We start from the raw sequence: 71623 nt of genomic DNA on the forward strand, positions 1-71623 counted from the left end.
ATCCTTCGCAACACCGGGGACAGATAAAATCTCAGCACGTACTGCCACTTGCCGTTTGCGTATGAAGGGTCTATGCACAGCTTGATGCAGCCGCTTACAAAGATGGCCATCAGGATGAGGGCTACGTTCGGAACTTCCTTTCCCCCCTTGTCCAGAGATTTGCACATCATGTCTCTGTGGACACGGTCCATTTTCGATCTTCAGACGAAGTGGAAGACGGCTCAGATGACTACCATGGAATAGGAGCAGGGTATGAGCCAGACCTGCGCCACGTACAACAACAGCGAGAGCACCTCACTCCTGATGACCAGGTTCTTTCCTGCATTGGAGAGTGAGCGCAGCTTCCACCATCCCAATTTATGTTTGGCTTTAGCGATACGCTCCTTCCAGTTTTTGATGCACGCCCCGTCCGCTCCGAACCATATTCCCAAAATCTTCAGGTAATCTGACTTCATGGTGAAGGGAATAAAGGATCGGTCGGACCAGTTGCCAAAGAACATGGCCTCGCTTTTGCTGCGATTTACCTTCACTCCCGAGGCCAGTTCAAACTAGTCGCCGACTGCAGATCCGAGCAAAAGGCGGTGATGTCGTCCATGTACAGGGAGGTCTTGACCTGAGCGCCTCTGCTGCCTGAGATTGTCACCCCCCTAATGCCCGCATCCTTCCTGATGGACTCGGAAAAGGGATCGATACAGCACACAAACAAGACAGAGGAGAGGGGACAGTCTTGCCTGACTCCAGATCTGATCGGAAAGCTTTCAGTTTCCCACCCGTTGATTAGAACTGCACTACTGATGTCTGTGTAGAGCAGCTGGATCCAATTGCGGATACCCTCCCCAAACCCCATTTTGGAGAGCACATCCATCAGGTACGTGTGTGATATCCTGTCAAAGGCCTTCTTCTGATCCAAGCTGATTAAACAGGTGTCCACCCTCCTGTCCCGCACGTAGGCGATCGTATCCCTGAGTAGCGCCAGGTTATCAGAAATCTTCCTGCCAGGGACAGTGCAGGTCTGGTCTGGGTGGTTCACCAGCTCCAGAGCAGACTTGACCCTGTTTGCGATGACCTTCGACAGGATCTTGTAGTCCAACTGCTTTTTTGTCGTCAGCCATCGTCTCATTCAGTCCAGTGCAGATTGAAGTAAATTTGCTCGGAGCTCGCATTATATTGGCAGCCCCATAGTCCGCCCACAGCCCTATGCTAATGAGGGATGGATGAAGGCAATGATTGTGATTGGTTTATTGGCCGCCTTGTCAAGTTCCATTGTTCTGTATTTCTCATATTGGTCTCTTTAAACATCCAATCAAGTTTATTGCTCGCCACAATCTCAAATTCTTGAATTAGGTCATTAATTACAACCCCTCCAGATTTATACTCTGTTCTTTGTGTTTCTATTCCGCTCTCAGTCAAATTGGTTAATGACGGCCGATGTTACGAGGAAGGTTAATTCATTTATTTTCCTCCATATATTCAATAATTGGAATAGCAAACTTGCTGCTGTGTTTGTCGATCTTGATTTCTACATCTTCAACCCGCAGTTAAACAGCAACAGAAGGACGACATTCAGCCCCTCAAGTCTCTTACATAGGAACTGTAAATGCCCATTCAGCCCATTAGTGGGCCACTCAGCACCTCGAGACTGTTACACAGATACAGCAGGAGGCTATTTGGCACCTGTTATATATGAACAGCAGAAGGCCATTCAGCCCATCGAGTCTGTTATATTAGGAACAGGACAAGGCTATTCTGCCACTGGAGCCTGTTGCATAGGAGCAATCAGCCCCGAGGTTGTTATATAGGAACTGGCGAAGTCCACTCATCTCCTTGCATTTGTTATACAGGAATAAAGGAGGCCATTCATCCTCCAGAGCCTATTACATAGGAACAGGAGAAAGCCATTCTGTTCCTGAGCATGTAAGATAGAAACAGGAGGAGGCCATCAGACCCTCAAGCCTGTTACCATGGAATTGGAGGTGGCCGTTCAGCCCCTCAAGCCTGTTATGTGGAAACAGGATGAGGCCATTCAGCCCCGAAGGCTATTACACAGGATTAGTGGAGGCCATTCAGCCACTCAAGCATGTAACATAGACTCACAGAATGGTTACAGCACAGAAGGAAGCCATTCGACCCATCGAGCCCTTGCCTGCTCTCTGCAAGATCATTTCAGCCTGCCCCACTCCCCTACCCTTTCCCCATAGCCCTGCAATTTGTTTTCCTTCAGGTTTTTATCAAATTCTCTTTTGAAAACCAAAATTGAGTCTGCCTTCACCACCCTTTCTGGCAGTGCATTCCAGACCCTAACCACCCGCTGTGTTACAAAGTGTTCCCTTATGTCGCCTTTGGTTCTTTTGCCAATCACATTAAATCTTAGTCCGCTGGTTCTCGATCCTTCCGCCAATTGGAACAGTTCCTCTCTAGTCTGTATAGATCCCTCATGATTTTGAATACCACTATCAAATCTCCTCTCAAACTTCTGAGCTCTAAGGAGAAAGGAGAATAACACCAGCTTCACCTGTCGATCCACGTAACTGAAGTTCCTCATCCCTGCTATCACAGCAATTCAGCCCCTCAAGCCTGATACATAGGTATAGCAGGAGGCCATTCAGCCTCTACGGGCTTGTTACACATGAATGGGAGGAAGCCCTTCAGCCCCTTAAGCATGTTAAATTAGGAACACGAAGAGGCCATTGAGGTCCTCAGAAAACTTACTTAGAAACTGGAGAAGGCCATTTAGCCTCTCGACACTGTGTTGTAAGAACAGGAGTTGCCCATTCATCCACTAGAACTTATTACACAGGAACATGATCAGATCATTCTGCCTCTCGAGCCTGTTACACTGGAACAGGAGGAAGCCTTTCAACCCATCGAGTTTTTATCATTAGGAACCACAGGAGCTTGTTACATAGGAAACGGTTGTGGCCATTGTGCCCAACACATCTATTACACAACAACAGGAGGAGGCCAATCAGCTCCTCCATCCTGTCACAGAGAAAGAGGAGGAGCTCATTCAGCCCCTTGTGACTGTTACATTTGGACCAGGAGAAGGGCAGTCAGCCCATAGAGCATCTTGCAGAGGAACAAGAAGAGAACAGTCAGTCCCTTGAGATTGTTACATGGGAGCAGGAGAAAGCCATTCATCCCCTGGACCCTGTTACATGGGAACAGGAGGCGGCCATTCATCCCCTGGAGCATGTTCTTTTGGAACTGGATGTGACCATTTTGTCCATCGACCTTGTTACATTTGAACAGAAGGCATTCAACCGCAGAGCCTTTACCATTAGGAACAGGAGGAGTCCATTCAGCCCTGAGCCAGTTACAGAGAAACAGAAGGAGGATATTCAGACATAAAGCCTGTTACACAGTGATAGGATCAGGCAATTCTGCCCCTCAAACCTGTTAAATAGAACAAGAGGCCATTTAGAACCTCAAGCCTGTTACACAGGAGCAGATAAAGGTTATGCTGCCCCTCAAACCTGTAATATACAGCAGGACCGCATTCCGCCCCTCGTGCCTTTATCATTAGGATCAGGAGGAGGACATTCATCCCCTGGAGCCTGTTACATAGGAATGGGAGGAGGCCATTCAGCCCCAGAGCTTTTAACATTAGGAACAGGAGGAGACCATTCAATCCCTTCAGCCTATTACAGAGGAACACAAGGAATTCATTCAGCATCTCAAGCCTGTGACTTAAGAACAGGAGATGGCCATTCAGCCCTTCGAGCTAGTTATACAGGAACAAGGTGAAGCCATTCAGAGCCTCGAGTCTGTCTATTAGGAACAGGATGAGGCTAGTTGCACCCTCAAACCGGTTTCAAAAGGAACAGGAGATCATTGTAGGAGCAGGAGGAGGCAATTCATCCCTTCGAGCTACTTATATTATCGGGGTCAGAGTCCCATTTACCGGAGTCACGATTCCATTAACTAGGGTCAGAGTCCCTTTAACCGGAATCACGGTCCCATTAACCAGGGTCCGAGTCCCACTGACCGGAGTCACGGTCCCATTAACCGGAGTCACGGTACCATTAACGAGGGTCACGGTCCCATTGAGCGGGGAGGTGCGTCTACTCGGGCCGCCCTCAGTGCCCCAATACCCGGCCCGTGACCCAGGCCGCTCCCGGGGCCTACCATCCCTCTGCCCAGCACAGCGCCGCCCAGCCCACCATCTGCCCGTCGCCGAGGGCAACGCGTCCTGGTCCCCGCATCACGCATCCGCTGCTCCCTCCGACCTCACCGCCGCCACTTCTCCGTGACGTCAGCGCGCACAAGCCAAGCGACGCCTACGCACATCATTTCGCGGTGTCAACAGCCCCGGGGATGAGAGAGAGAGAGAGGGAGGGAGGGAGCTGTCAATCAAAGGAGCCGCAGCCGGCCGGCACCGCCCACAGGGTGGTTGCAAAAAATAAATGCACATTGTGCAACTAATCAAATTAACAATTTCCTAAACAGAAAGGGGATAAAAACTGCAAATGCCTCTGTGCAGAGGCAGGTAGGATTAACCTTTCAGGTCTACAGAAGGTTCAATGTCCCTGAACCGTTAATCCGAGCTTCCCTTCTCCACAAAAGCCATAAGATCTGCTCAGTCCTTTCCACCATTTTATTTCATTCTTTCCATATCATAGAAATTTACAGCACAGAAGGAAGCCATTTCGGCCCATCGTGTCCTTGCCGGCCGACCAAGAGCTATCCAGCCTAATCCCACTTTCCAGTTCTTGATCCATAGCTCTGTGGGTTACGGCACTTTAAGTGCACCTCAAAGTATTTTTTAAATGCGGTGAGGGTTCCTGCTCTACCATCCTCTCAGAAGTGAGTTCCAGACTCCCACCACCCTCTAGGTGAAGAAATTTTCTCTCATATCTCCACTAAAGCTCCCCCCAATGACTTTAAATCTATCCCCCCCGTTGTTGACCCCTCTGCCAAGAGAAGCAGGTCCTTCCTATCCACTCTATCCAGGCCCCTCATAATCTTATACACCTCAATCACGTCTCCTATCAGCCTCCTCTGTTCCAAAGAAAATGTCCCCATTTCCCTATTGATTGTTTGCTGTGAAACTTTCAGCCTTGCACTTAGTTTATATTCGCCGAATCATAGAAACTTACAGCACAGAAGGAGGCCATTCGGCTCTTTGTGTCTGTGCTGGCTCTTTGACAGAGCTGTTGTGCTAAATCCCACACCGCAGGAGCTGATGCCTGCTGGATGGATGACCCCCAACCCGTTTCATCTTTAACATCAACATATCCCCAAAGTGACGACGTCAGCAGAAGCAGTGCCACAAAAAAGTCAATGCCGGGGCACTCAATGACCCAGCTAAGAGAGCCCTATACAGCCAGCGCCTCACTGCTAACCTGGTGTCCTTTGTTGACCCTGAGACGCAGAATGCCCACAGTGCTTGGTCTGACCTCCATAACCAATGCCTGCAAAGAGACACTCGGTTACTCAACCAGGAAACACAAGGACTGGTTTGATGAGAATGACCAGGAGATCCAAGAGCTAATAGATTGCAAGTGCAGGGCATTTCTGAGCCTAAAACAACCCAACTCGGGAGCAGAAAAACAGCATTACAGACAGCTTAAAGCCGAGGTCCAACAAAAAACCCATGACCTAAAGAACAGATGGTGGGTGGAGAAAGCACAGGAGATTCAGCACCTGGCCGACAGCCATTATGTGCGAGAATTCTTCACAGCAGTCATGGCCACCTGCGACCCAAACACCCAAGGCCCCACCCCACTGCTGGCCAAGAATGGGGAGACACTCATCCAGGGCACCGAGGCAGCCAGGACCCGCTGGAAGGAGCATTTTGAAGATCTCCTTAACTGAGACTCTGCCTTTGACTCGAGTGTCCTCGACTCTATCCCACAGCATGTTACCCGCAACCATCTCAATAAAAGCGCAACCCTGCACGAGGTAGAAAAGGCCATCCACCAGCTTAAAAACAACAAGGCATTGGGAACAGATGGAATCCCCACTGAGGCACTAAAGTATGGCAGAGTTGCACTATTGGCATGAATACACAATGTCATCTCTCTCATCTGGAAGGAGGAGAGCATGCTAGGAGGTCTCAGAGAGGCAGTAATCATGACCATCTTTAAAAAAGGGGACAAGTCCGACTGTGGCAACTAAAGAGGAATCTCCCTGTTATCAGCCACTGAGAAAGTCGTCACTAGAATCCTCCTCAGCCGTCTTCTCCCTGTGCCTGAGGAGCTCCTCTTGGAGTTGCAGTGTGGATCTCGTCCTCTACGGGGTACAACGGACATGATTTTTACAGCGCGACAGCTGCAAGAAAAATGCAGGGAACAGCACCAACCCTTGTATATGACCTCCTTTGACACTGTCAACCGCAAGGGGCTATGGAGCATCTTCCTCCATTTTGGCTGCTTCCAAAAGTTCATCACCATCCTCTGCCTACTCCACGACGACATGCAGGCTGTGATCCTTACCATTGGATCCATTACAGACCCAATCCACGTCCGGACCGGGGTCAAGCAGGGCTGTGTCATCGCCCCAACCCTCTTCTCAATCTTCCTTGCTGCAATGCTCCACCACACACACAACAAGCTCCCCGTGGGAACCTGTTCAACCTTCGTCACCTCCAGGCCAGATCCAAGACCACCCCAAGTCTGTCGTCGAACTGCAGTATTCTGATGATGCATGCGCCCGCGCACGTTCACAGGCTGAACTTCAAGTCATAGTCAACATCTCCACTGAGGCATACGAAAGCATGGGCCTTACACTAAATATCCGTAAGATAAAGGTCCTCCACCAGCCTGTCCCCACCACACAGCATTACCCCACAGTCATCAAGATCCACGGCACAGCTCTCGACAACGTGGATCACTTTCCATAACTCGGGAGCCTATTATCAACAAGGGCAGACATCGACGATGAGATTCAACACCACCTCCAGTGTGCCAGTGCAGCCTTCGGCCACCTGAGGAAAAGAATGTTCAGAGATCAGGCCCTCAAATCTGTCACAAAGCTCATGGTCTACAGGCCCTAGTCCCTGCTTCATTCTGCCTCTGACAAACAGCCCCCGACTGCCGCTGAACTTACCCCCACACAAAGCACATCTGCGGATACAGGCCCAATGCGATGTGCTGCTGTAAGAAGGCTGCTGTTTGCTCCCTTACTCGGGCCCGGGATATCTCCGCTCCCTGATGATGGTCACCGATCATCAGCCGAGCACAGAGGAAACGGCAGCCGCTGACAGAACTGGGGGAGGGGGGCTCACTTGGGCCCTTCGCATTGGTTTAAACATTGGGCGGGGAGGAAGTATTTTAATTCTACAGACCCGGCACCGTAGCTCTGAGGGAGATCCGTCTCGAAGTGGGAGATCTGGTAATGAATTGAGCCCACAACACATACAGGGATAGATTCTGTAAATCCAGCTTTTAATGCGGGGCCAGGTGGGATACTATTTGGGATATTTTAAATGATCCAGGTCTGTAATTTTGGTTCCACTCTGTATGCAAATTAAAAGGGAAATGTCTGCACGGATCAATATGGAATTACTGCCCCAATATGCGGGTACGCCGATCAACCGCTCATTCCCTTTACTGCCAGTTCTTAACATTCGGCTTTACCCAATACCGTGTTCAATGACGGCCGGTGTCAGGATCAGGATCCGTCTGTTGTTTTTCTCTATATATTGTATCACTGATCTGAATATCCTGTCTAGTGTTCATCCATCTAGATGTTCATCAAATTTATAACTGATAATGTCTGCGGCTCATTCCCGATCAGGAAACTCCCAGCTTAATTGCAGAGATTTAATGTTAAATTAAATCTGGGAGAACTGAGATGAACAGAATAGTAACCAGCCCTTTCACAGATACTGTGGGTGGCTCTGAAAAGAGCCTTTGTGTTATTAGATTAAATCTTGTCCGCTTTACTTGGTCTTGGACGAACTGGTGGTTTTCTTGGGCAGCAGCACAGCCTGGATATTAGGCAGCACACCACCCTGAGCGATGGTCACCTTTCCCAGCAGCTTGTTCAGTTCCTCGTCGTTGCGGATGGCCAGCTGTAGATGTCTAGGGATGATGCGGGTCTTCTTGTTGTCGCGGGCAGCGTTTCCGGCCAGCTCCAGGATTTCAGCGGTCAGATACTCGAGCACAGCAGCCATGTAGACCGGGGCTCCGGCACCCACACGCTGAGCGTAGTTCCCCTTTCGCAGGAGCCTGTGAACACGACCCACAGGGAACTGCAGTCCGGCCCGGGAGGAGCGAGACTTAGCCTTAGCCCGAGCTTTACCACCGGTTTTTCCTCTTCCAGACATTTCCACAATCCACACGTTCAGAGAAAGAATGAGAAACTCCTCCCATTTCTACCCCACTTATACCTTCTGGAGGGATGCAGGGAGCGAACTTGTGATTGGTCGCTCTGTGGTGGTTTTCATTGGTCGTTTCTGATGACCAATCACAGTCTGTTTAACGCGCCAATGAAAGGAGGCCGAAAATTATTGTTATCAATGGTCAAAATCTAACGATTTTTTATTTCCAAAATCCCGCCAATAATTTTTAAAGGAGTGGAGTATGCTCATTAATTCTGCGTTAGCCGCAGATTTCTAAACACGTTTTAAGTCTTTTTTGTCTTATTTCATATTTCTTTTGCTTCGGATTCTATTTCAAACTGACTGTAACGGGCTGGAATCAATCCCCACTGATTCTGTAACATTCCAGCTCAATCTCTGTAAAACTGGGGATTCATAGATTATCAAATGAAACTTTAAACAATAATAATCAAATTAAAATTTGGTTGCCGGGAGTGATGATGCATTCCAGTCCCTCCGGTCAGAAGTGAGACCTGAATTGACGCTGCCTTCCTCCCACCGTTTAGTTCACCGCCTTGCTTATCGGTCACTGCTGTAACTACATTAGTTGTTTCACTATTACCTTCAGCTGGACTGTCCGTCGCATTGATTGTCATATGAACTGGATGGAGCACACGATGTCCACCGGTACGCTCGCGGCCTTCCGCGGAGATGGACGCCGGAGGAACTGGAGTGCATCATCACCCCCCGCAACCAAATTTTAATTTGATTTTATGTTTTAAAGTTTAATTTGTTTTAATTGCCGGTGTTTTTAGTGTCCCCCTCCCCTTTTATAGGGGGCACCTGAAAAAAAAATTTTTTTGATTTTAGTGCCCCGCAAAAAAATTTAAAAATCCCACAAAAAAAGGGTCTTGAAAGTGTTTGGTGTGTCCCCCAGATCGGGGGGGCACGATTTAAAGATTTAGTTTTTCTCCCAAAAGAGTCGTCATCTGAACTGGATGGAGCACGCGGTGTCCAACGGTACGCTCGCGGCCTTCCGTGAGAGGTGGGTGCCAGAGGGACTGGAATGCATCATCACTCCCGGCAACCAAATTTTAATTTGATTATTATTGTTTAAAGTTTCATTTGTTTATTGTGCCAGTTTTAGTGTCCCCACTGCCCTTTTAGCCAGAGGGCACTTGTATAATTTGTGCTTTTTACTGCCCCCCAAAAGAAGAAAAAAATAAAAAAAGGGCACTTGAAAAGTGTTTGGAGTGTCCCCCAGATTAGGGGGCACTTGATTTAATTGTTTAATCTGTTTTCTACAAAAAAGAGTTGTCACCTGAACTCACCGGTAAGCTCTCGGCCTTCTTCGAGAGGTGGGCACCGGAAGGACTGGAGTGCATCATCACACCCGGCAAACAAATTTAAATTCATTTTATATGTTTAAAGTTTAATTTGTTTATTGTGCCAGTTTTTAGTGCCCCCTCACACCTTTTAGCCAGGGGGCACTTTTATAATTTGCGTTTTGAGTGCCCTAAAAAAAATCCCAAAGGGGCACTTGTTTGAAAGTGTCTGTCACCTGAACTCACCGGTAAGCTCTCGGCCTTCCTCGAGAGGTGGGCGTCGGAGGGACTGGAGTGCATCATCACCCCCTGCAACCAAATTTAAATTTGATCCTTAATAATAAAGTTTAATTTGTCTATGTGTGTCGGTTTTAGTGCCCACCCCACCCACCCCACCCTTTTAGCCAGGGGACACTTGTATAATGTGTGTTTTTGGTGCCCTCAAAAAAAAAAGGGGGCACTTGAAACGTTTTTGAAGTGTGACCCCCTCCCACTTTAATCAGGGGCCACTTGTTTAATGTTCACAACTAAAATCGTTGTCACCTGAATTCACCAGTAAGCTCTCAGCCTTTGGCGAGAGGTGGGCACCGGAGGGACTGGAATGCATCATCACCCTCGGCAACCAAATTTTAATTTGATCCATTTAATGTTTAAAGTTCAATTTGTTAATCTGCCAGTTTTAGTGCCCCCTTTAATCAAGAGGCACTTGATTATTCGTTCAACAAAATAGTTGTCACCTGAACTCTGCTCTTCCGACTTATCTGTGTCCCTTAACTACCATTTGCACTATTGTTTCTGACCCAGAACTCATTTATTAGTTTAAAGTCCACCTTCAATTTATAGGAGATGCACGTGGATATTGTCAGTTTTAATTTAGAAATTGCATTGATATTGTTGGTTGTTGTAAAATCCCGCTGCAATGTGCCATAAATCAGTTCTGACCTGCGAGGGGTATTAAAAGTATCAAGTATGCAATGGCCGCGAATCGAACCCGGGCCTACTGCTTGAAAGCCCGCTTTGCTCAATGCTATACCAACATCGCTCACATTAATAATACCTGTAGTTCCATTTACGGACTAATAACTTCTTTTGGCTCTTCAGCGAAACTCAATTTTATGGGAGAAGTAAGTGGATGATGAGTGTTTTGTACACTTTAGAGAAATGTAATTTGCTGAAAGGCACTATTATGCTCGGTTCTAAACTGTATTAAAAGGTAGCGGTTGCGATGGCTGGGAATCGAACCCCGTTAAACTGCTTGAAAGGCAGGTTTGCTCAGCACTTTCCCACCACCATCGCTCCACGTTTAAACTGTGAGCCTATGTATTGACAGACCACTCACCTTGCATCTCAGGAACATAGTCAAGTCACAAAATAGAATCATTTTAATCTAAAATTATACAAGGTGATCAAGTCAATTGTCTCCAATATACAATAGTTGCTGATGAATGGTTATCTTGTTGCAACACTAGCCTTGAACCAAGAGATGGCACCAAGCTCCATTACTACAATCACGATGAGACAAATGGCCTCCTATGCCGTAAATGTCTGATTCTATGAAAAAGATATTTGGTCTAATGTGCATCTTCTGATTTAAAACACCTCCAGCAAAACGATATAGATTAATACTGAACAACATGTAAATGAACCATCTCTCGCCTGTTTCCAAGCAACTGCTCTCTCTGTGAAGCTGTGGGCGGCTCTGAAAAGAGCCTTTGTGTTGTGCTTGGGCCGGGGGGGGGGGAAAGGATCGAGTTGTTCAGCCGCCGAATCCACAGAGTACGGCCCTGCCGTTTCAGAGCGTGCACCACATCCATGGCAGTGACTGTCTTACGCTTGGGGTGCTCAGTGTAGGTGACCGCATCTCTGATCACATTCTCCAGGAAAACGTTCAGCACCCCGCGACTCTCCTCGTGGATCAACCCCAAGATCCATTTGACACCGCCTGGTACCGTGCCTAATGCAGGATGCAGACTATCAGGCCCCGGGGATTTATCGGCCTTCAATCCCATCAATTTCCCTAACACAATTTCCTGATTAATAAGGATTTCCTTCAGTTCCTTCTCCCAAGACCCTCTATCCCTAGTATTTCCGGAAGGTTATTTGTGTCTTCCTTCGTGAAGACAGAACCAACGTATTTGTTCAACTGGTCTGCCATTTCTTTGTTCCCCATTATAAATTCACCTGATTCTGACTGCAAGGGACCTATGTTTGTCTTCACTATCTTTTTCTCTTCACATATCTATAGAAGCTTTTGCAGTCAGTTTTTATGTTCCCAGCAAGCTTCCTCCCATACTCTATATTCCCCCTCCTAATTAAACCCTTTGCCCTCCTCTGCCGAGTTCTAAATTTCTCCCAGGCCTCAAGTTTGCTGCTTTTTCTGGCCAATTCCTACGCCTCTTCCTTGGATTTAACACTATCCTTACTTTCCCTTGTTAGCCACCTTCCCCTTCTATTTTTACTCCAGACCAGGATGTACAATTGTTGAAGTTCATCCATGTGATCATAAAATGTTTGCCATTGCCTATCCACCGTCAACCCTCGAAGTATCATTCACCGTCTATTCGAGCCAATTCACGTCTCGTACCATCGAAGTTACCTTTCCCTAAGTTCAGGACCCTAGTCTCTGAATTAACTGTGTCACTCTCCATCCCTCGAGTTGGTTCCTCGACATATTGGTCTGGAAAACCATCCCTAATGCACTCCAGGAAATCCTCCTCCACCGTGTTGCTACCAGTTTGGTTAGCCCAATCTACATGTAGATTAAAGTCGCCTGTGATGACTGCAGTACCCTTATTGCATGCATCCCTAATTTCTTGTTTGATGCTGTCCCCAACTTCACTACTACTGTTTCGTGGTCTGTACACAACTCCCACTAGCGTTTTCTGCCCTTTGGTATTCCGCAGCTCTACCCACAGATTCCACATCATCCAAGCTAATGTCCTTCCTTACTATTGCATTAATGTCCTCTTTAACCAGCAACGCTACCCCATCTCCTTTTCCTTTCTGTCTATCCCTCCTGAATGTTGAATACCCCTGGATGTTGAGTTCCCACAGCCTTTGTCACCCTGGAGCCATGTCTCCGTAATGCCAATTATATCAAATTCATTAATAGCTGCCTGCGCAGTTAATTCGTCCACCTTATTACGAATATTCCTCACATTGAGGCACAGAGCTTTCAGGCTTGTCTTTTTAACACACATTGCGCCTTTAGAATTTTGCTGTAATGTGGCCCTTTTTGTTTATTGCGTTGGGTTTTTCTGCCCTCCACTTTTACTTTTCTTCTTTCTATCTTTTGCTTCTGCCCCCATTCTACTTCCCTCTGTCTCCCTGCATAGGTTCCCATCCCCCTGCCATAATAGTTTAACCCCTCCCCAACAGCACCAGCAAACACTCCCCCTAGGACATTGGTTCCCGTCGTGCCCAGGTGCAGATCATCTGATCTGTACTGGTCCCACCTCCCCCAGAACCGGTTCCAATGCCCCAGGAATTTGAATCCCTCCCTCTTGCAGGATTCATTAAGCCACGTATTCAACTTAGCTATCCTGCAATTCCTACTCTGAGATTACTACCTTTGAGGTCCTACTTTTTAAATTTAACTCCTAACTCCCTAAATTCAGCTTGTCGGACCTCATCCCGTTTTTTTATACCTATATCGTTGGTACGTATATGCACCAAGACAACTAGCTGTTCACCCTCCACCTCCAAAATGTCCTGCAGCCGCTCCGAAACATCCTTGACCCTTGCACCAGGGAGGCAACATAGCATCCTGGAGTCTTAATTGTGGCCACAGAAAGTTTACAATAGAATCCCCTACCACTATAGCTCTCCCACTCTTTACTGACCTCCTGTGCAGCAGAGCCAACCATGGTGTCATGAACTTGGCTGCTGCTGCCCTCCCCTGATGAGTCATCCGCCCCAACAGCACCCAAGGAAATGTATCTGTTTTGGAGGGGGATGACCGCAGGGGACCTCTGCACTACCTTCGTTCCACTGCTCTTCCTGATGGTCATCCATTCCCTATCTACCGGAGTAACCTTTTGCTGCGGTGTGACCAATGTGCTATCCATGATATCCTCAGCATCGCGGATGTTCCAGAGTGAATCCATGCGCAGCTCCAGTGCTGTAATGCGGTCTATCACGTGCTGCAGCAGGATACACTTCCTGCACATGTAGTAGTCAGGGACACTGGAAGCGTCCCAGAATTCCCACATCGCACAGGAGGAGCATGACATGGGACTGGGCTCTCCTGCCATGACTTAACCCTGAAATTAAGTTAATTTGGCAACAATGCCAAAGTTTACCTACTAATAAAAGGAAAAGAAAAAGAAAAACTACTCACCAATCACCAGCCAATCACTTAGCCCCTTGGCTATGATGTCACCCTTTGATTTCTTTTTACTTTTTTGCCTTCTCACCCTGCACCAGCTGGCCTCCTCGACTGCCGCTGCTCCGATCTGCCGAAGAGATACTTGCAGGAGCGGCTGCATATTGGCCGGCTGCGCAGCAAATTTAAAGGGACCATGCGCAAAATAAATTTGAGGGAATATTGTAAAGACAAACATAAATTCAGATAGTAGTCAGATGCTATCTTACATACATAACATGTATTGGATGCTGCATAGAAACAAATCAAAGATAAAAATTGAAAATTTGTGGTATCTTTTGGTCTCTGTAAATCAGTGCTGTGAACTAGAACTGTACCCTCTTTAGAGCCTGTGTCAGCATCAGTTCTTCACTTCAGTCATTCTTCTGCGCCTCTGCAAAGATTACTAATGCCATACCAATTGGTACCAGATGAAAACTCCCATGCAGTCATACTCTGGATACCGGGAGGGGATAAATGCAGCACCAAGAACTTTCTTCGGTAAAAGAGTTGTCGAGATGAGCAGCCATGACTCCACTTAAAATGGATAGGACATATTCGAGGACGCAGTGCATTGTGGGTACAGATGTCCGACATCGGCGCCCAGAATCTCAGAATGGATACTTTTAAGATCGGGCCAAGGAGAATCACTTTAGTGAATTATTAATTTGAATGAAGTATTACTATGGGTTTTTTTCTTGGCTGCAGTTCAGTTCCATCGCTGACCCATGAGAAGTGAAAGTGGATAGACAAATGTGCAGCTCAAGCTCTGGTTCACGTTCTATTTCTGCTCTGGTTCACGTTCTATTTCTGTCTCATCCAGCGGGCTGGATAGAATGACCTGGCGGGCCAGATATGGCCCACGTGTCGTATTTTGCCCATCACTGCTTTATACTGTGATTAAACACTCCCAGGGCAGGTACAGCATGGGTTAGATACAGAGTAAAGCTCCCCCCAGAAAATTCCATCAAACATTCCCAGGGCAGGTAAAGCAGTTAGCTACAGAAGAAAAACTTGCATTTATATAGCACCGTTCACGACCACCGTCTCGCAGCGCTTTACAGTCAATGAAGTATTTTAGATTTTAGAAATGTAGTCACTGTTGTAATGTTAGAAACACGGCAGCCAAACTTGCACACAGCAAACTCCCACAAATACCAAGGTGATGATGACCAGATAATATGTTAGATACAGTGTAAAGCTCTCTCCACACTGCCCCATCAAAAATTCCCAAGGCAGGTACAGCAGAGGTTAGATAGAGAGAAAAGCTCCCTCCACACTGTTCCATCACACAGTCCCAGCGCAGGTACAGCCCAGGTTAGATAGAGTAAAGATCCCTCTAGTGACCCATCAATCACTCCCAAGGCAGGTACAGAATGGGTTCGAGAGTTAAGCTCCCTCCACACTTTCCCATCAAACACACCCAGGGCAGATACAGCACAGGTTAGATACAGAGTAAAGCTCTCTTTACACTTCAGATTCAGGAGGGAGAGAAGCAAAGCTGAAATTGGAAAGCAGAAATTGAATTTGGAAGACCGAAGAAACAAGGGCTAGAATATAGATAACAAGGGTGTTTGGCAGTGTTAAGTGGTATATAATTCAATGCAAGGAGTATAGGGAATAAGGCAGATGAGCTGAGAGCACATATAGACACTTGGGAGTATATTATAGCTATTACTGAGACGTGGCTGAAATAAGGGCAGGTATGGCAGTTCAACATTCCTGGTTATAGGGTTTTCAGACAGGATAGAGGAAGGGGAGGGGGGTCGCAGTATTGATTAAAGAAACAATTACAGCTGTGAGGAGGGATGATATGTTGGAAGGATCATGAAATGAGGCCATATCCATTGAATTGAGGAACAAAAGACAGGCGATCATACTACAGGGAGTATAGACCCCAAGTCAGAGGGAGATGCATGATCAAATATGTCAGCAAATTTCAGAGAAGTACCAAAACTACAGGGCAGTAAAAGTAGGGGATTTCAACTACCCTAACACTAACTGGGATAAAATAGTGTGAAAGATATAGAGGGTGCGGAATTCTTAAAATGCATTCAGGAGAACTTATTTAGGCAGTATTTAACAAGCTCACCAAGGGAGCAGGCGGTTCTGGACTGAGTTTTAGGGAATGAAGCTGGGCAGGTGGAAGGGGCATCAGTGCGAGAGCATTTTGGTGCTAGTGATCAGAATTCAGTTAGATTTATGGTAGTAATGGAAAAGAACAAAGATAGACCAGGAATAAAAGTTCTCAATTGGGGAAAGGTCAATTTTGCTGAGATGAGATTTAGCCAGTGAACTGGAAACAGCTACTTGAAGGTAAATCAGTGTCAGAGCAGTGGGAGGCATTTAAGGAGGAGATCCTGAGGGTTCAGAGCAAGTATGTTCCCTTACAGAAAAAGGGTGGAACGAACAAATCTAGAGCCGCCTGGATGTCAAGGGGCTTACAGGGTAGGATAAAGAAAAAAAGGGCAGCATATGGCACACCATAAAGAGACTGTGTGTGGAGCCCGGGGACATGGGTATGTTTCTTAAAGAATACTTTGCATCGATTTTCACATTACAATCAGGGAGGAGGTGTGTGAAATATTAAATGAAATAAACATAGAGAGGGAGGCAGTATTAAGGGGCTGAGCAGCTTTGAAAGTGGATAAATCCCCAGATCCGGATGCAATGTATCTCAGGCTGATAAGAGAAGCAAAAGAGGAAATAGCAGAGATTCTGACCATCATTTTCCAATCTTCTATGGTACAGGTGTGGTGCTGGAGGACTAGAGGACTGCTAATGTTGTACCTTTGTTTAAAAAGGGATCGACCGACTAATTACAGGCCAATCAGCCTAACCTCGGTGCTGGGAAAATTGTTGGAAAAAATTCTGATGGACAGGATAAATCCTCATTTAGAAAGATAGGGATTAATCAAGGACAATCAGCATGGATTTGTTATAGGAAGGTCGTGTCTGACTAATTTGATCGAACTTTTTGAGATAACAATGAGGGTTGACGAGGGTAGTGTGTTTAACGGAGTGTAAATGGATTTTGGCAAGGCTTTTGATAAGATCCCACATGGCAGACTGGTCACAAAAGTAAAAGCCCATGGGATCCAGGGAAAAATGACATGTTGGATTCAAAATTGGCTGAGGCAGGAAGCAAAGGGTAATGGTTGATGGGCTTTTGTGACTGGAAGGATGTTTCCAGTGGGGTTCAGCAGAGCTCAGTACTAGGTCCCTTGCTTTGTGTGGTACATATCAATGATTTAGTCTTGAATGTAGGGGGTATCATTAAGAAGTTTTCAGATGATATGAAAGTCAGCTGTGTGGTTGATAATAAAGAAGAAAGCTGTCGACTGCAGGAAACCATCAATGAAGTGGTCAGGCAGGCAGAACAGTGGCAAATGGAATTCAATCTGGAGAAGTGTGAGGTAATGCAGTTGAGGCGGGCTAACAAGGCTAGGGAATACACATTAAATGGTGGGATACTGAGAAGTGTAGAGGAACAAATAGACCTTGGAGTGCAGGTCCACAGATCCCTGAATGTAGCAGGCCAGGTACATAAGGTGGTTAAGGCGGCATATGGAATACTTGCCTTTATTAATCGAGGCATGGAATACAAGAGCAAGGAGGTTATTCTTGAACTGTACAAAACACTGGTGAGGTCACATCTGGAGTAGTGTGTGCAGATCTGGTCATCACATTACAGGAAAGATGTGATTGCACTGGAGAGGTTACAGAGAAGATTTACGAGGATGTTGCCTGGACTGGAGGATTTTAGCAATGGGGAACATTAGATAGGCATGCTTTGTTTTCTTTGGAATAGAGGAGGCTGAGAGGAAACCTGAGAGCGAGAGCGAGAGCGAGAGCGAGAGCGAGAGGTGTAGGGAAATAGAGCAGAGTAGCACTGGGGGAAATGAAAACCAGAGCGTGATAGGAAGGGTTAGAATGTATAAACATTAAAGTGAATCTGAAAATGGGGTCAAAACAGGAAAAAAGGGCAAAAAAACAAATTTAAAACCTCCAGCTAAATGCACGCAGCATTCGTAACAAAATAGACGGCACAATTGGATACAAATGGGTATGATCTGATATCCATTACAGAGACGTGGTGTGAATGTGTGGAAGAATCATGAAAGGGTTAATAAAATGGTTCTAGGAATCAAGAAGAAAATAAGAACAGACAGACTTGGTTTCCCGTGAGAAAGTAGTGGACAAAGTAGCTTGTGTGACCATCACTGATAAACAAGGGTTTATGGCCATGACTTGATAAGGTGCACATTTGCTTCGCGTGATTAAGCCAAGTTATCCTAACACGTAGGAGGTTTTGGTGTCCGAGCAATTCTGCTTGTTGCAATTCTGCTCGTAAAAGCATAAAGTGTTCTAAAGATAAACAGGCTGTCAATTCATGAAGCCCTAGTAACACACTGTGATTGATGAAGCAGGCCATACCTCCTTCGGTTTGTAAGAATAAAAAGGATGCGTCTGTGAGGATAGGTAGACCTTTTGTCTGCCTGCCCCGGAATCTGTAGACTCTGTGCTGGCAGTTTGGTAACAGGTCCGAAGCTGCTTCAATAAAGACGTAAAGATTGAAGGTATCTGACTCGATTATTGTCGAATGCAGCTGACCACCCGAACTAGGACTTAACATTTGGTGTCAGAAGTGGGATCCCAAAAACTCTCAATTGGAAGTGGCTGAATCATTGATATCCTACAGACGGGACGCGGCAGAGGAAATGGGCCCCAAAGTGAGTATATTTAGTTAAATTGCCACTTTGTTTTCCTCCTGTCCTAAGTTCTTGTCGCGGATCTTTCACCACTGTTCAATTAATTGTTGACAGGATTGCCCGTGGTCAGTTGTCAGATTACTCCAGGAAAAGATAGATTTGGAATTGTCCACGATAGTGGTCCGTTAAAATGACGAAGGTGTAGGTTGATCTGGAAATTGTCTACACAAGTAGTCCGTCAAACGTTAAAACAGTAAGGAATAAAGAGAAAAGGAATAAAGAGAAAAGGAAGTTGTGGGTGCACATCACGGTGGTGGGTTAAAAAATAACTGATTTGAAATTGTCTCACTTAATGAGTCCGTCAAAACGTTGAATACCTAGGTTAAGATAAGTTATATCATGGGTAATAAACACCCAGATAAAAACGAGCAACTCAGACAATTGTCGGGAGGTTTGAATCAGAAATTAGGTTCAGACATATGGCCATTAGGGGGTTCAAGTGATTTAGAAACAATTAAACGCGCCCAAGAATTAATTTGGAAAAGGGGAAATCGGGAAAAAGAGTAAGAAATTGATTGAAATTTGGCGCCAACATTGTCAGGATGAAAAAGATAAGAATATTCTGGTGAGTTGGCAGGAGAATGCTTTCAAGGCAAGAATTAAATTAACCGATGCGGGAATCCCTAAGTCACTGGAAATTTAAAGAAAGGAATGTGCACAGGAAAAGAGAAATAGAACAAACAAGGAATCTTTAACTGAACTACGCAGTTCAATGGCTGATCTTGGCATGCAAGGGGCTGGCGAGGACAATGAATGGGATAATTGGAATATGACTCCAGGGGCTCCCCCGCCTCGTCCGACGGCACAACCCGATGTTAATGCCTTGGCTGACGCGGCTGTGGCAGTAAATATGCCGGTGCCAAATTTACAGACAAACGGAGTTCTACCACCCCCTTACCCCGGTCCTAATCTCCCAACACCGGGCGCCACTGCTGCTACAACACTCATTTATCCCAGTTTAGACGATGTGTCTAATATAGAACGAGTCTCGGGGAAGTAAGTCTGATGGTGAGGTTTTCTGTCAATCCGTTGCAGAGAGGACTAGAAGCCAGGTTCAAAGACGGCGTCAACTTGAACAGGAAATAGGGAGATTACAACAGCTTGAAAGAAATCAACGACGTAGTGGTAAAGGGAAAAAGGGGAAATCAACCCCTACGGATGAGGATGATGTGATAGTGTCAGGGTCAGATACTGGGACAGATTCAGAGTCGGGATGGGTTGACGATGTTGAAGGGGACAATGACTGGGAGACACCAAGACCTCTGAAGAAACGCGCGCCGAAACAGCTGCCCATCAGAACTATCCCTAACCCTCACGTGTTGGCACCAGCAGCGCCTATTGAGGATGGAGGCCCAGATGTGCAGCCCCCTGCTAAGATACAAGTGTGGTTACCTTGGAAACTTCATGAACTTATGTCCATATTAACCAGCGCCCCGAATAAAAATATCTGTCCTCAACGGTTCATTGAATTTTTGTCACGAACCATCAGAGTCTATCAAGCAGACGCAAGGGACCTTTGGTCTCTGGTACAACAGGTACTTACTGGTCCTGAATGGACTAGATTTAAGGAAGCCTTAACACATCAAACTCACGAAGCCTTAGAAGCAGCGAAGGAGATTTCACGCTGTCACCAGAGGCAACAGATGCCTTCCAACAGTTAAGGCTTTGCCTTACACAAGCACCAGCCTTGGGAAGACCCCTCTACGATCGCCCGTTTCAGTTATATTGTACTATTCTCCAAGAATGCGCTACTTCGGTTCTGACTCAGAAGCATGGAGATAGACACCGACCAGTTGCATATTTTTCCTCAAAATTAGACCCTGTCGCCCTTGGATATCCCCACTGTACACAGATTCTGGCTGCCATTTATGATAGCTTGTAATCCGCTGCTAATATGACTCTGCAGCAAGAGATTGTGATCTATAGCTCCCATGCCATAGTAGCCTTGCTCGGCCAACTTCAAACTCATCACTTGACCTCAGCCCGACAGAACAGATATGAGATCCACCTCCTTAATAATCCACACCTCACCTTCAGACACTGTACCACGCTAAACCCGGCAACTTTCATTGAAAGTCCACCTCTTGTTATTGAGAAGCCGGATCATGACTGTCTGCACTCAGTCCTCGAGGACACGAACCCTCGCTCCGACCTTTCAGATACCCCTCTGTTAAACCCTGACCTCGTTATGTTCACTGATGGCAGTTCCTCCATCAACAAGGAAGGAACCCGCATTTCCGGTTATGCTGTTGTCAGTCAAGAAGAAACGACTCTCGAGTCTGGAGCCTTCCAGGTCCCCCTTTCCGCTCAGCAAACAGAACTTTTTGCCCTCACCCGTGCGTGTATTTTAGGAGAGGATCTCCGAGTCAATATCTGCACTGACTCCCGTTACGCCTTTGGGGTTGTCCACGACTTCGGCCAGCTCTGGAAAAACCGAGGATTCCTAACTTCAACCGGTCCGCCAATCTCGAACCAAGTGCTTGTGTCTGACCGATTACTTGCTCTTCTGCTCCCTCGATAAATCGCTGTTATTAAATGTTCCGCTCATACTGCCGGTTCCTCTCCAATCGACATCGGAAACCGCCGTGCTGACGAGGCGGCTAAGTGTGCTGCAAGGAGTCAGCAGATTGTTGTGCCCCGAATGATGAGGTAGACGTCCAGCTCTAAACCGAGCTGGTCGGCCCCTGAAAAGCCAATGCCAACCATCGAAGAAGTACTTCGCCTACAGGAGGACGCTCCTGCTGTACAAAAACAACTTTGGAACGATCTTGATTGTAAATATGATACTGCCTCCGGGTTGTGGGTCACACCTGCTGGTCAAATTTGTATGTCCGATGAATTGGCCCTTTGGGTAATTGAATGTGTTCATTACGCCACGCATTGTGGAGCAAAAGCCACTAGTGACCTGCTCCTCCAGACATGGTGGCATCCTAGCCTCCAAATGTTTGCGCAGAATATTATTTCTCGTTGCCTTACCTGCCAATGCCATAATCCTGGAAGGGGGGCACCATGTTTATTAGGTAAAACACCCTTGCCAGCCGGACCCTTCGAGACTTTGCAGATGGACTATATAGAATTGCCACGCTGTCAGTGTTATAAATATGTGTTGGTTATTGTTGATGTTTTTAGTAAATGGATTGAAGCTTATCCTACTACGGATAATAGAGCCTGTACTGTTGTTAAGATATTGCTGAAGGAAGTTATCCCTCGCTTCGGGGTCCCCGGTCGTCTTAGTTCAGATAACGGATCCCATTTCATTGCAGCTGTAAACAAGGAATTGTGCCAACAGTTAGGGATACATCAACAACTCCATTGTGCCTATCGCCCCCAGGCGGCGGGTCTGGTCGAGCGAACCAACCAGACTCTTAAAACCAAGTTAGCTAAATTGACCTCTCAAACAGGGTCGACTTGGTTAAAATTGTTACCTGTAGCTCTTTTTCAGATTCGCTCCACCCCCGCAGGGTCGACGCGTCTCACCCCGGCCGAGATTGTGTACGGCAGACCTCTTCGCACCCCTTGGGACCACCATTCTCCAGTTGCCGTTTACTTTCATCACATGACTGAGGAGATGACTACCTATGTGTTAGCCCTAACTAAGGCATTGCGAGCCTCTCATTCACAGGTTCGCGCCGCTTATGACGACCGTCCCTCTTCTCACGGATCATCCCCTATCGAGCCCGGATCCTTCGTCCTCATCAAAAATTGGACGCGACGTCATCTCCAGCCCCGATGGGATGGTCCATTCCAGGTCTTACTCACCACCCCCACCGCTGTAAAGGTGGAAGGTAGAGACGCGTGGGTGCACATGCATCATTGCAAATCGATTACCGGTGGTAATCAAAAGGGGGGAGTGGAGATAGACGTGGACTAATAATTGAAGTGCCATAATACGGTCGTTCCCGTCATTCCGTAACCGTTTTGCCGTAATTTTAAGCCATAATTTTAATTAATCTAATTATCATATGATTGCTTGTCCTGCTTTTAGGTATTTAGGCATAACATGAGGCCTTGGTGGCCACGATAGTAACATGACGGTTTGTAAGCCCTTTTGTCTTTCAGGATTGAAAGAATGCACGGAACCCTGCTGCTAGGAGTCGTGATTCTGCTGATAACAGTAACAAAAACAGGGGGACGACTACTCAGCTGCCCAGCCGACGGCTCACGAGAGCAAATTCTCCGCCTCTGTACGGGAGATATCGTACAATGTGGAATCAGGATACCAGACGATTTCGAATCATGGACCATGACTAAAATAAAATCCCGTACGGGTATACTCTCACAGGTTGATCGACAGATGACTCTACAGGGCAAAGACCGATGGAATTTGCCATGCTGGTTCAGGGAATGTGAGATGGACTTTGTTTGCCCTGACCAAACTGAAGATGATTTAGTTGATTCAAAGGACCAATCCCTGGAATCAGTAACAAGGCAAAGGAGGAAAAGGAACGTGCAAGGGCAACGATCATAATATATTCCTGAGGACTCATAAGATCTTATTCGCACCAGAGTCGGTTGTATGCTATCCTGTTATGTCGGTTACTGAATTGTTTACCCCAACCCCGGTTATGGATCCCAGTCTTTACATACGAGGATACAATGATACCCCGCCCGCAAAAAACATTACCTTCACATATTCCGATGGCTGAGGCACCCCAGCCACCTGCCTAAACACCACAGGGTCTGGGAAGGATGGGTATCCACAGTGTTGGAATGGTACAGGATTCGGGTGCGCAAAAGTGGATGTGCCCGTTAACCAGATTTGTCTCACAAAGCAGTCCAATTATTCCTGTCTTCACGACTCAAACACGGGCATCACCCCTTGCCAGAGTGTGGATGCCTGTGTAGAAGTAAGACAAGGGACCCAAATGACCTGCAGTGCCCTATACCATAGCCAAACTTTTGCTTTACACTACGATCTGTCACGATCGGGCAAGCGCATATCACCCATCCCATATCTAACCGAAGTATTGCGAGAGTTGAGGCTCAGAGTGGGTCAATCCGTAAAGTTCTACCACCAACTGCAAACTAAAATCAAAGTACTGGAAGAAGATATCGATGTAGACTTACAAAGTCAGAGTTGGTGGAGAAAGGTCTGGGATTGGGGAATAAATGTGAACATCCATCCTTGGATTCGTATAATTTCACACATACTGGTCGGGACAAAATTGATCTTAGCAATAACATGGGGCATAATTTGATCTAAGCAACCGGGACTCCTGAAACCGCGTGACTGGCCAGCACGTTGAGGCAGGGAGTACCGGGCTGTGCACAAAATTGAGAGCAAACATTTATGAATGAGAATTTATCATGAAATGATAAAAGGAGGGAATGTGAATGTATGTGGAAGAATCATGAAAGGGTTAATAAAATGGTTCTAGGAATCAAGAAGAAAATAAGAACAGACAGACTTGGTTTCCCGTGAGAAAGTAGTGGACAAAGTAGCTTGTGTGACCATCACTGATAAACAAGGGTTTATGGCCATGACTTGATAAGGTGCACATTTGCTTCGCGTGATTAAGCCAAGTTATCCTAACACGTAGGAGGTTTTGGTGTCCCTGAGCAATTCTGCTTGTTGCAATTCCGCTCGTAAAAGCATAAAGTGTTCTAAAGATAAACAGGCTGTCAATTCATGAAGCCCTAGTAACACACTGTGATTGATGAAGCAGGCCATACCTCCTTCGGTTTGTAAGAATAAAAAGGATGCGTCTGTGAGGATAGGCAGACCTTTTGTCTGCCTGCCCCGGAATCTGTAGACTCTGTGCTGGCAGTTTGGTAACAGGTCCGAAGCTGCTTCAATAAAGACGTAAAGATTGAAGGTATCTGACTTGATTATTGTCGAATGCAGCTGACCACCCGAACTAGGACTTAACAGTGGTAGCAATGCTGGGAACTAAATATTCAGGGGCATTTGACAATTTGGAAGGGCAACAGAAAGGAAAAGGAGGCGGGGTAGCTCTGTTAATAAAGGATGAGATCAGAGCATTCGTGAGAAACAATATTGGCTTAGAAGATCAAGATGTTGACTCAGTTTGGGTGGAAATAAGGAATAATAAGGGAAAAAAGTCGCTGATGGGTGTAGTCTATAGCCCCCCTAACAGTAGTTACACGGTTGGACGGAGTGTAAATCAAGAAATAATGGAGGCTTGTAAAAATGTAACAGCAATAATTATGGGAGATTTTAACCTTCACATTGATTGGAAAAAGCAAATTAGACAGGATACCCTTGAGGAGGAGTTCATAGTATATCCACGATAGTTTCCTTGAACAGTACGTTGCGGAACCAGAGAGCAGGCTATCTTAGATCTGATACTGTGTAACGAGACAGGATTAATAAATGATCTTCTAGTAAAGGATCCTCTAGGAATGAGTGACCATAACATGGTTGAATTTCAAATTCAGTTGGAGGGTGAGAAAGTTGGATCTCTAACCAGTGTCCTAAGCTTAAATAAAGGATACTACAAAGATATGAAGACAGAGTTGGCTAAAGCGGACTGGGAAAATAGATTAGAGTGGGATGGTTGATGAGCAGTGGCAGACATTTAAGGAGATATTTCATAACTCTCAACAAAAATATATCCCAATGAGAAGGAAAGGCTGTAAGAGAAGGGACAATCATCCGTGGCTAACTAAGGAAATAAGGGATGGTATCTGTTGTGTATGTAGGCACTCTATTAATGACTCCATGAGGCAGGGTTATGGTACTTAAACTGTGAAGACTGCTGTCCTTTATTTGAAGCTCCGAGAGTGAGGACACCAAGAGGTGAGCTCCCTTTTATACTGGGTTACCTGCAGTGTGCAGGTGACCCGTAGGTCTCCAGCAGCATCACCTTCTGGTGTACAGGTAAGCGGTGTACAGGTAAGCTGTGTACAGGGTGGAGGTACATTCAGTGTTACAGTACATCATAACATTGTAGGCATGCATACACAACAGTATCAAATTGAAAATAAGGGCATACAATGTGGCCAAGACTAATGGGAGGCCAGAGGATTAGGAAACTTTTAAAAGCCAGCAAAGAACTACTAAAAAAAAGAGGGAAGATAGCTTATGAAAATAAACTAACACGAAATATAAAAACCGATAGCAAGAGTTTCAACAGGTACATAAAAAGGAAAAGAACGGCTAAAGTAAATGTTGGTTCCCTGGTGGATGAGACTGGAGAATTAATAATGGGGAACAGGGAAATGGCAGAGACTTTGAACAAATATTTTGTATCGGTCTTCACAGTAGAAGACACTAAAAACATCCCAATAGGGGATAATCAAGGGGCTATAGGGAGGGAAGAATTTAATATAATCACTATCACTAGTACTCGGTAAAATAATGGAATTAAAAGCAGACAAGTCCCCTGGACCTGATGGCTTGCATCCTAGGGTACTTAAAGAAGTGGCTGCAGAGATAGTGGATGCATCGGTTGTAATCTACCAAAATTCCCTGGGGCCTAAAGACTTGGGTGAAGGAACCAAGTGTAATGCAACCAAATTTACTGATGACAAAGATGTGTGGGAAAGTAAATTGTGAGGAGGGCACAAAAAATCTGCAAAGGGATATAGACAGGGTAAGTGAGTGGGCAAAAATTTGGCAGATGGAGTATAATGTGGGAAAGTGTGAGGACATGCACTTTGGCAGAAAAACTTGTGCATGAAACACAAAAGGTTAATATGTCGGTACAACAAGTAATCAGGAAGGCCAATGGAATATTGGCCTTTATTGCAAAGGGGATGGAGTATAAAAGCAGGGAAGTCTTGCTACAGTTGTACAGGGTATTGGTGAGTCCACACCTGGAATACTGCATGCAGTTTTGGTTTCCATATTTACGAAAGGATATACTTGCTTTGGAGGCAGTTCAGAGAAGGTTCACAAGGTTGATTCCAGAGATGAGGGAGTTGACTTATGAGGAAAGATTGAATAGGTTGGGCCTCTACTCAATGGAATTCAGAAGAATGAGAGGTGATCTTATCGAAATATCTAAGATTATGAGGAGGCTTGACAAAGTGGATGCAGAGAAGATATTTCCACTGATGGGGGAGACTAGAACTAGAGGGCAGGATCTTAGAATAAGGGGCCGCCCATTTGAAACTGAGATGAGGAGAAATTTCTTCTCTCAGAGGATTATAAATCTGTGGAATTCGCTGCCTCGGAGAGCTGTGGAAGCTGGGACATTGAATAAATTTAAGACAGAAAGAGACAGTTTCTCAAATGATAAGGGAATAAGGGGTTATGGGGAGTGGGCAGGGAAGTAGAGCTGAGTCCATGATCAGATCAGCCATGATCTTACTGAATGGCGGAACAGGCTCAAGGGGCCGTATGGCCTACTTCTATTTCTTATGTTCTTATAGTGTGGGAAAACATGAGGGTATTCACTTTGGCAGAAAAAAATAGAAAAGCAGATTATAATTTAAATGGAGAAAAATTGCAAAGAGCTTCAGTACTGAGGGACCTGGGGGTTCTTATGCATGAAACACAAAAAGTTAGTAGGCAGGTACAGCAAGTAATCAGGAAGGCAAATGGAATGTTGGCCTTTATTGCAAGGGGATAGAGTATAAAAGCAGAGAAGTCCTGCTACAACTGTACAGGGTATTGGTTAGGCCACACCTGGAGTACGGTGTGCAGTTTTGGTCTCAGCATTTAAGAATTAATATACTTGCACTGGAGTCTGCTCAGAGAAGGTTCACTACGTTGATTTCGAGATGAGGGGGTTGACTTTTGAAGATAGGTTCAGTAGGTTGGGTCTATAGTCACTAGAGTTCAGATGAATGAGAGGTGATCTTATCGAAATATATAAGATAATGAGAGGCCTGGACAAGATGGATGCAGAGTATATTTCCACTCATGGGGGAAACTAAAACTAGGGGGCCGCCACTTAAAACTGAGATGAGGAGGAATTTCTTCTGAGGATTGTAAATCTTGGAATTCACTGCCCAGAGAGCTGTGGAGGCTGGGTCTTTGAATATATTTAAGGCGGAGATACAGATTTTTGAGTGATAAGAGAATAAAGGGTTATGGGGAGCAGGCAGGGAAGTGGAACTGAGTCCATGATCAGATCAGCCATGATCTTATTAAATGGCAGAGCAGGCTCAAGGGGTCAAATGGCCTACTCCTGCTGCTATTTCTTGTGTTCTTGAGGCCCAGGAACAAGTTTCACTGCCTGAAAGGGTGGTAGAGGCAGAAAGCCTCACCACATTTAAAAAGTACTTGGATGTGCACTTGAAGTGCCGAAGCCGACAGGATTACGGACCAAGAGCTGGAAAGTGGGATTACACTGGATAGCCCTGTCGGCCGGCGTGGAAACAATGGGCCGAAATTGCCTCCTTCCATGCTGTAAATTTCTATGATTCTGGTACAGCATGGGGTTAGATACAGATAAAGCTCCCTCTGCACTTTCTCATCAAGCACTCCCAGGGCAGGTACAGCACAGGTTAGATACAGAGTAATGCTCCCTCTATACTGTCCCATTGAACACCACATTACAGGAAAGATGTAACTGGAGGTGGTGAGGGGGACACTCACCCTCAGCTCCCCCCACCACCCCCTCTCCCCTGGGTCACTCACCCTCAGGCGCCGGCTCTCTCTTCCCCCAGGACACACACCCTCAGGCCCCGGCACCCTCTCGGGACACACATCCTCAGCCCCCGGCTCCCTCTGTCTCCTAGGTCACCCCCGAATCCCTCTCTCCCCCAGGACATTCACGCTCAGGCCACAGCTCCCTCTCCCCCACCTCGAGACACTCTCCCTCAGTACCTAGCTCCCTCTACCCCCCTGAGATACTCACTCATAGCCCCCGGCTCCCTCTCCCCCCGAACACTCACTCTCAGCTGCCGAAACACTCACCCTCAGCCCCTCGCCGCAGGACACACATCCTCTGCCCCCGGCTCTCTCTCCCTGACACACACAACTTCTGCCCCTGGCTCTCCCTCTCTGTGTCTCAGCCACGGGACAGACACACTCAGCCCTCAATCTCTCCCTCTACCCCGGGACACTCACCCTCAGTCCCCCAGGAAACTCAACCTCAGACCCCGGCTCCCTCCCCGCCATGGGACACTCACCCTCAGCCCCCAGCTCCTTCCCTTGGGACACACAGCCTCGGCCCCCAGTACCTAATCTCTCCCTCTCCCCAAGGACACCCATCAGCCCCCGAATCCATCCTCCACGGTACACTCACCCTCAGCCGTCAGCTCCCTCTCCTGCAGGACACTCACCCTCAGCCTCCAGCTCCCTCTCCTGCAGGACACTAACCCTCAGCCTCCAGCTCCCTCTCCTGCAGGACACTCACCCTCAGCCTCCAGCTCCCTCTCCTGCAGGACACTCACCCTCAGCCTCCAGCTCCCTCTCCTGCAGGACACTCACCCTCAGCCTCCAGCTCCCTCCCCTGGGACACTCACCCTCCAGCTCCCTCTCCTGCAGGACACTCACCCTCAGCCTCCTCTCCTGCAGGACACTCACCCTCAGCCTCCAGCTCCCTCCCCTGGGACACTCACCCTCAGCCTCCAGCTCCCTCCCCTGGGACCCTCAGCCTCAGCCTCCAGCTCCCTCCCCTGGGACCCTCAGCCTCCAGCTCCCTCCCCTGGGACACTCACCCTCAGACACCAGCTCCCTCCCACCCCCTGGCCACTCACCCTCAGACTCCAGGGACACTCACCCTCAGCCCCCGGCTCCCACTCTCCCTCACCCGGGACACTTACCCCCAGCCCCCGGCTCCTTCCCCGCCACGGTACACTCACCCTCAACCCCCAGTTCCCTCTCCCTCCGGGACATTCACCTTCAGCCCCCGGCTCCCTCTCCCACCCTGTCCACCCCCAACGGTACTCACTCTCAGCCGCTGGTTCTCTCTGCCTCTCCCGGGTCACTCACCCTCAGACCCCAGCTCCATCTCCCCCACAACACTCATCCTCAGACTCCGGCTGCGTCTGGGACACTCACGCTCAACCCCTGGTGCCTCTCCCGCCCTGCCCCCTCTGGAGCAAAATCTCAGCCCCCACCCACCCCGGGACACTTACCCAGAGCCCTAGTATCCTTCTAACCCCCCCCTCCCCCAGACACTGAACCACAGCCCCTGGCTCCCGCTCCCACTCCCACCGCGACACTCACCCTCTGCCCCAGGCTCCGCTCACTTTCCGCCATTTTTTTTTACTTCTCCAACCGTCAACATCCGGGGATCTGTGACATGCGTAGTGCGGGCTTAGAGCACGCTCAATGAGGCGATGTTGTCCGCCCGTACTATTGACAGCCCGCCTCACCAATCGCAGCTCAACACAGCTCCACCAGCGCACCGCCCACTCGAACAGTCGGAGGCGGGGCCACTCAGGGTCACGTGGTCCCTGATTTGAAACCGAGCAGCCGTTGGGCCATCTCAGCGTCAGTGACGTCGGTTCGGTAACTTGGCAACGCGGTCTGTGTGACGTCATGTAACCTGGCACCAGGGGAGGGCATTGAGCCCACAGAATAAATCCCACAAACATATTGCACCTAAAAAGTACAGAATAAAACAAATGAGAGGGGACCTCATAGAAATGTTTAAAATTCTGATGGGTTTAGACAGGTTAGATGCAGGAAGAATGTTCCCAATGTTGGGGAAGTCCAGAACCAGGGGACACAGTCTATGGATAAGGGGTAAGCCATTTAGGACCGAGATGAGGAGAAACTTCTTCACCCAGAGAGTGGTGAACCTGTGGAATTCTCTACCACAGAAAGTTGTTGAGGCCAATTCACTAAATATATTCAAAAAGGAGTTAGATGTAGTCCTTACTACTAGGGGGATCAAGGGGTATGGCGAGAAAACAGGAATGGTGTACTGAAGTTGCATGTTCAGCCATGAACTCATTGAATGGTGGTGCAGGCTCGAAGGGCCGAATGGCCTATTCCTGCACCTATTTTCTATGTTTCTATGTTTCTAAACCTTCACATACCAGAAACTTACAGGTACAGAATAAACGATCCTCTCACATGATATACTCAGGCTAAGTGAGTGAGCAAAAATCTAGCAGATGGAGTATAATGTTGGAAAGTGTGAGGTCATGCACTTTGGCAGAAAAAATCTAAGAGCAAGTTAGTATTTAAATAGAGCAAGATTGCAAAGTGCCGCAGCACAGCGGGACTTGGGGGTACTTGTGCATGAAACACAAACGGATAGTATGCAGGTACAGCAAGTGATCAGGAAGGCAAATGGTATCTTGGCCTTTATTGCAAAGAAGATGGAGTATAAAAGCAGGGAAGTCTTGCTACAGCTATACAAGGTATTGGTGAGGCCACACCTGGAATACTGCGTGCAGTTTTGGTTTCCATATTTACAAAAGGATATACTTGCTTTGGAGGCAGTTCAGAGAAGGTTCACAAGGTTGATTCCGAGGATGAGCGAGGATGAGCATGACCTATGAGGAAAGGTTTAGTAGGTTTGTGCCTCTACTCATTAGAGTTCAGAAGAATGAGAGGTGATCTTATTGAAACATATAAAATTATGAGGGGGTTTGACAAGGTGGATGCAGAGAGGATGTTTCCACTGATGGGGGAGACTAGAGCTAGAGGGCATGATTTGTTTTTTTTGGGTTTTTTTTGGTTTTGTTCTCCTAATCTGAGGAATGTCATTCTTGCTATTTTGTACATTTATACATTGGAGTTTAGAAGGATGAGGGGGGATCTCATAGAAACATACAAGATTCTGATGGGACAGAACATGTTAGATACGGGTAGATTGTTCCCAATGTTGGGGAAGTCCATAACCAGGGGACACAGTCTTAGGATAAGGGGTAGGCCATTTAGGACTGAGATGAGGAGAAACTTCTTCACTCAGAGAGCTGTTGACCTGTGGCATTCCCTGCCACAGAGAATTGTTGATGCCAGTTAATTGGATATATTCAAGAGGCTAAGGGGATCAAGGGGTATGGAGAGAAAGCACGAACGGGGTACTGAGGGAATGATCAGACATGATCTTATTGAATGGTGGTGCAGGCTCGAAGAGCTGAATGGCCTACTCCTGCACATATTTCCCATGTTTCTATGTTTCTATGATCTTAGAATAAGGGGCTGCCCATTTAAAACAGAGATGAGGAGGAACTTCTTCTCTCCGGGGGTTGTAAATCTGTGGAATTTGCTGCCTCAGAGAGCTGTGGAAGCTGGGTTGAATAAATTTGAGACAGAAATAGACAGTTTCTTGAGCGCTATCGGGATAAGGGGTTATGGGGAGCGGGTGGGCAAGTGGAGCTGAGTCCATGATCAGATCAGCCATGATCTTATTAAATGGTGGAGCAGGCTCGAGGGGCCGTTTGGCCTACTCCTGTTCCTATCTCTTATGTTCTAATGTTCTTAAACTGATATGTACAGATTTAGCCCACACTCACGTACTAGAAAATAAAAGTTGCAGAATAAAAGCCCAAATAAATCCCACACTCGCTTACCAGAAACTGAAAGTTATAGAATAAAACCCCACACTCACATACCAGCAACTGACAGGAACAAATTAAACCCACACTCATATAACACAGACTGACATGTGTATGGTAAACCCCGCAGTCACACACCAGAAACTAACAGGTACAGAATAAAACACACTCTCACACACCAGAAACATACAGGCACATAATAAAATCCAGAGTCACACACCAGAAACTGACAGGTACACAATAAAACCCACACACACACACACCAGAAACTGACAGGTACACAATAAAACCCACACTCACACACCAGAAACTGACAGGTACAGAATAAAACCCACACTCACACACCAGAAACTGACAGGAACTGAAGAAACCCCACACGGCAGGCTTGGCCAGCTACCCGGGAAGCACCTTGCTCACGGCGTCCTGGGTGTGTGAACACATTCTGCAAAAGCCAAACTATTGGAGGTTGGTGCCATCTCCCGGCTGCCAGCCAGTAGTGCAACAAGATAACCATTCATCAGTAACTGTTTTAAACAATTAACCTGAACATTTTGTTTACATTCAGATTACAATGAATGCATTTAGTCCTGACTAAAGCTCCAAAGACCCACAGGACTCAATGTAACTGGGGTTCGGCTCCAGTCTTAGTTCCGGGCAATTGTAATTTCACAGGTTCACGGGGACAGTCTCTGAGACGGTGCCACTGGCGGAGATACCCCGCCTCACAACTTAATCCCCCAACACACGAAATTCTTCAAATCAGCTGGAATGAGGTATTTGTAAACTGCTGAACCCGTCTGTGAGGGGAAGTGTGGGGAGATGGAATAAGGTCTGAGATTGACAGGGAAGGGACAGTTTTAGGCGGGAATATTCGCGATTGTTAATTGTAACGGGACCTGATTCAAAAGCTTCTGATTCCTGGAAGCCTTGAATATGATTTCCGAGTCTGGAGGATTTGTGCGGAGCGCCGTGTTTCGATTCTATTGTGGAGAAAAGGGTTTGAAAGTGGCGGTTGCAGAAAGCTGGAAAATCAGAGGCCGCTCACTGCTCTGTTTGTCAATCTTGATTCTGTCTTCTCTCCTTCCCGCCTCTCTCACTCTGCGCTTTCTCAGTCAGGTCGGCTCCGGCTCTATAAAAAGGAGCTAGGAACAGTTCGTTTCTCATTCCTAGGTACTTTGAGTGAACAATCGTTATGGCTGGTTGAGGTAAAGGAGGGGAAGCAAAAACTGGGATGGTGGAAGCTGCGCTTCCTCTCCATGGCAGTAATGAACCTGGTCATCAGGAGTGAGGTGCTCTCGGGGTTGCTGCACGTGGAACAGGTCTGGCCCATCTCTCGCTCCTGTGCGCGGCAGTTACCCGGACCGGACCGTCTTCCACTTTGTCTGGAGGTCCAAAATGGAACGTGTCCGCAGAGACACAATGTACAAATCTCTGGTCAGTGGAGGAAAGGATGTTCCGAACATGGCCCTCATCCTGATGGCCACCTTTGTGTGCGGCTGCATCAAGCTGTGCACAGACCCCCGGTACGCAAACACCAAGTGTCACAACGTGCTGAGGTTCTACCTGTCCCCAGTGTTGCGAAGGATGGGTCTAGCCAAGCTGCCGCGAAACGCCCCCACCAGTTGGACCATGCCTGTCCACCTGTCCTTCGTGGAAAAGTTTTTCACAAGAAACCCCTTTTGACCACAAGGCCATAAAACAGTGGTCAACACGTAACGTCCTGGATGCCCTACAAAAGAAGGAGAGGGTGGACCCTGTCGGGTGGTTCCCTGAGCGGACTGTCGAACTTGTTTGGCAGAATGTCTCATCGCCAGAGCTTTCACACAAGCACCAAGACATAGCTTGGTTGGCGGTGAGGAGGGCCCTACCCGTCAGAGCGTTCATGCACAGCCAACGCCTCAGCAGCACGGCACGGTGCCCCCGAGACGGCTGCGGGGCGGCCGAGACTGTCACCCATCTCCTTCAGGATTGCGCCTTCGCAAGGCAGGTCTGAAAAGAGATGCAGTGGTGCTGTCGAGGTTCATCCCAAGCAGCTCCGTAACACAGGACTTTGTGCTCGACAGGCTGTTCCCAGAGACACACACAGAGACAGACATCACCTGCTGCTGGAGGGCCATCAACTCGGTCAAAGATGCTCTTTGGTCTTGCCGAAACTTGCTGGTTTTCCAGAGCAAGGAGATGTCCACGTCTGCGTGTTGCAGACTGGCGCAATCCAAGATCCAGGATTACGTGCTGAGGGATGCACTTAAAATTGGTGCAGTCGCCGTAAAGGCACGGTGGGGAAGGGCCACAGTTTAAAGCCCTTCTGCCACGGTCAACCCGGGGGCAGGAATCAGTACAAAACCTCCCTCTGGCTGTAATCGTAATTTACTTTTTGTGTACATAGAGTACCAAATCTGTAAACACCAATGTCGTGCCATGTACAATGCAAGGTCTGTTGCGAAATGCATGTTGAAAAGAAAAAAATGTAAATGTACCGTCATCCATTCCGTGTACTGTATAGTGACACATGAAATGTAATTTGTTTGAATGTACTACAATGTATCCCGTATTGTACCGAATTGCACTTGAACTGGAAAACAAGGAAATGTAGTGTATGGGATTGCTGACTGCAGCTAAATGTACTGAAATGCCTTTGAATGTACTGTACAAATTTTTTTTATGAATAAAGTATATTTTGAAATCTAAAAAAAAAGGAGGGGAAGTGGGGAAGAGCCACAGTTTAAAGCCCTTCCGTCAACATAAACCCAGGGGCCGGAATCAGTATAAAAGTCCCTCCTGGCTGTATTTGTAAACTTTTTGTATACATAGAGCACCATGATCTGAAAAAGCCTATGTAGTGCCATGTATAATGCAAGTTCTGTTTAGTAATGTATGTTGCAAAGAAATGTAACAGTACCCTTACCCATTCCCTGTACCTTATAGTGCCACTAGTAAAGCAATATGATGACTATTACAATGTAACCTGGATTGTACTGAAATGTACCTCGAAATGTAAAGCAACAAATCTATTGAACGGAACTGCCGTTAGCATCCAAATTTATTGTACGGAATTGCTGACCGCATCCAAATGTACTGAACTGCTTTCCAATGTATTGTGTAAATTTTTATATGAATAAAGTAGATTTTGAAATTTAAAAAAAGGTCGAGGTAAAGGAGGCAAAGAACTGGAAAAGGCGGAGCCAAGCGGCATCGTAAAGTGCTCCATGATAACATCCAGGGCATCACCAAACCTGCCATCCGCCGGCTGGGTCGCGGCGGCGGTGTCAAGCGGATCTCCGGCATGATCTATGAGGAGACCCGCGGGGTACTGAAGGTTTTCCTGGAGAATGTGATTACAGTAAATTGAGTCTAAAGGCAGATGCGTTTGTGCAGCTCTTTCAGAGAGGTTGTGGGTGGCTCTTAAAAGAGCCGTTGTGTTTGGGGTTTGTTCTCAGAACAGCGTGCAGTTTTACTTGGAGCTGGTCACCGCCTTTGTCCCTTCCGACATGGCGTGCTTAGCCAACTCCCCGGGCAGCAGCAGGCGCACAGCGGTCTGGATCTCCCGGGAGCTGATGGTTTGGCGCTTGTTGTGATGGGCCAGGCGGGAAGCCTCACCCGCGATACAATCGAAAATATCGTTCACAAACAAGTTCATGATGCCCATGGCCTTGGAGGAAATGCTGGTGTCGGGGTGAACCTGCTTCATCACTTTGTAGTTGTAGATGGAGTAACTCTCCTTCCTCGACCTTCTGCGCCTCTTGCCGCTCTTCGCTGGTGTTTTTTTGATTGTTTTCTTGGCGCCTTTCTTGGCAACTGGTTTCTTTTTTTTATTCAAAATATACTTTATTCACATAAAAATTTGCACAGTACATTCAAAAGCAGTTCAGTACATTTAGCTGCAGTCAGCAATCCCATACACTACATTTGGGTGCTGACGGCAGTTCCGTTCGATACATTTCCTTGCTTTTCATTTCAAGTACAATTCGGTACAATATGGGATACCTTGTAGTACATTCAACAAATTACATTACATGTGTCGCTATACAGTACACGGAATGTGTGACGGTACATTTACATTTTTTCTTTTCAACGTGCATTACGAAACAGACCTTGCATTGTACATGGCACTACATAGGTGTTTACAGATCATGGTGCTCCATGCACACAAAAAAGAAGTTGCAAGTACGGCCCGAGGGGAGTTTTGTACTGATTCCTGCCCCCGGGTTTATCGTGGCAGAAGGGCTTTAAACTGTGGCCCTTCCCCACCGTGCCTTTGCGGCGGCTGCATCAATTTTAAGTGCGTCCCTCAGCACGTGATAGAGAAGTCAAACAGGCTGCATTTAGACAGGCTGTGAAAAAACACAGGCCACATTGCATTATGTCATCAATCAACTTGACATTTTTGGACCTTGGGTAGTGAGCCAATTAAAATGTTAAAAGACTTTCAATTGAGCCAATAAGGTCAAAGAAGGCGAGTTCTTTTCTGTAAATTGATCCAGGTATAAATACAGCCATTTTGGCCATGTGGTTTCAGTAAGACAAAGAAACTGGCAATCAGCCAGCAGCTTGTTACTCTCTGCCAAGATTAAAAAGTTAAAACTACCATCGGAAATTAAGAGATCTAACAATTTTGGTGCTGCGAACAGGATCGCTGAGGAAATAAACTTAATTTTGGACATCGGACCTACATATTGAGGTAAGGACTCCTCTTTTTAAAAAGTTCTCGGTCAAAAGTCTAAATTCGCCTCTCCTTCTACGCGATTCCGAAAGCCTCCGGTTTGCGAACCCTCCGGTTGGTAGTCGGCTCGAGGTCCCATAGACGTCTAAACTTCGGCGGTGTGTTAGTTAATTAATCACTGACCTATTAATCGGCTAGCAAGCTACGACTCGAGACCCCAGTAAAGAACTCAGTAAAGAAATGGCAGCAGGAGATAAGGGCAAAGAATTGCCTACAACTGTTAAAGGTGGGCAGGCACCACCTGAAGTTTCGCTAGATTTAATTCTCGAACAGTTGAAAGAATACATAGAGCAACAATTCAACTTATCTAAAATCTGTATTAAGATCGAACAAAAGTACGGAACCTCCAAAGGACAATGGTCCTTGGACGAGATTAAAAGGGTCTGGGGAAAAACGACCCGTATGAAAAATAAAGAGCGAACTAGATGATCCCTAGCGGTATGGGCCAGATCCGAAACCGGAATGAAATTACAATGCGTTCCCAACATGATCGAGAACTGACCAGTACAAAGGATCAATTGCAAGCTGTTTGTGCACAGCTGCGACAGAAAAAGCTTGAACTTGAAAAGCTGGAAGCGGAAGTTAAAGATCTTAAAGGTGAAATTAAAGAATGGAAAAAATCATTAGGTCAAGAGACAGTAATAGGAAAAGGAAAATGTATTGATCAATTCCCAGGGTACCCATGTTTGGATAAATTAAAAGTGCAAACCCGAAGACACGACCGAGGAAAAGATACGGTTTCTGAATCCTCCGACAATACAGTGTCGGAGGATGATGAAGAATTAGGGGTGCGCTTTGCCCCATTTAAAAAAAGACGAGTTGTAGTCAAATCAGAAGAGACTGCGGATGAGGGCGGAACCAAAAAAACAAAGAGAAGGGTGCATGCAGAATACTTAGTTCATGCACCGGCAGACCCAGAGAAATTGATAAATGGTCCAAGGAATTGCCCAATCCAAAGAAAGGGGGAGTAAAAACGTGGGACCAATTGGACCGCTTAAGAAATATATATCAGCTTCATCCCTGGGACGGAGTGCAAATTTTGACCATAATGGTGCCAAAAACACAGGGAAGAAAATTGCACGACAAGGTAGATGAAGCTTTGGGGCAGAACGAGCAAGAATTAGACGCAGGATGGGAGGCGATTAAACACTGGCTGCAAGCCTTCAGTCCAGCTAAGACAGACTGGGGAAAAATTGCAGCTTGCCAACAGAAAGGAACAGAGGAGGTCCTGGAGTATGACGAGTGGTTTAGATTCACGTGGCTAGAACATTCGGGTATGAATAATACCGATGAGGAAATGGATGAACAAGCGTTTGGACCCCTGAAAGCAGCTTTCGTGGCAGTTCTAAAGCCAGAACTGTCCAAAATGCTTAAGGTAGTGTTACCGGACTGGGAAGGTAGAGGAACTACCTTTGCAGCATTGGTGGATCGATGTAACCAATTAGATCGGGATATGGGAGCTAAAGTCCGAGCTGTAGAGGCTATGGGATGGAAATCCCAGGATTCCGATAAACAGTCATTAGGAAAATTACCCTGAAAATGTCATTATTGTGGGAAAGAAGGTCACTGGGCCAAGACGTGCAGGGAAAAACAGCAAGGTCGTGGCTGGGGAAGGCGACGCAGCCAGGGATACAATTCAGCCAACAAACCAGGCTTGTCACCAGATAACGACCTCATAGAAGCATTTAAGCGACTGACAATACAACAACAGAAGGAGTTACTTGGGATAGCAAAAAACGATTAGAGCCCACCCTGGCCCCCCTCCTCGCACTAATACAACAAAGAGGAGATGGGCTATATATAACTGTGGGGGTGGGCGATAAGGATGTGGACTGTCTTTTAGATGCAGGGGCAGAATTAACATGCTTACCCTTGCAATATGGAGACTTTTTGCCATTGGATGGTAGGGCACGTACAGCCTATGGAGTTGGGGGCCATAAAATGGAAATTAAAAGGTCAACACCAGTACTTATAGACTGGGTCCACATGAACTAACCACGCCGATCTGGATAGGCCCAGTAGATCAACCCCTTTTGGGAATGGACGTTCTAATCCAAATAGATTCATCGTTGCATTTCGAGGATGGTCGGGTGACATGGTCAATGAGAACTTTGAAGAAAGAAGAATTGAAGGAACACCCGATATGGGCTAAAGATAAGAACGATTATGGCCTACTCCAGATGGAGCCTGCGTCATTTACAGGGACCAAGCCTCCATGCACTAAACAGTATCCCATCAGTCCAACTGCCATCGCGGGAATCTTACCGGTTATTCAGCAATTGGAGAAACAAGGGATGCTTATTAAAACGCATAGCTGCTCCAATAGCCCCGTGTGGCCAGTACAGAAATCTAATGAGACTTGGCGTTTGACTGTCGATTATAGGAAAGCTAACCAGTGTATTGATCAAAAAGCTCCTTTGGTCGCAGATCCCTCCACCATTTTTAATGCCCTCAAACTGGAACATAAATATTTCTCAGTTATAGATATGGCCAACGGATTTTGGTCGGTGCCTGTAAAAGGCAGCCGGAGGTTCAACAGTGGTTTGCTTTCACTGTCCAAGGACAACAGTATACTTGGACCCGGTTACCACAGGGTTTCCACAACAGCCCTACGGTATTCCACATGGCTTTACAAAGCCATTTGCGAGAATTACCTCCCCTGTCATCCACAGTCATCCAATATATAGACGATATCCTGCCAGCTTCAAACACGGAAGAACAGCATGAACAAGATTTACGAGCTTTGCTGGATCACCTTCGGCTGAAAGGACATAAAGCCAGCATCGACAAAGCACAAATATCCCAAGAAGAGGTTGTATACCTGGGACAAAAGATTTCACAAGGAAAGAGAGAACTTACCCAGGATAGAACTGCAGCCATTTGGGCTGCTAAAAAACCCACCACTATTCAGGAACTAAGGTCTTTTTTGGGATTGTGTAACTTTAACAGAAATTGGATTGACTCCTTCACACAGCTTGCTCAGCCACTGAATGATATTTTAAAGGGGAAACGTGCCTCTAAAGAAGCCATCACCCTCACTAAAGAACAGCAAGAGGCATTCCTGAGTTTGAAAAAGGCTTTGTGTTCGGCAGCGGTTCTGGGAATCCCTGACAGTGGTAAGCCATTTACCCTGTTTGTTCATGAGAAAGAAGGATATATGACAGCTATACTGACACAAGAACATGGGGATCGGCAAAGACCTCTTGGCTATTATTCGGCAAAACTGGATGCGGTAGCCCTCGGATGGGGAAGTTGCCTAAGGGCCATGGAAGCTACATGTCGAGCGGTAATGATCACTGCGGGTCTAGTCCTCGACCAAAAGCTGATTTACTGTAGTATTGATTGTAGGTATTCTAGGCATAGGCCTACTTCTTACTAGCTGACCCTCTGCACCAAAGGGAAATAGTAGGGTAGCAAGGGAATTACATGTAAATACCTTTTACTTTTATATTGTTTGTTTATGTTGATTAAATGTTGTTGCGACCAGGTGGCTGTAGCTGCTGTCCCGCAGGTGAGACACCTTGCAGGTCCCAGCAGACCGTCTGTACGTGGCACAGGGGTATGTTATGCTTAAGGAAAGGTTGTTTACTGGTTGAATTAAGATATTGATTTGGATTAAATTGCAATAAGGTTAATTAACCTACTAAAACCAGACTTGCATTGTGGCCACGATGGAACTCGGGTTGGTGTAAATTTGTGTGGAAACTACTAGTCCGGACATGTGGCGAAACACATCAACAAATTTTAGAAGGAAACTCTATTAACATGTATGAAATTATTTTGTAGAATGTTTAACCAGTGATACCTGATGTTTTATGATTCAGTTTGTGAAAGAATCAAAGGGCGGATTGATAGAGAATTCAAACAGGCTGCATTTAGACAGGCTGTGAAAAAACACAGGCCACATTGCATTAAGTCATCAATCAACTTGACATTTTCGGACCTTGGGTAGTGAGCCAATTAAAATGTTAAAAGACTTTCAATTGAGCCAATAAGGTCAAAGAAGGCGAGTTCTTTTCTGTAAATTGATCCAGGTATAAATACAGCCATTTTGGCCATGTGGTTTCAGTAAGACAAAGAAACTGACAATCAGCCAGCAGCTTGTTACTCTCTGCCAAGATTAAAAAGTTAAAACTACCATCGGAGTTCGTATTTCTTTGGAAATGAAGAGATCCAACAGCACGTAATCCTGGATCTTGGATTGCGCCAGTCTGCGACACGCAGACATGGACATCTCCGTGCTCTGGAAGACCAGCAAGTTTCGGCAAGACCAAAGAGCGTCTTTGACTGAGTTGATGGCCCTCCAGCAACAGGTGATGTCTGTCTCGGTGTGTCCCCCTGGGAACAGCCCGTAGAGCACAGAGTCCTGTGTTACGGAGCTCCTTGGGGTGAAGCTCGACAGCAACCACTGCATCTCTTTCCAAACCTGCCTTGCGAAGGCGCAATCCTGAAGGAGATGGGTGGCAGTCTCGTCTGCCCCGCAGCCGACTCGGGGGCACCGTGCCGTGTTGCTGAGATGTCGGCTGTGCATGAACGCTCTGACGGGTAAGGCCCTCCTCACCGCCAACCAAGCTACGTCTTGGTGCTTGTGTGAAAGCTCTGGCGATGAGACGTTCTGCCAAATAAGTTCGACAATCCGCTCAGGGAACTACCCGACAGGGTCCACCCTCTCCTTCTTTGGTAGGGCGTCCAGGACGTTACATGCTGACCACTGTTTTATGGCCTTGTGGTCAAAGGGGTTTTTTGTGAAAAACTTTTCCACGAAGGATAGGTGGGCAGGCATGGTCCAGCTGGTGGGGGCGTTTCGTGGCAGCGTGGCCAGGTCCATCCTTCACAACAAAGGGGACAGGTAGAACCTCAGCACGTAGTGACACTTGGTGTTTGCGTACCGGGGGTCTGTGCACAGCTTGATGCAGCCACACACAAAGGTGGCCATCAGGATGAGGGCCAGGTTTGGAACATCCTTTCCTCCACTGTCCAGAGATTTGTACATTGTGTCTCTGCGGACACGTTCCATTTTGGACCTCCAGACAAAGTGCAAGACAGTCCGGGTAACTGCCGCGGCACAGGAGCGAGAGATGGGCCAGACCTGTGCCACGTGTAGCAACCCCGAGAGCACCTCACTCCTGATGACCAGGTTCTTTCCTGCCATGGAGAGGAAGCGCAGCTTCCACCATCCCAGTTTTTGCTTCACTTTGGCGATACGCTCTTCCCAGTTTTTGGCGCATGCCCTGTCCGCTCTGAACCATATTCCCAACACTTTCAGGAAATCTGGCTTGACAGTGAAGGGAATGGAGGCTCGGTCGGTCCAGTTGCCAAAGAGCATGGCCTCGCTCTTGCTGCGATTGACCTTAGCTCCCGAGCCAGTTCAAACTGGTCGCAGATTGCGAGCAAAAAGACGGATGTACAGGGTGGTCTTGACCTGAGTGCCTCCGCTGCCTGGGATCGTCACCCCTCTAATGCCCACATCCTTCCTGATGGACTCGGCAAAGGGCTCGCTACAACACACAAACAAGACAGACGAGAGAGGACAGCCTTGCCTGACTCCAGATCTGATCGGGTCTGAATGACTTCCTGTTCCTTTGTAACAGGCTGGAGGGGCTGAACATCGCCCACCAGTTGATAATGCAACAGGCTCGAGGGGCTGAATGGCTTCACCTAGTTCCTGTGTGACTAGCTCGAGGGGCTGAATGGCCCCCTTCTGTTCCTATGTAATAGGCTCGAGGGATAGAATGGTCTCCTCCTGTTCATAATTTTAAAAGCTTTGTGGCTGAATGGCCTCCTCTGGTTTTTGTGTAACAGGCTGGTGGTGCAGAATGGCATCCTCGTATTCCTGTGTAACAGGCTCCAGGGTATGGATGTCCTCCTCCTGTTCCTAATGATAAAGGCACGAGGGCTGCTGCTGTATGTTACAGGTTTGAGGGGCAACATAACCTCAATCTGCTCCTGTGTAACAGGCTTGAGGTTCTAAATAACCTCCTTCTGCTCAGGTTTGCAGGGCAGAATTGCCTCATCCTATTACTGTGTAACAGGCTTTATGTCTGAATGGCCACCTTCTGTTTCTCTGTAACATGCTCGGGGGCTGAATGGACTCCTCCTGTTCCTAATGGTAAAGGCTCTGGGACTGAATGCCTTCTGTTCAAATGTAACAAGCTCCATGGGCAAAATGGCCACATCCTGTTCCAAAAGAAAGTGCTCAAGGGGATGAATGGCCTTCTCCTGTTCCCATGTAACAGGCTCCAGGGGATGAATGGCCTTCTCCTGTTCCCATGTAACAAGCTCCAGGGGATGAATGGCCTACTCCTGTTCCCATGTAACAGGCTCCAGAGGATGAATGGCCTTCTCCTGTTCCCATGTAACAGGCTCCAGAGGATGAATGGCCTTCTCCTGTTCCCATGTAACAGGCTCCAGGGGATGAATTGCCTTCTCCTGTTCCCATGTAACAGGCTCCAGGGGATGAATGGCCTTCTCCTATTCCCATGTAACAAGCTCCAGGGGATGAATGGCCTTCTCCTGTTCCCATGTAACAGGCTCCAGGGGATGAATGGTCTTCTCCTGTTCCCATGTAACAGGCTCCAGGGGATGAATGGCCTTCTCCTGTTCCCATGTAACAGGCTCCAGGGGATGAATGGCCTTCTCCTGTTCCCAGGTAACAGGCTGGAGGGGATGAATGGCCTTCTCCTGTTCACATGTACAGGCTCCAGGGGATGAATGGCCTTCTCCTGTTCCCATGTACAGGCTCCAGGGGATGAATTGCCTTCTCCTGTTCCCATGTAACAGGCTCCAGGGGATGAATTGCCTTCTCCTGTTCCCATGTAACAGGCTCCAGGGGATGAATGGCCTTCTCCTGTTCCCATGTAACAGGCTCCAGGGGATGAATTGCCTTCTCCTGTTGCCATGTAACAGGCTCCAGGGGATGAATGGCCTTCTCCTTTTCCCATGTTACAGGCTACAGGGGATGAATTGCCTTCTCCTGTTCCCATGTAACAGGCTCCAGAGGATGAATGGCATTCTCCTGTTCCCATGTAACATACTCCAGGGGATGAATGGCCTTCTCCTGTTCCCATGTAGCAGGCTGTAGGGGATGAATTGCCTTCTCCTGTTCCCATGTAACATACTCCAGGGGATGAATGGCCTTCTCCTGTTCCCATGTAACAGGCTGTAGGGGATGAATTGCCTTCTCCTGTTCCGATGTAACATACTCCAGAGGATGAATGGCATTCTCCTGTTCCCATGTAACATACTCCAGGGGATGAATGGCCTTCTCCTGTTCCCATGTAACAATCTCAAGGGACTGAATGTTCTCTTGTTCCCCTGCAAGATGCTCTATGGGCTGACTGCCCTTTTCCTGGACCTAATGTAACAGTCACAAGGGGCTGAATGAGCTCCTCCTCTTTCTCTGTGACAGGATGAAGGAGCTGATTGGCCACCTCCTGTTGTTGTGCAATTGATGCATTGGGCAGAATGGCCACAACATTTTCCTATGTAACATGCTCAAGGTAGTTGGATGGCCTCCTGTGGTTCCTAATGATAAAGACTGGATGGGCTGAAAGGCTTTCTCCTGTTCATGTGCAACAAGCTCGAGAGGTAGAATGACCTGATCATGTTTCTGTGTAACAAACTCGAGTGGATGGATGGCAGCTCCTGTTCTTACAACACAGGGTCGAGGGGCTGAATGGCCTTCTCCTGTTTCTATGTAAGTTTCCCGAGGCCCTCAATGGCTTCTTCTTGTTCCTTATTTAACATGCTTAAGGGGCTGAAGGGCTTCCTCCCAATCATGTGTTAGAAGCCCGTACAGGCTGAATGGCTTCCTCCTGTACCTATGTATCAGGCTCGAGTGGCTGAATTGCCATCTCCTATTCCTATGATAGCAGGGATGAGGAACTTCAGTTATGTGGATAGACAGGTGAAGCTGGTGTTAATCTCCTTTCTCCTTAGAGCTCAGAATGTTGAGAGGAGATTTGAGAGTGCTATTCAAAATCATGAGGCGTCTATACAGAGTAGAGGGAAATTGGTCCAGTTGGTGGAAGGGTCGAGAACCAGAGGACACAGATTTAATGTGATTGGCAAAAGAACCAAAGACGACATAAGGGAACACTTTGTAACACAGCGAGTGCTTAGAATCCGGAATGCACTGCCAGAAAGGATGGTGGAGGCAGACTTAAACATGGCTTTCAAAAGAGAATTTGATATAAACCTGAAGGAAAATAAATTGCATGGCTAGGGCAAAGGGTGGGGGAGTGGGGCAGGCTGAAATGCTCTTGCAGAGAGCAGGCAAGGGCTCGATGGGCCGAATGGTCTCCTTCTGTGCTTTAACCATTCTATGATTCTATGTTACATGCTTGAGTGACTGAATGGCCTACACTAATCCTGTGTATTAGCCTTTTATGGCTGAATGGCCTCATCCTGTTTCCGTATAACAGGCTAGAAGGAGCTGAATGGCCACCTCCAATTCCATGGTAACAGGCTTGAGGGTCTGATGGCCTGCTCGTGTTTCTATATTACATGCTAAACGGTGGCACAATTGAGGAACAGTGGAGGACTTTTAAGGAGCTCTTTCATAGTGCTCAACAAAAATATATTCCAGTGAAAAAGAAGGGCGGTAAGAGAAGGGATAACCAGCGGTGGATAACCAAGGAAATAAAGTAGAGTATCAAATTAAAAACCAATGCGTATAAGGTGGCCAAGGTTAGTGGGAAAATAGAAGATTGGGAAAATTTTAAACAACAGCAAACAATGACTAAGAAAGCAATAAAGAAAGGAACGATAGATTACGAAGGTAAACTTGCGTAAAACATAAAAACGGATAGTAAAAGCTTTTACAGAAAAATAAAATGGAAAAGATTGACTAAAGTAAATGTTGGTCCCTTAGAAGATGAGAAGGGGGATTTAATAATGGGAAATATGGAAATGGCTGAGACCTTAAACAATTATTTTGCTTCGGTCTTCACAGTGGAAGACACAGAAACCATGCCAGAAATTGCTGGTCACAGGAATGTGGGAAGGGAGGACCTTGAGACAATCACTATCACTAGGGGGGTAGTGCTGGACAGGCTAATGGGACTCAAGGTAGACAAGTCCCCTGATCCTGATGAAATGCATCCCAGGATATTAAAAGAGATGGCAGAAGTTATAGCAAATGCATTCGTTATAATTTACCAAAACTCTCTGGACTCTGGGAAGGTACCAGCGGATTGGAAAGCAGCTAATGTAACGCCTCTGTTTAAAAAAGGGGGCAGACAAAAGGCAGGTAACTATAGGCCGGTTAGTTTAACATCTGTAGTGGGGTAAAATGCTTGAAACTATCATTAAGGAAGAAATAGCGGGACATCTAGATAGGAATAATGCAATCAAGCAGACTCAGAATGGATTCATGAAGGGGAAATCATGTTTAACTAATTTACTGGAATTCTTTGAGGATATAACGAGCATGGTGGATAGAGGTGTACCGATGGATGTGGTGTATTTAGATTTTCAAAAGGCATTCATTAAGGTGCCACACGAAAGGTTACTGCAGAAGATAAAGGTACACGGAGTCAGTGGAAATGTATTAGCATGGATAGAGAATTGGCTGGCTAACAGAGAGTCAGGATAAATGGGTCCTTTTCGGGTTGGAAATCAGTGGTTAGTGGTGTGCCACAGGGATCGGTGCTGGGACCACAACTGTTTACCATATACATAGATGACCTGGAAGAGGGGACAGAGTGTAGTGTAACAAAATTTGCAGATGACACAAAGATTAGTGGAAAAGCGGGTTGTGTAGAGGACACAGAGAGGCTGCAAAGCGATTTAGATAGGTTAAGCGAATGGGCTAAGGTTTGGCAGATGGAATACAATGTCGGAAAGTGTGAGGTCATCCACCTTGGGAAAAAAAAACAGTAAAAGGGAATATTATTTGAATGGGGAGAAATTACAACATGCTGTGGTGCAGAGGGACCTGGGGGTCCTTGTGCATGAAACTCTTTTGAGTTTACCTGCAAAACATAAAACATTAAGACCATGCCACCCGACCTGGGTGACACAGCAGACATTTTCAAGGCCCCTTTTTTTTTTAAATTATTTTTTTGGTTTTTTTTTTTGGGGCGCTAAAATCAAATTTTCCCAGTGCCCCCTATAAAAGGGAAGGGGACACTAAAAGCACCGGCAATGAAAACAAATTAAACTTTAAAACGTAAAATCAAATTAAAATTTGGTTGCCGGGCGTGATGTTGCACTCCAGTCCCTCCGGTGCCCACCTCTCGCGGAAGGCCGCGAGCGTACCGGTGGACACCGCGTGCTCCATCTCCAAGGACACCCTGGACCGGATGTAAGAGCGGAAGAGAGGCAGGCAGTCAGGTTGAACGACCCCCTCGACCGCCCGCTGCCTGGACCGGCTGATGGCACCCTTGGCCGTGCCCAGGAGCAGTCCTACGAGGAGGCCTTCGGACCTACCCGCTCCCCTCCGCACAGGGTGCCCAAAGATCAGGAGAGTGGGACTGAAGTGCAGCCAGAATTTCAGGAGCAGCCCCTTCAAATAGTGGAACAGGGGCTGCAACCTTGTGCACTCCATAAAAACATGGAAAACGGACTCCTCCAGACCGCAGAAATTGCAGGCGGCCTGGGAGTCCGTGAACCGGCTTAAAAATTTGTTGCACGGCACTGCTCCGTGCACCACCCTCCAGGCCAAGTCCCCGATGAATAGTGGGAGGACCCCTGCGTAGAGTGCCCTCCATCGGGGACCCCCGCCTCCTCCGGACGGCAAGATGGTACGCCATGGCGTGTCCGGACGGCCGGCGAGGATGGCAAAGTTGAGGGTGTGCAGGAGCAGCCCGTACAGGAAACCCCTCCGCGCGGAACTGAAAGGCACGGAGGGGATTTCCCCGAGGCGGCTCAAGTTGTGAGGCGCCGGCCCCCGAGGGAGGTTCCGGGGTTTGGCGCCGATGAGGAATTCCGTCCGGACGGGGGTCAGTTCGGACGGGATCTCCCCACGTGCTTGAGCCTCCTCGATGCACCTAACGGAGTCAGGGCCCAGAGCTGTTTTTAGCGACTCGATGGCATCGGCCGCGTGGCGGACGTTGGCAGAATTTAGGCGCCGCGCCAGCGTGTCTGGCGCCATCCAGCCCGCTCCTCCGCCATCGAGCAGGTCCCTGACCCTGGTCACCTCACCAGCCACAGCCCTCTCTTCCGACCGCCACATAAAGCCTCGGCCGTGGAGGTACGGATTCCCGAGCAGCGGTTCCTGCAGGACGGCCGCCACTCCAGCCGGCGGAGAGCTGCGCTTGGTGGAGACTTTGTTCCAGACCCTGATGAGTTCCCTGTAAAAGACAGGCAGCTCCCGGAGGGCGGTCCTGGCACCCCCCAAGTTCACAAACAGGAGCTGCGTGTCATAATTGAGGTCGAGCTGCTGGCGGAAGAAATACCTCGCCAGAGCGCACCACCTAGGAGGGGGCTCGACGTAAAGGTATCTCTGAAGGGTCTGAAGACGGAAAGTCGCGAGCTGGGCGCTGACGCACACCAACGACTGACCGCCCTCCTCAAGCGGGAGACTCAAGACCGCGGCAGAGACCCAGTGCTTCCTGTTGTTCCAGAAGAAGTCCACCAGCTTCTTCTGTATCTTGGCGACAAACGCAGGGGGAGGGGTCAAAGTGACCAGCCGGTACCACAGCATTGCGGCCACCAGCTGGTTTATGACTAGCGCTCGACCCCTGTAGGACAGCACTCGGAGCAGTCCTGTCCAGCGCCCTAGGCGAGCGGCGACCTTGGCCTCCAGCTCCTGCCAGTTCGCCGGCCAGGCTCCCTCGTCGGGGCTAAGGTAGACTCCCAGATAGAGGAGATGGGTCGTGCTCCAGGCAAAAGGCCTGAGCTCCTCCGGCAGGGAGTCCACCCGCCACTGACCCACCAGGAGTCCGGAACATTTCTCCCAGTTGATCCTGGCGGAGGACGCGGCCGAGTAAATCTCCTGGCACTCACGCATCCTCCGCAGGTCAGCGGGATCCTCTACCGCGAGGAGCACGTCATCGGCGTAAGCCGAGAGGACGATCTCCACGCCCGGCCCTTGCAGAGCCAGTCCCGTCAACCTCGTCCGCAAGAGGCGCAGGAAAGGCTCCACGCAAACGGCGTATAACTGGCCGGACATGGGGCATCCCTGGCGCACCCCTCTCCTAAAGCGAAGGGGCGCCGTCAAGGACCCGTTAACCTTAATCAGACACTCCGCGGCGGCGTACAAAAGTCGGATCCGGGCGACGAAATGCGTCCCGAACCCGAAAGCGCGCAGAGTTCCGAGCAGATAGTCGTGATCCACCCTGTCGAACGCCTTCTCTTGGTCGAGGGATAGGAAGGCGACCGACAGACCAGCCTCCTGGGAACAATGGATGAGGTCCCGGACCAGATGGATGTTATCGTGGATTGTCCGGCCCGGGACCGTGTATGACTGGTCGGGGTGGATCATGTGGTCCAGCACGGCACCAAGGCGAGCAGACATCGCCCTGGCGAAGATTTTGTAGTCCGTGCTGAGGAGGGAGACCGGGCGCCAGTTCTTAAGGAGGCGGAGATCGCCCTTCTTAGGCAGCAGGACGATGACTGCCCTGCGCCAAGAGAGGGGCATCTCCCCGGTCGCCAGACTTTCCCCCAGGACCCGCGCGTAGTCGCTCCCCAGGACGTCCCAGAACGCCCTGTGGAACTCCACGGTCAGCCCGTCCAGCCCCGGGGATTTTCCCCTCGAGAGCCGGGCGAGGGCACCGGTCAGCTCCGCCAGGCTTAGCGGAGCTTCCAGATTTTCGGCGCCCTCTGGGCCGACCTTCGGCAGGTCCTCCCACAAAACTCTACGCGCTTCTTCGCTGGACGGATCCGGAGAGAACAGAGCCCCGTAATATTCACGGACCCTGTTGTTGACGCCCTCCGGATCCGAGACGAGAGAGCCGTCGTCGGCCAGCAGCGTCAAGAGCTGCTTACGGACACTCTGCCTTTTTTCCAGCGAGTAGAAGAAGGGGGAGCCGCGGTCCAGATCCCGCAGGAACCGGATCCGCGACCTCACGAACGCGCCTCGGGACCCGACGAGCTGCAGGTCCTTCAGCGCGGCCTTCTTCGCTTCGTACACCGTCCGCAGGGCCGGGTCCTGGACGACTTGACCGAGACGGGCTTCCAGGTCGAGCACCTCTTTTTCTAGGCGTCCGACTCTGGCCGCCCGCCTCTTGGTCGACCCCCTCGCGTACTCTTGACAGAAGACGCGGACGTGAGCCTTGCCCACGTCCCACCATAGCCTCAAGGAGGGGAAGCCCCCCTGCTTCCTTCTCCAGTCGGACCAGAATCGACGGAACGAGTCCTGGAACCGCACGTCCTCCAGCAGCCGGTTGTTAAAGTGCCAGTACGCGGACCCCGTCCTCGCGCGGAGCGAAGCGAGCTCCGCCCACACCAGGTGGTGGTCCGAACACGGCACCGGCCGCATGGAGGCCGCCGGGACGCAGGAAACGTACGCCCGAGACACGTAAAGGCGGTCGACTCTAGACCATCCAACTCCAGGCCTCACCCAAGTAAAGGCGCTGGAGTCGTGGTGGAGATTTCGCCAGACGTCCACCAAGTCGAAGGACCCGACCAGGTCCCTCAACTTCTCCATCGCCGTCATGCACTGCGGGGCACCGGAGCGGTCCCTCGCCTCGAGGGTGCAGTTAAAATCCCCCCCGAGGACAATGCAGTCGCCGACGTCGACGGAGCCAAGAAGAGCGGACACCTCTTCAAAGAAGCGCGTCTGCTGCGGGCCGGGATGAGGGGCGTACACGTTCACGAGATGGAGCGGCACGTCCCCCAGGCGAACCGTTACGTGCAGCAAACGGCCTGGCACGGGCTCCTCGACCCCCAAGATCTCCGGCTGAAAATGCGGGCCCAGCAAGATGGCCACCCCACTAGAAATGGCGGTGAGGTGGCTCATGCGGACCTCTCCTTGCCATTCCAGGAGCCACGTGGCTTCGTCTCCCGGAACGGTGTGGGTTTCTTGCAGGAAGCACACCGCATATTTCCCCTCCCGCAGGAGCGAAAAATTGTCAAATCTACGGCGTGCCCCTCTGCCGCCGTTGATGTTGAGGCTGGCTCTGGTTATCTTCATGGCAAAAGCATAGTGCAACCTCTACCTTAACCTATTGTGGGGGGGGGAGCGGAGTCTTTTGTTGAACTCCGCTCCCTCCGCAGCCCAGCGAGGAGTCCCTCGAGCTCGCGCAGCTCAAGGTGCTGCTCCTTTGTCAAGGGCCCGCCCGCGGCCAAGGTTTTAACGGCGGCGCGGACAGACCCCTTGATCAGCTCTGGCTCGGACCATTTTTCCAGGGCCAGTCGGGCTTGGTCGCGGCGACCCCGGCTCTGGGCCAAAAAGTCCCGGAGTTCCTTTGCAGGAATGAGGAGGGCCTCAGCGGCGGCCGCGAGCAGATCCACCACCTCACTGGCGGTGGTCTCTAGGTCTTCACCCGCGTCCCCCACCGAGTCCCCGTCCTCCTCCGGGAGGTGGCCGCCAGCAGCCAGCCCATCGACCGCACAAGGTACGGCAAATGAACCGGCCGCTCCAACCGGCCCTGGCACTGCCCCGATCCCACCCCCAGGATCGTCGGCAGAGGAGTCCCCACTGGGCTCTTTTAAAAATGGTGCTGGGTCGGGAAATGACAGCGGAAGGGGTTCCCCCTCCGCCCCAGGAACCGGAGAACAAGGAGAGACCCGGCCATAGGAGATCCCCAGGCTCCCCAAGTGCTCCAGCTCCAAAGTAAGAGGCGAGGGTGGGTGTTCCTCCCCCTCCCCGCTGCCACCCCCCGGCCCAGCATCTACAGTTTCATTAAAATCAGTTTGTGTTTCTGCCGGGTCGAGCGACTCCCGGGGGAAGTTGGGTATTGGCTGGGCGGGCTCAGGTTCGGCCTTTTCGGCCTCGCCCGCCTCAGTCCCCGGGACGCCCGGCCCGGCGGCTACGCATTCCTCCGCGGTCCCCACGCCCCCCACGACAGGCAGATCTTCCATGCCATCCCCAGGAGGCAGCGGCTGGGCAGCCTCGACTGCCTCACCCTCCCCGGGGACAGACTCTTCGCGCCTGCAGCGCAATTTGGGAGCGCTGGTGGGGGACGCGGGACACGCGGCGGGCACCGACTCCTCCGCGGAGGGATGTTGTTCCCCCTCCGCCTCATCGGAGCCGCGCCTCCTTTTGTTCCTGGGGGTGCGCGGAGGCAGGGAGACCCCCATGTCTGCCGAGGCCTCCCGCTCCGCCCCCCCCTTTTCCTTTCCTTTCCCGCGCCCGGGCCCCTCTGTGGTGTTATTCAAGGGCTCGGGCACGGGCTCGGGGCACCACGCGCTCGCCGGTGATTGGGTTGGGCTGAGCGCGGTGGTCAAATTATCTGGCGCACCGAGGGGACCCGCCTCTAGATGTTTTGCCTTCTTCCGCGCCTTCTTTCCGGTCGGACGCTCTCCCTCCCCCCCGCCGGAGGCCCTGAAAACAAAGGCCTCCGACGATGCCCGCGCACCCATGGCTCCCGGCACGCGGACGCAACTAGGGGGAGGGGTGGCGGCGGCGCCAGCCTTGGCCGCCTTCGGTGGTTTGGCGGCCTTGGAGGCGGGGCAGTTCTTACGAACATGCCCCACCTCCCTGCAGGCATGGCACCGCACGCCGTCCGACGTCCAGAAGACGCGGTAGGCAGTCCCCTCGTGCACCACATTAAAATTCCCCTCCGTCGTCTCCTCCCGCGCCAGCCGGACAAAGAGCTGGCGGCGGAAGGAGAACACGTGGCGCAGGCTGTTCTCCCTGAGGCCGAGCGGTATGGGGTTGATCCCCGACCTTACCTCCCCCAGTTGGTGTAGGTGAGGGAGGAGGAGCTCAGCGGGAACAAAGGGCGGGACGTTTGAAATGATGACCCTCTGCGCGGTGGCCTCGAGAGGGTCCACCGGCAGGAACGTCCCGCCCACCGTGAGCCCCCTTTCGAGAGCCAGGGACACCGCCCGCTCCGACCCCAGGAAGAACACGGCCTTCCCAGACATCTTGGAGGCTGCGACAATGGCCGAGGGGCCGACTACCCCAGCCATCGCCCGCACGCACTCCTCGATGGTCATTGTGGGGTGAGTGTAGCTCTTGACCCCGTGTTTTTTAGTAATGAGTCTGAAAAGTGCCAGGGCAGCGGGTGGCGCAGGAGGGGCCGTTGAAGCGGTTGCCACCTGCGCATACGTCTTCGCTGGCCCTGCCACCGGCGTGGATGGGGTCGCCATCACGGGGTCCCTTTAAGGGCTACACCCACCCCAAAGTCACAGGCCTTAATGGTCTTTAATGGCCTCGTATATTAACTGAGCAGAGGAGCCCTTAACGAGGCACCTCTCCCCTCGTTGACAATTGGGGAGAGGCCTTGCTCCCTCTGCTCAGTTGTCTTAATTGGGTTTTGTTTTTTAAAATTAGGAAGAAAAGGGGCCTCAGAGAGAGAGGGGAGAAACAGAGGGTAACGGAGAAAGAGAGAGGGGGGTGGGAAGGGGGGGGGGCTGCGAGGGCAGGTCTCCCCTCGCAGCTGTGGGTGGGTGCACTCCCCAGATGGCAAAACACACAAAAAACACAGTCTTTGGGTTGGTCTTCAGGTGGGGGGAGAAGACGTCTTCACCTGGGGTAGCTAGAGCCACCAGGCACACAATCCAAAACGATCTTTAATGGGGTGATTAATGAAAATCTTCAGCCTGGTAGCTCCAGCTATCCCAGGCTAGGCAAATGTGGGGGGGGGGGTGGGGGGGTTCCAATTGTGGGGGGGGGGCCCAGTTTTAAGCAAGGCCCCCACACACACTACCACACACACACACACCCCCTGCGATGTTCCGGCCCTCAGTGGTCTTCTTTCCTCCCCCCACCGATACAACAAAGTCTTTTTGGGAAATGCACCCACACCCACCTGTTGAAATGTAGAGTCTCCCTCCTTCCACACTGGATGTTGTTGTGGTTTTTCCCCCTCTCTCCAACTCCTTGCAGAATGGTAAAGTTGTTGAAATGTTTTCTGTTCTCCTCCTCTCCCTCTGGATAAAAGTTGGTGTTGAAGCCCCTTTCTTCCTTCTCTTCCTGGGCTGGTCTCAGGGCTCTCCAGGCAGGAGCTCAAGTTGCTAGCAGCTCCACTCACTGCTCACAGCTCCAACTGAGCAGGATACACCTCCACTGCTCTACCATTGGTCCTTGTGCATGAAACTCTTTTTGGAGTTCACCTGCAAAACATAAAACATTAAACGGTGCCACCCGACCTGGGTGACACTCCAGACATTTACAAGGCCCTTTTTTTTCCCCCCTTTTTTGTTTTTTTTTGTGTTTTTTCTTTTTTTTTTTTTTTTTTTTTTTGGGCACTAAAATCACAATTTTTCCCCAGTGCCCCCTATAAAAGGGAAGGGGACACTAAAAGCACCGGCAATTAAAACAAATTAACTTTAAAACGTAAAATCAAATTAAAATTTGGTTGCCGGGCGTGATGATGCACTCCAGTCCCTCCGGTGCCCACCTCTCGCGGAAGGCCGCGAGCGTACCGGTGGACACCGCGTGCTCCATCTCCAAGGACACCCTGGACCGGATGTAAGAGCGGAAGAGAGGCAGGCAGTCAGGTTGAATGACCCCCTCGACCGCCCGCTGCCTGGACCGGCTGATGGCACCCTTGGCCGTGCCCAGGAGCAGTCCTACGAGGAGGCCTTCGGACCTACCCGCTCCCCTCCGCACAGGGTGCCCAAAGATCAGGAGAGTGGGACTGAAGTGCAGCCAGAATTTCAGGAGCAGCCCCTTCAAATAATGGAACAGGGGCTGCAACCTTGTGCACTCAATAAAAACATGGAACACGGACTCCTCCAGACCGCAGAAATTGCAGGCGGCCTGGGAGTCCGTGAACCGGCTTAAAAATTTGTTGCACGGCACTGCTCCGTGCACCACCCTCCAGGCCAAGTCCCCGATGAATAGTGGGAGGACCCCTGCGTAGAGTGCCCTCCATCGGGGACCCCCGCCTCCTCCGGACGGCAAGATGGTACGCCATGGCGTGTCCGGACGGCCGGCGAGGATGGCAAAGTTGAGGGTGTGCAGGAGCAGCCCGTACAGGAAACCCCTCCGCGCGGAACTGAAAGGCACGGAGGGGATTTCCCCGAGGCGGCTCAAGTTGTGAGGCGCCGGCCCCCGAGGGAGGTTCCGGGGTTTGGCGCCGATGAGGAATTCCGTCCGGACGGGGGTCAGTTCGGACGGGATCTCCCCACGTGCTTGAGCCTCCTCGATGCACCTAACGGAGTCAGGGCCCAGAGCTGTTTTTAGCGACTCGATGGCATCGGCCGCGTGGCGGACGTTGGCAGAATTTAGGCGCCGCGCCAGCGTGTCTGGCGCCATCCAGCCCGCTCCTCCGCCATCGAGCAGGTCCCTGACCCTGGTCACCTCACCAGCCACAGCCCTCTCTTCCGACCGCCACATAAAGCCTCGGCCGTGGAGGTACGGATTCCCGAGCAGTGGTTCCTGCAGGACGGCCGCCACTCCAGCCGGCGGAGAGCTGCGCTTGGTGGAGACGTTGTTCCAGACCCTGATGAGTTCCCTGTAAAAGACAGGCAGCTCCCGGAGGGCGGTCCTGGCACCCCCCAAGTTCACAAACAGGAGCTGCGTGTCATAATTGAGGTCGAGCTGCTGGCGGAAGAAATACCTCGCCAGAGCGCACCACCTAGGAGGGGGCTCGACGTAAAGGTATCTCTGCAGGGTCTGAAGACGGAAAGTCGCGAGCTGGGCGCTGACGCACACCAACGACTGACCGCCCTCCTCAAGCGGGAGACTCAAGACCGCGGCAGAGACCCAGTGCTTCCTGTTGTTCCAGAAGAAGTCCACCAGCTTCTTCTGTATCTTGGCGACAAACGCAGGGGGAGGGGTCAAAGTGACCAGCCGGTACCACAGCATTGCGGCCACCAGCTGGTTTATGACTAGCGCTCGACCCCTGTAGGACAGCACTCGGAGCAGTCCTGTCCAGCGCCCTAGGCGAGCGGCGACCTTGGCCTCCAGCTCCTGCCAGTTCGCCGGCCAGGCTCCCTCGTCGGGGCTAAGGTAGACTCCCAGATAGAGGAGATGGGTCGTGCTCCAGGCAAAAGGCCTGAGCTCCTCCGGCAGGGAGTCCACCCGCCACTGACCCACCAGGAGTCCGGAACATTTCTCCCAGTTGATCCTGGCGGAGGACGCGGCCGAGTAAATCTCCTGGCACTCACGCATCCTCCGCAGGTCAGCGGGATCCTCTACCGCGAGGAGCACGTCATCGGCGTAAGCCGAGAGGACGACCTCCACGCCCGGCCCTTGCAGAGCCAGTCCCGTCAACCTCGTCCGCAAGAGGCGCAGGAAAGGCTCCACGCAAACGGCGTATAACTGGCCGGACATGGGGCATCCCTGGCGCACCCCTCTCCTAAAGCGAAGGGGCGCCGTCAAGGACCCGTTAACCTTAATCAGACACTCCGCGGCGGCGTACAAAAGTCGGATCCGGGCGACGAAATGCGTCCCGAACCCGAAAGCACGCAGAGTTCCGAGCAGATAGTCGTGATCCACCCTGTCGAACGCCTTCTCTTGGTCGAGGGATAGGAAGGCGACCGACAGACCAGCCTCCTGGGAACAATGGATGAGGTCCCGGACCAGATGGATGTTATCGTGGATTGTCCGGCCCGGGACCGTGTATGACTGGTCGGGGTGGATCATGTGGTCCAGCACGGCACCAAGGCGAGCAGACATCGCCCTGGCGAAGATTTTGTAGTCCGTGCTGAGGAGGGAGACCGGGCGCCAGTTCTTAAGGAGGCGGAGATCGCCCTTCTTAGGCAGCAGGACGATGACTGCCCTGCGCCAAGAGAGGGGCATCTCCCCGGTCGCCAGACTTTCCCCCAGGACCCGCGCGTAGTCGCTCCCCAGGACGTCCCAGAACGCCCTGTGGAACTCCACGGTCAGCCCGTCCAGCCCCGGGGATTTTCCCCTCGAGAGCCGGTCGAGGGCACCGGTCAGCTCCGCTAGGCTTAGCGGAGCTTCCAGATTTTCGGCGCCCTCCGGGCCGACCTTCGGCAGGTCCTCCCACAAAACTCTACGCGCTTCCTCGCTGGACGGATCCGGAGAGAACAGAGCCCCGTAATATTCACGGACCCTGTTGTTGACGCCCTCCGGATCCGAGACGAGAGAGCCGTCGTCGGCCAGCAGCGTCAAGAGCTGCTTACGGACACTCTGCCTTTTTTCCAGCGAGTAGAAGAAGGGGGAGCCGCGGTCCAGATCCCGCAGGAACCGGATCTGCGACCTCACGAACGCGCCTCGGGACCCGACGAGCTGCAGGTCCTTCAGCGCGGCCTTCTTCGCTTCGTACACCGTACGCAGGGCCGGGTCCTGGACGACTTGACCGAGACGGGCTACCAGGTCGAGCACCTCTTTTTCTAGGCGCCCGACTCTGGCCGCCCGCCTCTTGGTCGACCCCCTCGCGTACTCTTGACAGAAGACGCGGACGTGAGCCTTGCCCACGTCCCACCATAGCCTCAAGGAGGGGAAGCCCCCCTGCTTCCTTCTCCAGTCGGACCAGAATCGACGGAACGAGTCCTGGAACCGCACGTCCTCCAGCAGCCGGTTGTTAAAGTGCCAGTACGCGGACCCCGTCCTCGCGCGGAGCGAAGCGAGCTCCGCCCACACCAGGTGGTGGTCCGAACACGGCACCGGCCGCATGGAGGCCGCCGGGACGCAGGAAACGTACGCCCGAGACACGTAAAGGCGGTCGACTCTAGACCATCCAACTCCAGGCCTCACCCAAGTAAAGGCGCTGGAGTCGGGGTGGAGATTTCGCCAGACGTCCACCAAGTCGAAGGACCCGACCAGGTCCCTCAACTTCTCCATCGCCGTCATGCACTGCGGGGCACCGGAGCGGTCCCTCGCCTCGAGGGTGCAGTTAAAATCCCCCCCGAGGACAATGCAGTCGCCGACGTCGACGGAGCCAAGAAGAGCGGACACCTCTTCAAAGAAGCGCGTCTGCTGCGGGCCGGGATGAGGGGCGTACACGTTCACGAGATGGAGCGGCACGTCCCCCAGGCGAACCGTTACGTGCAGCAAGCGGCCTGGCACGGGCTCCTCGACCCCCAAGATCTCCGGCTGAAAATGCGGGCCCAGCAAGATGGCCACCCCACTAGAAATGGCGGTGAGGTGGCTCATGCGGACCTCTCCTTGCCATTCCAGGAGCCACGTGGCTTCGTCTCCCGGAACGGTGTGGGTTTCTTGCAGGAAGCACACCGCATATTTCCCCTCCCGCAGGAGCGAAAAATTGTCAAATCTACGGCGTGCCCTTCTGCCGCCGTTGATGTTGAGGCTGGCTATGGTTATCTTCATGGCAAAAGCATAGTGCAACCTCTACCTTAACCTATTGTGGGGGAGGGAGCGGAGTCTTTTGTTGAACTCCGCTCCCTCCGCAGCCCAGCGAGGAGTCCCTCGAGCTCGCGCAGCTCAAGGTGCTGCTCCTTTGTCAAGGGCCCGCCCGCGGCCAAGGTTTTAACGGCGGCGCGGACAGACCCCTTGATCAGCTCTGGCTCGGACCATTTTTCCAGGGCCAGTCGGGCTTGGTCGCGGCGACCCCGGCTCTGGGCCAAAAAGTCCCGGAGTTCCTTTGCAGGAATGAGGAGGGCCTCAGCGGCGGCCGCGAGCAGATCCACCGCCTCACTGGCGGTGGTCTCTAGGTCTTCACCCGCGTCCCCCACCGAGTCCCCGTCCTCCTCCGGGAGGTGGCCGCCAGCAGCCAGCCCATCGACCGCACAAGGTATGGCAAATGAACCGGCCGCTCCAACCGGCCCTGGCACTGCCCCGATCCCACCCCCAGGATCGTCGGCAGAGGAGTCCCCACTGGGCTCTTTTAAAAATGGTGCTGGGTCGGGAAATGACAGCGGAAGGGGTTCCCCCTCCGCCCCAGGAACTGGAGAACAAGGAGAGACCCGGCCATAGGAAATCCCCAGGCCCTCCAAGTGCTCCAGCTCCAAAGTAAGGGGCGAGGGTGGGTGTTCCTCCCCCTCCCCGCTGCCACCCCCCGGCCCAGCATCTACAGTGTCATTAAAACCAATAAATTGTTTTTCTGCCGGGTCGAGCGACTCCCGGGGGAAGTTGGATAATAGCTGGGCGGGCTCAGGTTCGGCCTTTTCGGCCCCGCCCGCCTCGGTCCCCGGGACGCTCGACCCGGCGGCTACGCATTGTTCCACTGGCCCCACGCCCCCCACGACAGGCAGATCTTCCACTCCATCTCCAGGAGGCAGCGGCTGGGCAGCCTCGACTGCCTCACCCTCCCCGGGGACAGACTCCTCGCGCCTGCAGCGCAATTTGGGAGCGCTGGTGGGGGACGCGGGACACGCGGCGGGCACCGACTCCTCCGCGGAGGGATGTTGTTCCCCCTCCGCCTCATCGGAGCCGCGCCTCCTTTTGTTCCTGGGGGTGCGCGGAGGCAGGGAGACCCCCATGTCTGCCGAGGCCTCCCGCTCCGCCCCCCCCTTTTCCTTTCCTTTCCCGCGCCCGGGCCCCTCTGTGGTGTTATTCAAGGGCTCGGGCACGGGCTCGGGGCACCACGCGCTCGCCGGTGACTGGGTTGGGCTGAGCGCGGTGGTCAAATTATCTGGCGCACCGAGGGGACCCGCCTCTAGATGTTTCGCCTTCTTCCGCGCCTTCTTTCCGGTCGGACGCTCTCCCTCCCCCCCGCCGGAGGCCCTGAAAACAAAGGCCTCCGACGATGCCCGCGCACCCATGGCTCCCGGCACGCGGACGCAACTAGGGGGAGGGGTGGCGGCGGCGCCAGCCTTGGCCGCCTTCGGTGGTTTGGCGGCCTTGGAGGCGGGGCAGTTCTTACGAACATGCCCCACCTCCCTGCAGGCATGGCACCGCACGCCGTCCGACGTCCAGAAGACGCGGTAGGCAGTCCCCTCGTGCACCACATTAAAATTCCCCTCCGTCGTCTCCTCCCGCGCCAGCCGGACAAAGAGCTGGCGGCGGAAGGAGAACACGTGGCGCAGGCTGTTCTCCCTGAGGCCGAGCGGTATGGGGTTGATCCCCGACCTTACCTCCCCCAGTTGGTGTAGGTGAGGGAGGAGGAGCTCAGCGGGAACAAAGGGCGGGACATTTGAAATGATGACCCTCTGCGCGGTGGCCTCGAGAGGGTCCACCGGCAGGAACGTCCCGCCCACCGTGAGCCCCTTTTCAAGGGCCAGGGACACCGCCCGCTCCGACCCCAGGAAGAACACGGCCTTCCCAGACATCTTGGAGGCTGCGACAATGGCCGAGGGGCCGACTACCCCAGCCATCGCCCGCACGTACTCCTCGATGGTCATTGTGGGGTGAGTGTAGCTCTTGACCCCGTGTTTTTTAGTAATGAGTCTGAAAGGTGGCAGGGCAGCGGGTGGCGCAGGAGGGGCCGTGGAAGCGGTTGCCACCTGCGCATACGTCCTTGCTGGCCCTGCCACCGGCGTGGATGGGGTCGCCATCACGGGGTCCCTTTAAGGGCTACACCCACCCCAAAGTCACAGGCCTTAATGGTCTTTAATGGCCTCGTATATTAACTGAGCAGAGGAGCCCTTAACGAGGCACCTCTCCCCTCGTTGACAATTGGGGAGAGGCCTTGCTCCCTCTGCTCAGTTGTCTTAATTGGTTTTGTTTTTTTTTGTAAATTTGGAAGGAAGAGGCCTCAGAGAGAGAGGGGAGAAACAGAGTAGCAGAGAAAGAGAGAGGGGGGTGGGAAGGGGGGGTGGGGACTGCGAGGGCAGGTCTCCCCTCGCAGCTGTGGGTGGGTGCACTCCCCAGATGGCAAAACACACAAAAAACACAGTCTTTGGGTTGGTCTTCAGGTGGGGGGAGAAGACGTCTTCACCTGGGGTAGCTGGAGCCACCAGGCACTCTTAACGATCTTTAATTGGGTGATTAAGAAAAACAACAAACTTCAGCCTGGTAGCTCCAGCTATCCCAGGCTAGGCAAATGTGGGGGGTGGGGGGGGTTCCAATTGTGGGGGGGGGCCCAGTTGTAAGCAAGGCCCCCACACACAGTACCACACACACACACACCCCCCGCGATGTTCCGGCCCTCAGTGGTCTTCTTTCCTCCCCCCACCGATACAACAAAGTCTGTTTGGGGAATGCACCCACACCCACCTGTAGAAATGTAGAGTCTCCCTCCTTCCACACTGGATGTTGTTGGTTTTTCCCCCTCTCTCCAACTCTTTGCAGAAATGATAAAGTTGTTGAAAAGTTTTCTGTTCTCCTCCTCTCCCTCTGGGTAAAAGTTGGTGGTGAAGCCCCTTCCTTCCTTCTCCTCCTGGGCTGGTCTCAGGGCTCTCCAGGCAGGAGCTCAAGTTGCTAGCTGCTTCCCTCACTGCTCACAGCTCCAACTGAGCAGGACACGCCTCCACTGCTCTACCATTGGTCCTTGTGCATGAAACTCTTTTGAGTTTACCTGCGAAAACATAAAACATTAAAGAGTGCCACCCGACCTGGGTGACACTCCAGACATTTACAAGGCCCTTTTTTCCCCCCTTTTTTTTTTTTTGTTTGTGTTTTTCTTTTTTTTGGTTTTTTTTTGGGCACTAAAATCACAATTTTTCCCCAGTGCCCCCTATAAAAGGGAAGGGGACACTAAAAGCACCGGCAATTAAAACAAATTAACTTTAAAACGTAAAATCAAATTAAAATTTGGTTGCCGGGCGTGATGATGCACTCCAGTCCCTCCGGTGCCCACCTCTCGCGGAAGGCCGCGAGCGTACCGGTGGACACCGCGTGCTCCATCTCCAAGGACACCCTGGACCGGATGTAAGAGCGGAAGAGAGGCAGGCAGTCAGGTTGAACGACCCCCTCGACCGCCCGCTGCCTGGACCGGCTGATGGCACCCTTGGCCGTGCCCAGGAGCAGTCCTACGAGGAGGCCTTCGGACCTACCTGCTCCCCTCCGCACAGGGTGCCCAAAGATCAGGAGAGTGGGACTGAAGTGCAGCCAGAATTTCAGGAGCAGCCCCTTCAAATAGTGGAACAGGGGCTGCAACCTCGTGCATTCAATAAAAACATGGAACACGGACTCCTCCAGACCGCAGAAATTGCAGGCGGCCTGGGAGTCCGTGAACCGGCTTAAAAATTTGTTGCACGGCACTGCTCCGTGCACCACCCTCCAGGCCAAGTCCCCGATGAATAGTGGGAGGACCCCTGCGTAGAGTGCCCTCCATCGGGGACCCCCGCCTCCTCCGGACGGCAAGATGGTACGCCATGGCGTGTCCGGACGGCCGGCGAGGATGGCAAAGTTGAGGGTGTGCAGGAGCAGCCCGTACAGGAAACCCCTCCGCGCGGAACTGAAAGGCACGGAGGGGATTTCCCGGAGGCGGCTCAAGTTGTGAGGCGCCGGCCCCCGAGGGAGGTTCCGGGGTTTGGCGCCGATGAGGAATTCCGTCCGGACGGGGGTCAGTTCGGACGGGATCTCCCCACGTGCTTGAGCCTCCTCGATGCACCTAACGGAGTCAGGGCCCAGAGCTGTTTTTAGCGACTCGATGGCATCGGCCGCGTGGCGGACGTTGGCAGAATTTAGGCGCCGCGCCAGCGTGTCTGGCGCCATCCAGCCCGCTCCTCCGCCATCGAGCAGGTCCCTGACCCTGGTCACCTCACCAGCCACAGCCCTCTCTTCCGACCGCCACATAAAGCCTCGGCCGTGGAGGTACGGATTCCCGAGCAGCGGTTCCTGCAGGACGGCCGCCACTCCAGCCGGCGGAGAGCTGCGCTTGGTGGAGACTTTGTTCCAGACCCTGATGAGTTCCCTGTAAAAGACAGGCAGCTCCCGGAGGGCGGTCCTGGCACCCCCCAAGTTCACAAACAGGAGCTGTGTGTCATAATTGAGGTCGAGCTGCTGGCGGAAGAAATACCTCGCCAGAGCACACCACCTAGGAGGGGGCTCGACGTAAAGGTATCTCTGCAGGGTCTGAAGACGGAAAGTCGCGAGCTGGGCGCTGACGCACACCAACGACTGACCGCCCTCCTCAAGCGGGAGACTCAAGACCGCGGCAGAGACCCAGTGCTTCCTGTTGTTCCAGAAGAAGTCCACCAGCTTCTTCTGTATCTTGGCGACAAACGCAGGGGGAGGGGTCAAAGTGACCAGCCGGTACCACAGCATTGCGGCCACCAGCTGGTTTATGACTAGCGCTCGACCCCTGTAGGACAGCACTCGGAGCAGTCCTGTCCAGCGCCCTAGGCGAGCGGCGACCTTGGCCTCCAGCTCCTGCCAGTTCGCCGGCCAGGCTCCCTCGTCGGGGCTAAGGTAGACTCCCAGATAGAGGAGATGGGTCGTGCTCCAGGCAAAAGGCCTGAGCTCCTCCGGCAGGGAGTCCACCCGCCACTGACCCACCAGGAGTCCGGAACATTTCTCCCAGTTGATCCTGGCGGAGGACGCGGCCGAGTAAATCTCCTGGCACTCACGCATCCTCCGCAGGTCAGCGGGATCCTCTACCGCGAGGAGCACGTCATCGGCGTAAGCCGAGAGGACGACCTCCACGCCCGGCCCTTGCAGAGCCAGTCCCGTCAACCTCGTCCGCAAGAGGCGCAGGAAAGGCTCCACGCAAACAGCATATAACTGGCCGGACATGGGGCATCCCTGGCGCACCCCTCTCCTAAAGCGAAGGGGCGCCGTCAAGGACCCGTTAACCTTAATCAGACACTCCGCGGCGGCGTACAAAAGTCGGATCCGGGCGACGAAATGCGTCCCGAACCCGAAAGCGCGCAGAGTTCCGAGCAGATAGTCGTGATCCACCCTGTCGAACGCCTTCTCTTGGTCGAGGGATAGGAAGGCGACCGACAGACCAGCCTCCTGGGAACAATGGATGAGGTCCCGGACCAGATGGATGTTGTCGTGGATTGTCCGGCCCGGGACCGTGTATGACTGGTCGGGGTGGATCATGTGGTCCAGCACGGCACCAAGGCGAGCAGACATCGCCCTGGCGAAAATTTTGTAGTCCGTGCTGAGGAGGGAGACCGGGCGCCAGTTCCTAAGGAGGCGGAGATCGCCCTTCTTAGGCAGCAGGACGATGACTGCCCTGCGCCAAGAGAGGGGCATCTCCCCGGTCGCCAGACTTTCCCCCAGGACCCGCGCGTAGTCGCTCCCCAGGACGTCCCAGAACGCCCTGTGGAACTCCACGGTCAGCCCGTCCAGCCCCGGGGATTTTCCCCTCGAGAGCCGGGCGAGGGCACCGGTCAGCTCCGCCAGGCTTAGCGGAGCTTCCAGATTTTCGGCGCCCTCCGGGCCGACCTTCGGCAGGTCCTCCCACAAAACTCTACGCGCTTCCTCGCTGGACGGATCCGGAGAGAACAGAGCCCCGTAATATTCACGGACCCTGTTGTTGACGCCCTCCGGATCCGAGACGAGAGAGCCGTCGTCGGCCAGCAGCGTCAAGAGCTGCTTACGGACACTCTGCCTTTTTTCCAGCGAGTAGAAGAAGGGGGAGCCGCGGTCCAGATCCCGCAGGAACCGGATCCGCGACCTCACGAACGCGCCTCGGGACCCGACGAGCTGCAGGTCCTTCAGCGCGGCCTTCTTCGCTTCGTACACCGTCCGCAGGGCCGGGTCCTGGACGACTTGACCGAGACGGGCTTCCAGGTCGAGCACCTCTTTTTCTAGGCGCCCGACTCTGGCCGCCCGCCTCTTGGTCGACCCCCTCGCGTACTCTTGACAGAAGACGCGGACGTGAGCCTTGCCCACGTCCCACCATAGCCTCAAGGAGGGGAAGCCCCCCTGCTTCCTTCTCCAGTCGGACCAGAATCGACGGAACGAGTCCTGGAACCGCACGTCCTCCAGCAGCCGGTTGTTAAAGTGCCAGTACGCGGACCCCGTCCTCGCGCGGAGCGAAGCGAGCTCCGCCCACACCAGGTGGTGGTCCGAACACGGCACCGGCCGCATGGAGGCCGCCGGGACGCAGGAAACGTACGCCCGAGACACGTAAAGGCGGTCGACTCTAGACCATCCAACTCCAGGCCTCACCCAAGTAAAAGCGCTGGAGTCGGGGTGGAGATTTCGCCAGACGTCCACCAAGTCGAAGGACCCGACCAGGTCCCTCAACTTCTCCATCGCCGTCATGCACTGCGGGGCACCGGAGCGGTCCCTCGCCTCGAGGGTGCAGTTAAAATCCCCCCCGAGGACAATGCAGTCGCCGACGTCGACGGAGCCAAGAAGAGCGGACACCTCTTCAAAGAAGCGCGTCTGCTGCGGGCCGGGATGAGGGGCGTACACGTTCACGAGATGGAGCGGCACGTCCCCCAGGCGAACCGTTACGTGCAGCAAGCGGCCTGGCACGGGCTCCTCGACCCCCAAGATCTCCGGCTGAAAATGCGGGCCCAGCAAGATGGCCACCCCACTAGAAATGGCGGTGAGGTGGCTCATGCGGACCTCTCCTTGCCATTCCAGGAGCCACGTGGCTTCGTCTCCCGGAACGGTGTGGGTTTCTTGCAGGAAGCACACCGCATATTTCCCCTCCCGCAGGAGCGAAAAATTGTCAAATCTACGGCGTGCCCCTCTGCCGCCGTTGATGTTGAGGCTGGCTATGGTTATCTTCATGGCAAAAGCATAGTGCAACCTCTACCTTAACCTATTGTGGGGGAGGGAGCGGAGTCTTTTGTTGAACTCCGCTCCCTCCGCAGCCCAGCGAGGAGTCCCTCGAGCTCGCGCAGCTCAAGGTACTGCTCCTTTGTCAAGGGCCCGCCCGCGGCCAAGGTTTTAACGGCGGCGCGGACGGACCCCTTGATCAGCTCCGGCTCGGACCATTTTTCCAGGGCCAGTCGGGCTTGGTCGCGGCGACCCCGGCTCTGGGCCAAAAAGTCCCGGAGTTCCTTTGCAGGAATGAGGAGGGCCTCAGCGGCGGCCGCGAGCAGATCCACCGCCTCACTGGCGGTGGTCTCTAGGTCTTCACCCGCGTCCCCCACCGAGTCCCCGTCCTCCTCCGGGAGGTGGCCGCCAGCAGCCAGCCCATCGACCGCACAAGGTACGGCAAATGAACCGGCCGCTCCAACCGGCCCTGGCACTGCCCCGATCCCACCCCCAGGATCGTCGGCAGAGGAGTCCCCACTGGGCTCTTTTAAAAATGGTGCTGGGTCGGGAAATGACAGCGGAAGGGGTTCCCCCTCCGCCCCAGGAACCGGAGAACAAGGAGAGACCCGGCCATAGGAGATCCCCAGGCTCCCCAAGTGCTCCAGCTCCAAAGTAAGAGGCGAGGGTGGGTGTTCCTCCCCCTCCCCGCTGCCACCCCCCGGCCCAGCATGTACAGTATCATTAAAATCAATTGTTTCATTCTCTGCCGGGTCGAGCAAATCCCGGGGTAAGTTGTGTATTGGCTGGGCGGGCTCAGGTTCGGCCTTTTCGGCCCCGCCCGCCTCAGTCCCCGGGACGCCCGGCCCGGCGGCTACGCATTCCTCCGCGGTCCCCACGCCCCCCACGACAGGCAGATCTTCCACGCCATCCCCGGGAGACTGAGGCTGGACAGCCTCAACTCTCTCACCCTCCCCGGGGACAGACTCTTCCCGCCTACGGCGCTGCTTGGGGGCGCTGGTGGGGGACGCGGGACACGCGGCGGGCACCGCCTCCTCCGCGGAGGGATGTTGTTCCCCCTCCGCCTCAACGGAGCGGCGCCTCCTTTTGTTGCTGGAGGTGCGCTGAGACAGGGAGACCTCCATGTCTGCCGAGGCCTCCCGCTCCGCCCCCCCCTTTTTCTTTTCTTGCCCGCGCCCGGGCCCCTCTGCGGTATTGGTCAAGGGCTCGGGCATGGGCTCAGGGCACCCCGCGCTCGCCGGTGGCTGGGTTGGGCCGAGCGCGGTGGTCAATCTTTCTGGCGCACTGAGGGGACCCGCCTCTAGATGTTTCTTCTTGTTCCGCGCCTTCTTTCCGCTCGGACGCTCTCCCTCCCCCCCGCCGGAGGCCCTGAAAACAAAGGCCTCCGACGATGCCCGCGCACCCATGGCTCCCGGCACGCGGACGCAACTAGGGGGAGGGGTGGCGGCGGCGCCAGCCTTGGCCGCCTTCGGTGGTTTGGTGGCCTTGGAGGCGGGGCAGTTCTTACGAACATGCCCCACCTCCCTGCAGGCATGGCACCGCACGCCGTCCGACGTCCAGAAGACGCGGTAGGCAGTCCCCTCGTGCACCACATTAAAATTCCCCTCCGTCGTGTCCTCCCGCGCCAGCCGGACAAAGAGCTGGCGGCGGAAGGAGAACACGTGGCGCAGGCTGTTCTCCCTGAGGCCGAGCGGTATGGGGTTGATCCCTGACCTTACCTCCCCCAGTTGGTGTAGGTGAGGGAGGAGGAGCTCAGCGGGAACAAAGGGCGGGACGTTTGAAATGATGACCCTCTGCGCGGTGGCCTCGAGAGGGTCCACCGGCAGGAACGTCCCGCCCACCGTGAGCCCCTTTTCAAGGGCCAGGGACACCGCCCGCTCCGACCCCAGGAAGAACACGGCCTTCCCAGACATCTTGGAGGCTGCGACAATGGCCGAGGGGCCGACTACCCCAGCCATCGCCCGCACACACTCCTCGATGGTCATTGTGGGGTGAGTGTAGCTCTTGACCCCGTGTTTTTTAGTAATGAGTCTGAAAGGTGGCAGGGCAGCGGGTGGCGCAGGAGGGGCCGTGGAAGCGGTTGCCACCTGCGCATACGTCCTCGCTGGCCCCGCCACCGGCGTGGATGGGGTCGCCATCACGGGGTCCCTTTAAGGGCTACACCCACCCCAAAGTCACAGGCCCTAATGGTCTTTAATGGCCTCGTATATTAACTGAGCAGAGGAGCCCTTAACGAGGCACCTCTCCCCTCGTTGACAATTGGGGAGAGGCCTTGCTCCCTCTGCTCAGTTGTCTTAATTGGGTTTTGTTTTTTTAAAATTAGGAAGAAAAGGGGCCTCAGAGAGAGAGGGGAGAAACAGAGGGTAACGGAGAAAGAGAGAGGGGGGTGGGAAGGGGGGGGGGCTGCGAGGGCAGGTCTCCCCTCGCAGCTGTGGGTGGGTGCACTCCCCAGATGGCAAAACACACAAAAAAAAAACACAGTCTTTGGGTTGGTCTTCAGGTGGGGGGAGAAGACGTCTTCACCTGGGGTAGCTAGAGCCACCAGGCACACAATCCTAAACGATCTTTAATAGGATGATTAATGACAATCTTCAGCCTGGTAGCTCCAGCTATCCCAGGCTAGACAAATGTGGGGGGGTGGGGGGGGTTCCAATTGTGGGGGGGGGGGCCCAGTTGTAAGCACGGCCCCCACGCACACTACCACACACACACACACCCCCCGCGATGTTCCGGCCCTCAGTGGTCTTCTTTCCTCCCCCCACCGATACAACAAAGTCTTTTTGGGGAATGCACCCACACCCACCTGTAGAAATGTAGAGTCTCCCTCCTTCCACACTGGATGTTGTTGGTGTTTTTCCCCCTCTCTCCAACTCCTTGCAGAAATGATAAAGTTGTTGAAATGTTTTCTGTTCTCCTCCTCTCCCTCTGGGTAAAAGTTGGTGGTGAAGCCCCTTCCTTCCTTCTCCTCCTGGGCTGGTCTCAGGGCTCTCCATGCAGGAGCTCAAGTTGCTAGCTGCTTCCCTCACTGCTCACAGCTCCAACTGAGCAGGACACGCCTCCACTGCTCTACCATTGGTCCTTGTGCATGAAACTCTTTTGAGTTTACCTGCAAAACATAAAGACATTAAACGGTGCCACCCGACCTGGGTGACACTCCAGACATTTACAAGGCCCTTTTTCTCCCCCCTTTTTTTTTTTTTTTTTGTGTTTTTTCTTTTTTTTTTGTTTTTTTTTGGGCACTAAAATCACAATTTTTCCCCAGTGCCCCCTATAAAAGGGAAGGGGACACTAAAAGCACCGGCAATTAAAACAAATTAACTTTAAAACGTAAAATCAAATTAAAATTTGGTTGCCGGGCGTGATGATGCACTCCAGTCCCTCCGGTGCCCACCTCTCGCGGAAGGCCGCGAGCGTACCGGTGGACACCGCGTGCTCCATCTCCAAGGACACCCTGGACCGGATGTAAGAGCGGAAGAGAGGCAGGCAGTCAGGTTGAACGACCCCCTCGACCGCCCGCTGCCTGGACCGGCTGATGGCACCCTTGGCCGTGCCCAGGAGCAGTCCTACGAGGAGGCCTTCGGACCTACCCGCTCCCCTCCGCACAGGGTGCCCAAAGATCAGGAGAGTGGGACTGAAGTGCAGCCAGAATTTCAGGAGCAGCCCCTTCAAATAGTGGAACAGGGGCTGCAACCTCGTGCATTCAATAAAAACATGGAACACGGACTCCTCCAGACCGCAGAAATTGCAGGCGGCCTGGGAGTCCGTGAACCGGCTTAAAAATTTGTTGCACGGCACTGCTCCGTGCACCACCCTCCAGGTCAAGTCCCCGATGAATAGTGGGAGGACCCCTGCGTAGAGTGCCCTCCATCGGGGACCCCCGCCTCCTCCGGACGGCAAGATGGTACGCCATGGCGTGTCCGGACGGCCGGCGAGGATGGCAAAGTTGAGGGTGTGCAGGAGCAGCCCGTACAGGAAACCCCTCCGCGCGGAACTGAAAGGCACGGAGGGGATTTCCCCGAGACGGCTCAAGTTGTGAGGCGCCGGCCCCCGAGGGAGGTTCCGGGGTTTGGCGCCGATGAGGAATTCCGTCCGGACGGGGGTCAGTTCGGACGGGATCTCCCCACGTGCTTGAGCCTCCTCGATGCACCTAACGGAGTCAGGGCCCAGAGCTGTTTTTAGCGACTCGATGGCATCGGCCGCGTGGCGGACGTTGGCAGAATTTAGGCGCCGCGCCAGCGTGTCTGGCGCCATCCAGCCCGCTCCTCCGCCATCGAGCAGGTCCCTGACCCTGGTCACCTCACCAGCCACAGCCCTCTCTTCCGACCGCCACATAAAGCCTCGGCCGTGGAGGTACGGATTCCCGAGCAGCGGTTCCTGCAGGACGGCCGCCACTCCAGCCGGCGGAGAGCTGCGCTTGGTGGAGACTTTGTTCCAGACCCTGATGAGTTCCCTGTAAAAGACAGGCAGCTCCCGGAGGGCGGTCCTGGCACCCCCCAAGTTCACAAACAGGAGCTGCGTGTCATAATTGAGGTCGAGCTGCTGGCGGAAGAAATACCTCGCCAGAGCACACCACCTAGGAGGGGGCTCGACGTAAAGGTATCTCTGAAGGGTCTGAAGACGGAAAGTCGCGAGCTGGGCGCTGACGCACACCAACGACTGACCGCCCTCCTCAAGCGGGAGACTCAAGACCGCGGCAGAGACCCAGTGCTTCCTGTTGTTCCAGAAGAAGTCCACCAGCTTCTTCTGTATCTTGGCGACAAACGCAGGGGGAGGGGTCAAAGTGACCAGCCGGTACCACAGCATTGCGGCCACCAGCTGGTTTATGACTAGCGCTCGACCCCTGTAGGACAGCACTCGGAGCAGTCCTGTCCAGCGCCCTAGGCGAGCGGCGACCTTGGCCTCCAGCTCCTGCCAGTTCGCCGGCCAGGCTCCCTCGTCGGGGCTAAGGTAGACTCCCAGATAGAGGAGATGGGTCGTGCTCCAGGCAAAAGGCCTGAGCTCCTCCGGCAGGGAGTCCACCCGCCACTGACCCACCAGGAGTCCGGAACATTTCTCCCAGTTGATCCTGGTGGAGGACGCGGCCGAGTAAATCTCCTGGCACTCACGCATCCTCCGCAGGTCAGCGGGATCCTCTATCGCGAGGAGCACGTCATCGGCGTAAGCCGAGAGGACGACCTCCACGCCCGGCCCTTGCAGAGCCAGTCCCGTCAACCTCGTCCGCAAGAGGCGCAGGAAAGGCTCCACGCAAACGGCGTATAACTGGCCGGACATGGGGCATCCCTGGCGCACCCCTCTCCTAAAGCGAAGGGGCGCCGTCAAGGACCCGTTAACCTTAATCAGACACTCCGCGGCGGCGTACAAAAGTCGGATCCGGGCGACGAAATGCGTCCCGAACCCGAAAGCGCGCAGAGTTCCGAGCAGATAGTCGTGATCCACCCTGTCGAACGCCTTCTCTTGGTCGAGGGATAGGAAGGCGACCGACAGACCAGCCTCCTGGGAACAATGGATGAGGTCCCGGACCAGATGGATGTTATCGTGGATTGTCCGGCCCGGGACCGTGTATGACTGGTCGGGGTGGATCATGTGGTCCAGCACGGCACCAAGGCGAGCAGACATCGCCCTGGCGAAGATTTTGTAGTCCGTGCTGAGGAGGGAGACCGGGCGCCAGTTCTTAAGGAGGCGGAGATCGCCCTTCTTAGGCAGCAGGACGATGACTGCCCTGCGCCAAGAGAGGGGCATCTCCCCGGTCGCCAGACTTTCCCCCAGGACCCGCGCGTAGTCGCTCCCCAGGACGTCCCAGAACGCCCTGTGGAACTCCACGGTCAGCCCGTCCAGCCCCGGGGATTTTCCCCTCGAGAGCCGGGCGAGGGCACCGGTCAGCTCCGCCAGGCTTAGCGGAGCTTCCAGATTTTCGGCGCCCTCCGGGCCGACCTTCGGCAGGTCCTCCCACAAAACTCTACGCGCTTCCTCGCTGGACGGATCCGGAGAGAACAGAGCCCCGTAATATTCACGGACCCTGTTGTTGACGCCCTCCGGATCCGAGACGAGAGAGCCGTCGTCGGCCAGCAGCGTCAAGAGCTGCTTACGGACACTCTGCCTTTTTTCCAGCGAGTAGAAGAAGGGGGAGCCGCGGTCCAGATCCCGCAGGAACCGGATCTGCGACCTCACGAACGCGCCTCGGGACCCGACGAGCTGCAGGTCCTTCAGCGCGGCCTTCTTCGCTTCGTACACCATCCGCAGGGCCGGGTCCTGGACGACTTGACCGAGACGGGCTTCCAGGTCGAGCACCTCTTTTTCTCGGCGCCCGACTC

At 52.0% G+C, this 71623-nt stretch overlaps 1 protein-coding gene across 1 annotated transcript; it reads right to left on the reverse strand.

Annotated features, from left to right (window-relative positions):
- Positions 1-6174: 6174 nt before the first annotated feature.
- LOC139272739 (histone H2A type 1-J-like) lies at positions 6175-8269 on the reverse strand. The gene is made up of 2 exons (XM_070888843.1): positions 7887-8269; positions 6175-6925 (listed from the first exon to the last, which is right to left on the reverse strand). The coding sequence occupies exons 1-2, from the start codon at positions 8267-8269 to the stop codon at positions 6886-6888; spliced, it is 423 nt and encodes a 140-aa protein (XP_070744944.1). The 3' UTR covers positions 6175-6885.
- Between the last annotated feature and the right edge of the window lie 63354 nt (positions 8270-71623).

Source organism: Pristiophorus japonicus, chromosome 9 (genome assembly GCF_044704955.1).
Source record: "Pristiophorus japonicus isolate sPriJap1 chromosome 9, sPriJap1.hap1, whole genome shotgun sequence".
In the NCBI taxonomy this organism is placed as follows: Eukaryota; Metazoa; Chordata; class Chondrichthyes; family Pristiophoridae; genus Pristiophorus; species Pristiophorus japonicus.

Excerpts from the sequence above, each read along its gene's own strand:
- LOC139272739 (XM_070888843.1), bottom strand. The coding sequence starts at position 8,269 with ATGTCTGGAAGAGGAAAAACCGGTGGTAAAGCTCGGGCTAAGGCTAAG. Across the intron at positions 6,926-7,886 it reads ACCAGTTCGTCCAAGACCAA|GTGGCCGAAGGCTGCACTGG; the intron begins GTAAAGCGGACA and ends TCTTTTCCTCAG.